The 72089-nt window shown below is 44.2% G+C and overlaps 1 protein-coding gene and 1 long non-coding RNA gene across 2 annotated transcripts in view; one reads left to right on the top strand and one right to left on the bottom strand.

Annotated features, from left to right (window-relative positions):
- The window catches only part of DARS1 (aspartyl-tRNA synthetase 1), an 80584-nt gene extending 50381 nt beyond the window's left edge, over positions 1-30203 (bottom strand). Inside the window, exons 1-4 of the mRNA XM_090045845.1 lie at positions 30014-30203; positions 28769-28826; positions 19949-20041; positions 7054-7156 (exon numbers count right to left, since the gene is read on the bottom strand). Of these exons, the coding sequence (XP_089901971.1) occupies positions 7054-7156; positions 19949-20041; positions 28769-28826; positions 30014-30079 (320 nt within the window). The 5' untranslated portion in view covers positions 30080-30203. The remainder of the gene's footprint in view (positions 1-7053; positions 7157-19948; positions 20042-28768; positions 28827-30013) is intronic.
- A 4304-nt stretch (positions 30204-34507) lies between these two features.
- On the top strand, positions 34508-67864 carry LOC149867641 (uncharacterized). The gene is made up of 3 exons (XR_016441645.1): positions 34508-34609; positions 35641-35723; positions 67258-67864. It is a non-coding gene; the product is annotated as an uncharacterized LOC149867641 (long non-coding RNA).
- The last annotated feature ends 4225 nt before the right edge of the window (positions 67865-72089 follow it).

Here is a 72089-nt window from a genome sequence, read left to right as displayed (position 1 = left end):
AAAGCGGGGGGGGGAGGGTGTCAAAGGCTTCCCAGGGGCCCACTGCAAGGAATGCCCAGAGCAAGAGTCTCAGAATTCTGACTGGCCTGAAGGCAGGGCCAGGGCCTAAGGGGGAGCCAAAAATCCCAGAGAGGGGACCAGAGCTGGACGGGGTGAAGGATGCAACCTGCAAGGCATGGACCGCAGTGTCGGGAAGGTATGGAGCTGCGGAATGGACGTCACCCCTAGACATCAGGGATATAAATGGGCAGAACTCCCGCCTGGGTAACATCTGAATCAGTCTTCTATCAAGACATGGCAGGCGAAAGAGGGGTAGGCGGTTGGCCCAGAAACAGGTGGGCAGGCTGAGATCTAACCGTCACCAGGAAGGCCCCCTGTTACAGGATAACATCCCTGCCGCATTCATCCGGCTCTACCTTAGTGCACACAGGCAAACAAGGTTCTTTGGGTCAATCTGGTATCTTTTATTAGACCAACTAAATAATTGGAGAATATCTCTTAGCAAGCTTTTGGGTTTAAAAAACCTTTGTCAGGCTGAGGAACCATCTGCAGTTGGTACGTGTGCTCTTCTTGGATGGAATGAATAGTAAATAAGTCCATGAGTTTTTGTATCTAGGAGGTTGAAGCGAAGTTCATAGGCTTGTCTGTGAAATGTGCTTTGTAAATTCCCTTTAATGATTAGAACTGAGAGGTTGGAGAGTGGTTTTCTTGTGAGAAATGTGCCCCCACTGGTAATTGAGTGTTCTTGTCTTTAATAGATTTCCATTATGCATTCATTCTGGTGTGCAGTTACTGCTTGGTCTCTCCTACGTATTTTTTCATCAGGGCATTCGGTACACTGGATGAGATACATAAAAAGTTTCTGGAGGTGCAGCTGTAAGATCCAGGAATGGTGACAGTTCTGTTGTGGGGAGTAGTAATTGTGGGGGCACTGGAAATATCTTGGCAGGTTTTGCATTTCTTGTCATGGCAAAATTCATTTGGTGCATGTGGGGCTGTAGGAAGTTTGCTACTGGTGATGAGGTTAATGAGGTTTGGTGCTTGTTTGAATTTATAAACCACTTTTCACAGAAGGGCCTATGAACTTCATTTCATCCACCTCCTAGATACAAAAACTCATGGATTCAATATAGACACTGGATTTATGACACTATAACCTGCCTGACATCCGACTCCCCAGGTACCTCTCCACTTTTACCTGCTACATCCCCCACCCCCCAGCTTGTCTCTCACCCCGAGGCCCCAATTTACATTTACACTGACTGGCTTTCTTGTATGCATACCAGCCTCTGGCTTCTTTACTATTCATTCCATCCAGGAAGAGCGCACTCACTAACTGCAGATGCTTCCCTCAGCCTAAGTTTTTAAACCTGAAAGCTTGCGAAGATATATTTCTCCAATTATTCAGTTAGTCTAATAAAAGATATCAGATTTACCCAAAGAACACTGTTTGCCTATGTCCTCAGACAAACACGGCTACAACCTATATCCCTTAACACACACAAGTGATACGAGTTATGATACAGTCTGACGGGCACTTTCACAGAAACCCCTGCACCTATCGCCTTGAAACTTGGCAGGCTTCATGGCCTTAGAAGGGGCTACCATCCCTGCTGTTTTCATCTGCAAGAAAATGACGGAAGTTATGGGTATTTTAGTGATTACCCGTTATAGTCTATGGCTGAATCTCCGAATCTGCACCAAATGTCTGAATCCGAATCGGCTGAATCGAATCGGGACAGTGACTCGAATCACTGTACCTCTGAATCAGCTGAATCAAAAGTCAAACACCTGCCACTCTGCACAGGCCCACTTGGTGGCAGGGCCCTGCCAGCCAGGCCACTGATAACCAGGGAAGCGAAAACTGTGGCTTATTTAAAACTGTAGTTTTTGCTTCCCTGGAGATTGGCAGCAAATGACCTGGCTGGCGGTGCCCCTCTGTTAAATCAGGGGCTGGAAGGGCAAGAGACAAAATGAATAATCTTAAAGGAGCTGCTGCAGGGGGCACTTCCAGCACAATTTACTGAGATCCCTATATATGATATATGCAGTGTGTTTAAAGACTGAACTTTTGGGTGGTATCTACATAATTTACTTTTGTGAATTCTGTCTTTTATATAACTACACACCTGCAGAAATGCACTTTTCAAAGACTTGTATATAAAAATATTAGAGCCCAACCTAAACCCTACTAAAGTGAACAAGTCTTTTCAATGGTTTTAATGGAAATTAAGATCTATAGTGATCAAGGTCAGTTTTCTGTGGAGTGTACAAACATGCTATTCAGTGAGGAGTCATTTCATGCTTCATTTTAACCGCCTGTTTCCAGCCACTTCGGTGCTATAGGTGTTCAAAAGAGGTTGTGAGACTTTTTCTATGAAGTATTTCCTTCCTACATTAATCATATTTTAAAAAGCTGCATTGCTATTGCTTATATTTGGTAGTGATGGGTGTGTGTGTTGGGGGAGGGAACATTACAAGGCAAACCATACTGGAACGTTTCAGTAGCGATAAATGACTAATCAGTGTCTGAATGGAAACCATAATTTAACTATATTGGTTCCTGATGGCCCTGGCTATAGTACCAAAGCACAATTTTACAATACTCAGACCTAACCAACTTCCTTAGAATTGGACTCAATACCTTGCTTTCTACCTGTAAGTCAGCAACAGTAAGCCCGATACAGAACCCTAAATTGATGCCACTTATGATGACAGTACTTGACAACCTTAACTGTGTTGGTGTACTCAGGAGTGAAGAAGTAGCAACATTTTTACACTCATTAACTCATTTTAAGAGTGGCAAGGTGTGCACCCCTTTCAGCATGATGGATGTAGGAGCAAAGCTAATGGAGACCTTTTGCCTATAAGGTGGGCTTACATTAGTTTATAATAAATGATGCAAGATTATTCCAATTCAATACTGCACACATATAATTATTGACGCAGATAAACTCCCCTGAGCAGCCTCACTTGATTTGCAGCACTTTTATTTAAATTTAAAAAAAAAAAAAGAAATGTGCTGAATCCAGCATAAGGAAATTCATCAAGGATGAAAACTAAAAATGAGGGGATGATTCCATTGGTTTTAAAAACCTGAATGAAATAACCAAAATGTTTAGGGTTGTCTTTCTTAATCAAAAGTTGTATCTGCTATTTTGTGTGTGTAACTGCCAGGCACCATCTTAATGCAGTTGCCTAATAAAACATGAGCAAAAATGCAATTATCTAGTAAACAAGCAGTATATCATTCACTGTTTCTTAACATGCTAAAAATATAAGGATCTGAAAATATGAATCTATTATTGTTTTTATATATCTATAGATATCAATATCGATATCTACATATAGATATAGATATCAATATCGATATCTCTATATAGATATAGCTATCTATGGTGATAGGTACCCAACACAGATGACAAAAAAACATGTAGAAGCTCCATTTGGCTGCCCATTTACATGTCTGATAGCACATTCTTATTGTTTGGTATAATCTTGCTTTTAAAAAAATAAGAGGACAAATGGAACAATAACTTTAAAATTGGTTATTTAATCAAGTTTTTCCACAAGCTAGAACCTTTTCTGACCCATTTTTCCAAGGAAAGACTGAAACAAAGGGAGGTCAAGTTATGCTTGACCAAGGTCATTAACTGAAATCAGAATACAGAGTTTTCCTCCTCCTGTGGTACAAGCTGTACCAGGGAAAGGCCCAATAGTTGATCAAAACAAAACAAAAACTTGCACTGCCCATACCCAATACTTTCTGGAAAAAACAACTTGCAAAATATTTTAGTTATGGACTTTAGTGAGCACAGGTGAACACTTACTAGTAGTCTTGGCAGAGGCCTGTAACAGGGCAAAGAGATAATTACTTCCTTACCTCTACAAAAAGTTCAAATGAAACAGAGCTAAGGTTTCAAGGTGGGGAAACCAGGGGAAGCTTTAAGTGACAGTATCCATGGCTTTCAGTGACAATACCACTACGATTCTTCTGGATAGACAGTATTTGAAATGCCTGATTACTAATACAATATCTTTTATGGGCACCAAATTCATGTCAGCAATTCTCTCTCTCTTTCTCATAATGTAAAAACTTCTAATAATTCAATGTACTATTTCTTCTATACTTTTTAAAGTACACAAGAAATGACAATCTTTCACTAAATGCAGATAAGTTTGCAAGAAAGCTGAAGTATTCAGTATATTATTCACTAAATGTATGCCAATGCTGTTTGACTGCAGGAGATTATGAAAGTTCTCATTTTTTGTGTGCCAGTACCAAAAAGAGGAATTAGTTTGTTTACTGGTTGCGAGACTATGTGCAAAAAAAATCTCATATATATCAGTCAGATCTTTGATTATCTTATATCCTTTTTGTAAGCCAGAGATTGATCATGTCACTGCAGGTCTTGGACAAAGTTTCAAACACTGAGCGCAATTCAAGCGTCTCAGGCATTCTCTGATGCATGTAAAAATAATACATGAGTGATATCAAGTGGCATCACATTTAAGGTCTTTAAGATGCCACAGGGGAAAAGGTCAAGTTAAAGTTTAATTTTTTCTTCGGTTATTTCTTCAGCTTGCGTTTGGAGAACAAGAAACAAGAAAGTGGGGGGGGGTGGGGGAAGGACACCAAAAATTAAAAAGAAAAAGAGAAAAGCAACAAGGTTATTAATCATCATTTATAAATAGCCTTAAATCTACAAAAAAAGAATATGTCACAGTCTCAGAGAACATCAATCTAACAAACACAAGACTGTGAAGGCAAGATACGGGGTAGTATTTCAAGTAATGGAAATTAAAAAGGGATTACTGGAAGCAGAACAAAGTACGAAAAAGTCCAGAATGAGGTCAGCAGGGTTTATTAGGTTGCGGCGCCGTACAGTACTTAGAGAGATGGGGGAGTCTCTAAAGCAAAGGAGACAATCTGTTTGAAGGCCTTAGGCAAAGAGGAAATAAAAGAAGAAGGAATAGGAATGATGAGCAGACAGAGTATAAGCAGAAATGAATAAAATGATGGAGGGGTGATATAATGTATGGCCCTGAAGGATGAGAACAGGTGCCTGAATTTGATGCAATGAACCAGGGCTGTCCAACTAGAGGCTTGCCATGGGTTTAACTGCATCCCCCAGATTCCTGCCCTACTGCTGCTCCTGTGGAAGCAGCCAGAGTCTCTGGGCTCCCCTTCCCTCCCGCTCCAGGAGGTGGGGCAATGCAACAGCATGGGGAGCCGAGGGGGAGCCTGGGAAGTGCAGAGCAGTGGGGGATGGAAGAGTGGGCAGCAGGTGCCCGTGAGGGCACGTGGCCCGGGGGGGCTGCGGCTTGCCCTGGTGCGGCCTGCGCTGTGCGCAGCTGTCACTGGGGTAGACCATGGAGTGCGTGGCCCCTGAGGCTTGGAAGCTGGACAGCAATAAGATGACCAGGAGGGATTAAAGAAATAAAAATGAGAGGACAGCCAAGAGAAAACGTCACATTGTTTAAAATATGACAACCAAGGTGTAGGGACACGGCTTCTGAAGTAGGACTACAACACAAAAGGTAGAAGTCTGTGATTAATAAGGGAAGCAGCACAAGGACTTGGCATGAGACTGCACATAGTGGAAGGAATATGGTAACAAATCAAAATACGGGAAATTGTTTGAAGCGGGGACAATGGATGAACAGCAGATCTGGGTCAAAGGCCACAGGAGAGAGGAAAAAAAGACCAGTTAGGAGGAAATTAAGACTTCAGGAAAATACAGCTATGAAACGCGTGTGAAATAATAGCAGGACATCCAATCTGAGAAGACCGAAGCTACTAGACTGACTCTTCTAGCCATGACAATCCAATTCAGGACTTGATGGGAAATGGGAGACGAGGTGGTTTTCTGGAGTTGTAAGACACAGAACCCCTTTTAAGATATCCTTTAAGGGCCTGACAGGACTAAATGCAAGCTACTGAAACTGTCTACTTCATTTTGTCTACTAAACATCTGTAAGTGTCGTATCTCTTGCTGGCAGTGCCAACCACGTTAAGTACTGCCAAACAATAGGCACTGCTGATTTCCACCCCCTGCCTTGCATCTAAGCAGCAGCACTGTTCTAACCATCTTAACTCTGCTTCTGGGACCCCACACTATAATGAATACCTCCTTTCCCTAACATATGAAAGGGTTAGCACTTTTGCAGCTAATTACTGAGGGCTTCCTTCCCAGCCACAAACAGTGCCAAACATCGACCAGCAACAGCTTAAGTGCCACATGTTAAACATTATTACAGTGATTGGTTCCATATTGTAATTTGTGGACAGCCAGTTAAAAGCTTCAGAAGTGTAAAAAAAATTCTATAAAATCACCATGCCATGCAGATATATACAGTATTAGATGATCAAAAGCTTGAAAGTTCCATCAAACATAAAAAAGAAGGGCAAGGAAAAGGTAACTCTTCAGCCTCAAGAATACTACAAACAAAATTAGCCAAACATAAATACCTGTAACGCTTTTATCAACTGGCAAGTCTAATTGTTGCCCCTCCCCCCAAAAAATATTTAAAACAGCAACTTTAAAAAGAAAGCAAACTTTAATACCAATATTAGAGCGAAACAGACCAATTAGGTTTGTGGCACCAACTCTGAATTGAAAAAATTAAACTTGCAACACAGAATTTCTTCCAAACAAAATGTAGTTCAGCCCTCATTTCCAGTTAGTAAACATATTACTACAATGAAGCTTAAGGAAGAAAAAAAAAAGCCAGCATGTGTGCATGCACACACAGACCCAAAATAAAATGCTAAGCCTCCCAGGCTTTTTGTTAGCTGGCTTGAAAGTAAATGTAGGTTGTCTGTGGAGAGAGAATGCTGCTTCAGCAGTTGAGAATGAATTTCAAGCCTGTGTTCTATTTTATCTTTTGTAAGTGTAATCTATTCAAGGCAATAGTGAACTGACAATTTAAATAACTACATTTTAAAACAAACGAAGCATTGATGTTAATGTGTGAAAATGGTCCCAACCCCTAGGAGTCTTGGTTCCCACCATTGTTTACTTTGACAACAGGATATAATTGCTTACTTACTTGGCAGCAAACTTTACCATCTGCTTGCTTGCATGGTCTCCCACAGCCACAAGAGCCTGGACATTAAACTGCTGCTGACGTAGGACTAAGAAACACTGCTTCCCTGAACAAAGAGAGAAACAATGCAGGTGTATTAAGGACAAGTTACTCAGAATCTTTGTGAATGAGAAAAATGTTTTACTACTTTAAAATTAAGCCCAAGTTTAACACGCAAACACCACAAAGTACATTTATATGCATGTTCATCCAACACTGCAATTATAAGCCAGAATGATCTTCTCCAAGGGCATAAACAAGCGCTTTTGATGTTAAAAAAAAAAAAAATCCGCTTCTAAAACAAGATGACCAAGATAACTGGTATGGACTGATCTTTGATAAAAGTACAATTTTGTAACGTTCTGACATTTTAAAAGTTTGTTCTTTATAAGAAGTCCAACTGTTACTGCTGCAAGTTGTGTATTGAGACGGCTTCTAAATTCTCTAAATTTTTAAATGCAAGAAATGTAGTTATACATATTTACTTGAATAGAAAACAACCCTGACTATAAAGATGACCCCCAATACATTTTCTGCATACAGAATGTAAAAGTATACATTTGTTATAATTTCCAGATGTAAATCTAATAATTAGATTTGTCCCCTCCTTCTTCTGTCTGTACCTTACCCCCCTCCTTACTGTTACACCCTTTCCCCATAGCATATAAAAATGAGGATCCAATTTGAAAATACTGATCTGAAAACTTACCTTTAGTAATTTGCATATAGTACCCATATACTTAGTTCATCCAGAATTGATGCATTCTACCCTTTTTTGAAACTGCTGCAAGTTTTAGCACAGGTGCTCCAGAAACACACTTTTAACCTACTTATAAACAGCACAAGCTATACATGGTCTTAGTCTAAAATCAAGAAACTAATGATTTACCCTAGAGCTCACTGAGCTGGGCACCACTCAAAATCAACAGAATTTCAAGCCATGGTGACACCACAGCTCAACACTGCTCATAATGCACGTGTACTCCAGATATACTCCACAAAGGATCAACATGCTAATTAATTAGCCCCACTCCCCACTCATGACAGGAACCAAGTCTTCTTGCCATGAGTCCTGGGAGCCTCCAAAAATGTATACGAAGATAAGGTGCAGGGATACCTGGTCCAGTTCCACCTCATGTGGGAAGGGGCCACACTAATCATGTGCGATAGGCCAAGAGCAAATGTGACAGGGATTCTGGGTGAATTGTTTGGGGCCGCATTTGGTGATGTTTCCCAAACATTTAAGACTTATGAAGAAACAGGAATCACTGGAAACAGAAAAGAAAAGCACACCATCACTCTGGGAGTGAAGATAAAGTAAAAAAAGTGGTCAGTGTAGTAGCTTATCATGACTTGAAAGAGAGAGTCAGCACCAAATGGGACTATGCTTAATGAGTACTACCATACATCTTATTCAGATGGGCTGCACTAACCTTTCCTTGCTGTATGTTCCCATCAGTGTTTTTGGCACTGGGGAAAGTGTTGGAGCTTGTTCCGGGCCTGCTAAGTCCTGGCCTGGTGTTGCAGTGTCTACAGGCCCAGTGCTCACTCTCTCCCTGGTGAAGCAACTGCCCATTTTTTGTGGGGTCTTTAAAAAAAGGTTCCATCAGCATGTTTGCCCAATATAGGCCATGTGTTGTATAGTCACACTCAGTGTTGGCTGCATTTAATCAATTTCATAGCTGCTCTCCATTATTGAGCATACCCTGCTTTTGGTAGCTGTTTAATGATAGACAACATACAAGACATTGTAAACAAATGTAAGATAAGGGGCTTTCCACCCATGCTGACTGGAGGGGGAGGGGAAAGCCTCATCTTGTATTTGAGTAAATACGGTAATATCTACTTTACCTATTCTTTCACCTAATGTTATCCTGAAGTTGTACTTTACTTTGAACTACAAGGTTGTCGCGGGGCACTCCCGCGCCCCGCTCCTAAGGAGAGACCAGGAAGAGGAGAGGCCTGAAGCAACACAGATGGGGGTTGCTAGGGCAACCAGGCAGGTCATGTGGCCCAGAGAGGGGCAGGGCCAGGCCCTTATAAACAGCTAGGCCAAAGCCTAGGGAGCAGTTCCCTTCTGGTCGCCGCAGGAGCAGGAGCAGGAGCAGGAGTTCTGCGGCTGAGCTGAGCGGCCTGAGTTAGTGGTCGCAGCCTTGCCACCCTAACCGGCTGCGATGATGTAGGGAACAAGATCACCCGGACTGCAGGTAGGACTGAGAGCCCGGTAGGGCTTGGAGTTATGGATAGGCGTGTGGAGCCTCGGTTTAGGTTGGAGCCAGAGGGCTTGACTTTGAGTTACAGTTTACACCGGAGGACCGGGTGAGGCTGTAGGGGAGCGAGGAGGCCTCAGCGGGGCTCCCCAGCAGTTTGGGGGCTCCGGGTGCCCAGTAGGGGCACAGTGCTAAAGGGGGCCAGGCACGGCTACGGCCACCTGAGCCCCAAGCGCGGGAGGCGCGCAGCGCGGAGAGCGCGGTACAGGTTTGTGCTGGCGTGGCACGGAGCACGGGGTTGGACCCCGGCCCGTAAGGACGGCACTTTGCCCAGGTGGGTGACGAGAAAAGACCCAAGGAAAGGGTCAAGGGGGCCAGGCACGGCTAAGGCCACCTGAGCCCCAAGCGGGGGCCAGGCACGGCTAAGGCCACCTGAGCCCCAGGCCCGGGGAGGGCGCAGAGCGCGGTGAGCGCGGTACAGGCCCCAGAGAGGGCGAGGCCCGGAGAGGGCGCGGCGCGGAGAGCGCGGTACACAGGCCCCAGAGAGGGCGAGGCCCGCAGAGGGCGCGGCGCGGAGAGCGCGGTACAGGCCCCAGAGAGGGCGAGGCCCGGAGAGGGCGCGGCGCGGTGAGCGCGGTACAGGCCCCAGAGAGGGCGAGGCCCGGAGAGGGCGCAGAACAGGAAGGGGACCAGACAACGTCCCCCGGGACAGCTGCGAGGCTTGGGGCGTGCTAAAGGGGAGGTTTTGGAGGCACGCATTTGCCCATAAGGCTGGGGGAGAGGACCCCACTTTGGAGCGGTAGTGATACCATTGCGGCGCCGTTAGGTGCGAGTAGGCAGCCTCCCATACTGAACCAATAAGATCTAAGACGTGGCGGGCGAGTAGAGGGTGTCAGACCACCCTAATTGGCACGGCAAAGGAGCGCTCGCGAGCTCACGGCCGCTCGCGGGGCCATCCGTGACAAAGGTAAATCAGATGCCTGGCCCAAGCCTGCATGACTTACTCTAAAGTCATTTAAGCAGGCTCACTCTATCCCCCAACATCATAAGTGTATTCACTAACTTCCAAAATTTAAATAACATCCGTCACTTGGCTTAGCTACTAAGGGTGGCTATGAGCCATCTTTCAGTTGACATGTCTAGTAGGAGTAGAGTAATGAGAAACAGACATTCCACAATATAGTATAAGCACGTAATTTAAATGGGATTTAAATAGCAAAGAGTACTGATTCAGAAAAAAACAGAAACCTAGAAAGAACAATTAAAAATCTAATGGAGAAACCCCGAGAAATATGTTGGTCTTCGCAGGAATTTAAGGAATAGAAAGTAAGATGTACTATACCATATCTACCCAAGTCCATGATGACTCTGAATTTAAGACAACCCCCACCCCAGTAATTAGATTCTATACATGGAAAAAGTATAAGTTTATGATTTTCCATGTACAGAATCTAATTATTAGAGGGTTATTTTAAATTCATCCCCGCCACTGTTGCAGCACAGAAAGCAGTGGCAGGGGGCAGAAAGTGTATGTGGGGGGGAGCAGGTGGTAAGGAGGCACTGGGGGGGTGGGAGGTCAAGCAACCTGACACCTTGCCCTGTCATACCTTGCCCCCTGCTGGCAGTCATCCCCACTACTTGCCTGCCCCCAAACTGCCTTTGTGTCCCCCACAGCTTCTATCTCCCCACCTCCCCACAGAGCTTCTACCCCCCTGCCGGCCCACTCACACGACTATCGTTTACCCTTGAAGGGATGTGGTAGCTCTGGCTGGGCCCTGCAGCTGGGGCCAGAGCTGCCACACTGCCACCTCTGCTACCAAGCTGGACTGGGACCCATGCTCAGTGCCCTGGGATGGAGTAGGGTAAGGGTAAGCAGTGGGGGCAGGGAAAGAGACAGGAGAAAGGGCTGCAGGGAGCTTGAGGCTGCATGTGGGGGGCCTGGCAGAGAAGGCAAAAGCAGCAGGGGGTGGAGGTGCAGACAGCAGCTGTGGCTCCATCCCCAACCTGAGGTCGGAGCCAGAGGCAGAACGATTTGCCCTCCCCACACTACCTTGTACTTGAATCTAAGATGAGCTCCCCTCATGTTAAATGGGGATAAACCCCCTGCCCTTTGTCTCAGATCTGAATAAATATAGTATCATGGCAGTCTCAAAGAGTTAGCAATGCAGTTTGTTGACACTTAAATGCATCTAATTCAGTGAGATTAAGCACTGTATAAATAGCTGTATAAATTTAACAGTTGCAACAATTCCACATTTCTTTTCATACTTGTTATAGAGTTATCAAGAGATTGTGATTTTAACTGCATTTTCTTCTGACATGGTACATTAACAATATATATTTAATAGTTATTCATAACCACCGACAGCTCATATCATTATCCTTTTAACACACTGTTCTGACTTGTACCATAACAACAATATTTCCATTAAATTGGAGACAGGACATCTGCTAAGTGCCAGATACTTCACTATAAATGGTCATTTTCCTGTAGTTGCCTATGCATGCTATAAAATACTAAACCAATGTATATGTACACACCATGGATCCTATAACAAAATTACAATTACTACTCCTCCAGACCCAAATCTAACAGTTAATTAAAAGCATAATTTTAATATTTTAAATTTACACTGCATGTACATATAGTCTCAGTTCACAAAGTTATGCACTGAACAAGTTTAAAATGAGAACAGAAGCTTTCTTTTGCAATGATGTAGACTGCAACTTCTGCAACACAGCTGCAAGCCCCATACATTCTAGCACCAAAAGGTAAATGGACAGCATTTCACACAAGGTTTGATTAAAAAAAGTTCAAAGCCAGCAATGTAAATATGCAATAAAAGCACTAAGTTGACTTAAAAAAAAGTTAATGTTACAAGTGATTCGGTTATGAAAAGCTTTGCACTCCATCTGGATCCTGGAAGTCTTAATCTAAAGTAAATGAACTGTTTTCATACACAATTTACAAAAAACCACCATACTTCAGAGATCTCAGCCTTACAGCAAAGAAGCAAGTAAGCATGTGGGAAATGAGCTTATACATTTGTAACAGCCAAGGAATTGAAGACAGAAGTAAAGAAGCATCTTCACGGCTTTAAAATTAAATAGAACATTTCATCAATAGATGTAATACTTATTTTTATAAAGTATGCCCTTACAAATCAACCAACTACAAGACAAATCTATTCCTTTTCAACAATGTATAAAAAAAGATAATCCTGTATGGATGAGTTATCCCCTTTTTGCATCCCGTAAGTCTCAGGTTTTGGTATGTACAAGATCATAGGAAAGTGGCTGGAAGTGATCTCCTACAGTCATTTAGTCCAGCCCCCTGCTTCAGGTAGGACTACCCCTGCCTAAATCATCCCAGCCAAGTGTCTTTCTAAATTGCTTTTGGCAACTTCCAATTGATGGGGATTCCACAGTTTCTCTAGGTAGTCTGTTCCAATGCTTGTCCATCCTCAGTCTGAAAGTACATCCGAATCTTCAGCCCCAAATTCTCCTGCTGGGGCTTGAGGCCACTGCTTCTAATCCTGACCCCAATGGCCACAGAGAAAAGCCCATCTCCATCTTCCCTACAAATCACCCTTCAGGTATATGAAAACTGATAGCAAATCCCCCCTCAGTCTTCTTCTCCAGACTAAATAACCCTAGTCTTTCAGACTTGCCTCAAAAGTTTTGCCTCCCAGGCCTAATACTCTTTGTTGCACTGTGCTGGACTCTTTCCAAACCATCTACATTCTTCTTGAAGTGTGGGGCCAAAATTGGACACAATAGCCCTGGTGAGACTTCGCCTGGAGTAAGTAGAGCAGAAGAATCGTTTCCCTTGATTTAACACTCCTGTTAATGCAACCCAGTATGCCATTGACATTTTTGCAGCAAGAGCACACTGTTGGCTTATATTCATCTTCTTATCCACTGTAAGCCCTAGGTTCTGCTCTGCAGTACTGCAGCCTAGCCAGTCATTCTCCAGTCTGTATTTGTGTATGCAACTATTCTGTACCAAGTGCAGGGCTTTGTACTCGTCTTAGTTGAATCTCATCTGGCTGACTGCAGACCATTTCTCCAGGCTATTCAGGTAATTCCAGATCCCTGCCCTACTCTCTGGAGTACCTGCAACTCCACCAAACTTCATGCTGTCCTCAGATTCACTACGTGGGCACTTGGCCCATCATCCAAATCATTAATGAAGATATTAAACAATGCTGGACTCAGGACAGACCCCTAGGGAACCCCACTTGCTCCTTCCAACTAGACCCTAAGCCACTGAGAACTACTCTTCAAGAACAGTGATCAGGGATCCTGGTTTTCCCTGATAAAAAAAATTTGGAAATTCTCTAATAAACCCCCCCAAAAATCCATTTTGAAGCAATTAAAAAAGCTCCCCCCCCCACAAGCCCTGCTGTTGCCCCTCACTCCACCCCTACCCCCACAGGCCTTGGCCCTGCTGGTGCTGCCCTGGCGAGGTGTCCCCTGTGCGTGCAGCAGCAGCAGCAGCGGCAGGGACAGCGGCACGGGGTTGTGCCCCTTGCTGCTGCCATGCATGCAGGAGATGCCTCGCCAGGGCAGTATGGAGCTCACAATGGCAACGAAATCCCCGCAGTGCCAGTCCTTACAAAAGGACTCAATATTTTTGCCCTGAGTAATGTTAGTTTGTTTTAATCAGGAAAAAGGGGAATCTTGTGGAACATAACCAATATTTCTAACCAAACGAAAGGTAAATGATGAAAAGAAACTTCGCTATCAGCAACAGTTAAAACAGCAGAGTTGAGAAAAAGTAGATGCAAAAACAACTTTTTCCAAGGATGATTAAACTGTAAAACAAAAGATAAAGAGAGGACTGTGATCAAATCTTATTCAAGATTAGATGCGTTTTTAGATGAGGCAAGGAAAACATAAGGATGAAATTATATACAAGACTGTCCTTTCATGTTCCAAAACTTCTTTGTATGATTAAAACCTTAAAGTTCAAGACATTCAAGAGTCTAGATTCAATAACAATAGATGCCTTACGCTTGGTAATACAAGCATTGGTTGTTCATACCAGAAATTGGTACAGGCAGTCCTCAGACTTGCGACACAATCGGTTCCTGAAAATCGAGTCTTAAGTTGAAACGTTGCAACTCAAAACCAATTTTCTCATAAGAAACAATGTTATAAATGGGGGACTGGTTCCTGAATCAAGGCCCAATACCCTATTTTCACTAAAAATACCCCAGAATTTTGTACTCGATCAATTATAGATGAGTAACATAGCTACATTAATGTGTATATATTGTAAATAGCAATCATATTGATTTGGAAGGACTTCTTTGAGGTGATTTTGCTAGATGTTTTGAAGGGCTCTTGGTTGGACTCGTTGAAGGGTTCTTGGCTGGAGTCTTCTCAGCAGCCTTGGCTGCAGATTTTTCTGAAGTCTCGCCTGCTTTCTTAAAGAAAGTGTCCAAGGAAGTTTGGACAGATGTTCTCCAGGGAGATGAGCAATGCAGCAAACTTGTTTGCTGGCATGGCATGGCATGGCATGGCATTGGATCAAGCGTTGTAAAGTTGACACTGATGTCATAAAGTTGAAACAGGGTGTCAATTTATAAATGTTGTAAGTGAGAAACGCAAGTCGAAACGTCGTAAGTCGAGGACTGCCTGTATACCAAGACAATATCACAATGAAAAGATATGGGTTAAGCCCAACGAAAGAAGTTTGGCTTTGATTCCTGGACAAAGTGAGAGAACATGTGCCTTTTGATGTTTTTTAGCTCTGAACGCCATGAATCGGAATACATACTCCTTCATGGTTGGAAGTTAATAGACAACACGAAGTCTTGTGTAAGAAAAGAATGCAGAGCAGGGGCGGACAAAATACAGCCTGTGGGCCACATCCGACCACCAAGCACTTTCCTGGCCCATGGCGCCCGCCAACAAATTGTGCTCCACCCAGCCCTTCCACCACAAGGAAGCCAGCACTCGGCTTCCTCCCAGCATGCAGCCCCGGCAGGCGGTGGCAGCAGCAGCAGGCAGGAGCGCTTGGGGTGCAGGCGCCTGGCGGGGTGCGGCTCCAGCCAGTGCTACACAGCTGGGGTAGCCTCCACCAGGCAGTCTGTATTGCCAGTGCTTCCTGCCACTCACCCGCTGTTCCTGTACCTACCAGGCAGAGGAGGAAAACTGTGGGCTGGAACTGGCTGCCTTCTTTGCTGGGGCTGCGCAGCACCAGACAGAAAGAAGCCTTATTAGCTGGAGCCAGCGCCTGGCGAGGCAGGCAGCCGGCTCCAGTATGCAGGGCTTCCCTCCCATGCCTGGCGAATGTGGCGGCTTTGTGAGTGCCAGGGAGCACTCCTCACTGCAACATGCAGCACTGGCCAAAACAATGCCTCACTGTGCGCCTGTGCCCCAAGCGCTCAGCCAGCTGCTGCTGCGCCATGGGAGGGAGGATGAGGGGGTCCTCATACCCGCACATATACACAACCCCCAACATACCCTATCCTCCCCCAACAGCTATATCCCATCACAACCACCCCCATGCCACCATATACACTGACACCCCACAATATACAAGACTAAGAATTTATTTTTGAGTTATTATGCAATCACCTCTATATACACTATGCAAACAGAAATCATGACAAAAATAATTTTTGTAACAGAATTAAAATGTGTCATAGTAGGCGTTTGACTTTTAGTGTATGATTTAGTTTTCTTCCGACTCTAAGATAGCAACTCCCACTCCCAAAAGGAGTATTTCAGGGAGGCAAGGGGAGGGACCTCCAGTGGCAAAGGTCAGGGGTTAGGGGTGGGATTTCCAGTCCCAAGATGGCAACAAGAGGGTGGGACAACTATCAAGGGGAAGGCATACCCATGCGGCCCTCGACAGCTGACCAAAATGCGTTAGACAGCCCTCCACCCAAAATAACTGCCCACCCCAGTGCAGAGTAAGAGTCGGCAACCTATGGCCTGCAGAGCCATTGGGTCCATCCCATGGAGCTAGGAGGTCTTCGGCAGTGTTTAGCTTTGCCCATGCCATGATATGGCCACATAGTGGACAGCCTCCCCCATACTGCAACCAGGCAACAGGAAGTAGCAGCAGTGGTAGCAGCCTGATCTAGTGTCAGTCCACTCGAGACGCCAACCAGGTCATTCTGGCCTACTGCCGCAAAAACCTTGCCAACTGCTAATGTAGAGGAAGAATTTCCAGAGTAATTTTAGGTCATAACAATAAACATTTAATTATAGATATGTTTTTAATGGGGCAAAGGGAATCGTAATGCTTTATTTCACATTTTTGCTCTGCATATATTTTTTCTAAAATTACAAGATCAGACAAGCGTTATACAGATACTTAAAAAAAAAAAATTTCTGCAAACTGATTATCAACAGAAGACAGAACAACATATTGCATATCAAGCCTTAAGCTCACCTGCTTCTCCCACCAGAAGTTCTGGCACTAAACAGCAGTTGCTTCTGACACCGTCATGCAGCAGCTATCTGCCAGAGCATAAAGTTAGCTCTGGGAGAGTGCTGGCTGCTAAATGGACCATGACACTTGTTGAAGGCTCAAAAATAGCCACATTTGTCTTCAACTGTCTACTGGGAAGACACACAAATCTCAGTATACCTGGCAGAAATGGAGCATTTCTCTTTACTGGCAGAGTAGAGAGTTCTGCCACTATGAAAGGGCTTTGGCTGTGAATGCATTAAAAGTTTTCCACGCAGAACTTCATGCCTTAGGTGCTGTGAAAAGCCCAGATGGATTTCCACGGACAGAACTCCACACAATGCAAATGTGATTAGTATCAGATTTAAAGATTAATACCAGCTAATCCCCATATTTTCAAGGTTTCTGTCCACAAGCTGACAGCACTGTAAGCAATGCTCCCCAAGTACACTGCTGTGCTATTAACAGCATTAAAACAGACTAAGCTCACCCATATAGAATATCATCATCTTTAACTATTCACACCTTTTTTTTGCACTGGAAAACACAACAATTTGAGACCAGAATCACAAAAGATAACCATTCACATATGGTTATACTTTTCAACAGAAACAGTATACACCTTTAAATTGTATTAAGTCATCACTACACAAGGTGGGGGAAAAAAGAGATTTGTTTTAAAATATGGCCTTCTCCACATGAGGATTTTACCATGTTTAAAACATGACTTTCTTTTTTTTTAATTACTGTTGTTAAATGCTCCCTCCTTCATAATCTCAGTGGAAAAGGCAGAAAAAAGAGGAGCCCAAAGAACTGAAACCTGAAATTTTTCATTCAGTTTCACAGAAAAATTTTCAGATGAGGGAAAATACAAAAATTTGATATGCAGTTCAAAATTGATGACAAAAATTCAACAGGTCCAAACAGAACATCACATTTATGGTGGACAAATAAAAAGAGTAAGAAAAAAAATCTATATATTTTGTATCTTAGCATTAGGGACTCAGGACTATAGATACTACTTTTATTTCTAGAGCATTCTGTGCCACTAGGTGCTCCTAAAAGCTCTAGGTTGGATTTAAGGTGAAGCTGAAATAACCTGGATGTTACCAAGGGCAGGGCACTTCGGGCCAGATCTAGAACCACCTTCAGAGAGGAGCCAAGTGCAGGTGGAGCTGCGTTGGCTTAAGATGCTGCGGGAGTTAATGCAGCAGTTGTTCTCCCTGCCACAATGGAAACACGTCCCTGATGGGGCTGTGTACTCCCGAATTCGGTAGTCTCCATTCACCTCCCCCCCACCCCTCTGCAATTCCCCACCTTCCTAGATGCTCCATAGGCCAGATGACACAGGTCTGGGGGCTCAACACTTGACATGTCTGACCCTAGAGTCCTTTACTTTTAGACTCCCGGCAACATTATTCTTCATGCACCTTTGCACATTGTCTTATTTCCAGCAAGTCACATGGGTGGCTTACTATGTGAGCAGGTGGGTCCTAAAATTGCTCCCCGAACAACTAAACATGACTAAAGAAAGGACCTGCCACTTATTGTGGTGCTGTTAACTACAGGCTTCAGAGGAAAAGGTAAACTACTTTTCTGCCAGATCTTCCAGAGTGGTACAGCGATAGAAACACCAGCACAATGCAACTGGGCCAGCCTAATGTCACTCTTTCCTCTCAGCCCCTACAGATTCGGTAGCCCCCTACACGTTAGTGCTCTGGAGCTTCATGCTGATAATTCTAGCAGCAATCTGTATTTTCCCTCCAATGCAAAGTCACTGATTATATACATCTATTGCATGGATACCATCTTAATACGTACATAGCAACAATTACATATATAATACCTTCTGTACCAGTACTTCCAAGTGGCTTTTGAAAAAAATGAGCTGAGCCACAAAAGTGGGGTTTTTTGCTTGTTTTCTAAGAGAGAAACAAATCTTCCACACTGAAAAAAAATGAATTACTTTTGCATGAGAGGTGTGGCAGAGCAAGGTAGAGTTCATACTGATTTCCCTAAACTTTTAAAAATAAACATTTTTTGTGTATTTAAATCTAAACAAAGTGTGTTGCCTATATACATGTGACCTTATCTTTGTGAACCAGACCCAAGATCATAAAAAAAAGAAGAGGGTTTTGTTGTTTTTGTTTTTTTTTTTACTGGAAAGAAAAAAGGACTGCATTACATCTTTTTGGCATAATCCAGGAAATAAGAGAAATCAACTACCCCAATTGCTTGTGTAGAGACCTGTTTTCCTTCCACGTTCTATGTTTCTCCCAGTTTGAGCTATCAGAGACAATCTCTAAGCATCATTTTCTTCATGTTCTTGGTATACTCATGTCTCACAACACAGCAGATAAATGTAGCTGAAATCAACACTCATTGTCTGTGTCTCATGTCACCTGAAAAGGTGAAAGCTTATTTAAGCGTGCACATTGCAAACTTATCTCCAGAGGGAAATTCAAGTTCCAGAGAAGAAAAATAGCTGTCATTCAGCTATTTTGACAGCACAGTACTCATGATCGCCAAGGGATTTCTCTCTTAACAGTGAAGAGGTGTTTCCCCCAGCCCAACCTCCATATTTGAAGTTGAAATGCTCAGAGTTTGGTATTTGAGGCTGAAATTGTACCGTAATTATTTCTGTTTCTTATGCAAGACACAACAAAACACTCCCCCCCAGAGGTTAATTACTCTGCCTGCACAAAATAATTTTGGTCCATCTTTGTCCAGTGACTGATACTCAGAAGATGATTCCATTTTGCTTAGCAATGTAGTCTTAAATGTGTTTTCATCATAAACCCATGAGGTCCAAAGAACACAGAATGTCTTACACTGTCTGCCCATTTAAACCATTTTTATGAAGAAAACTAAGCAAGGCCACCTATAGCAACACGTATGATTTTAATAAAGAATGCAGCTTACCTAAAAATAAATAAATAAATCTCAAAGTTCTTCATTCTCCGTGCCTTTGAATCTTTCAGAGAGAAATCAAGACTAAAACTGTCCCAAACCGTTACTTTGGGCAGGAGGATGGCATCTACCATATTCTACATTTCTTTTTACATAACAGTATTTGGAAAAAAAAAACAAGTTTTGAAATCTTCTGTGTTTTCTTGTTGGACATGACTGTCAAAACCATGACAGTCTTGGCTTCTTTTTGTTGACATAAGGAAGAGGTAAATATTCAGTTTAGTACACTACCAAAATAAATGTAGCTCACCTTTAGCTCTGCTTGTGTGAATCCTGCCACGAACCCAAATCACCTCATCAGCTTTCTCTGTTGTCAAGTCCTTTATTTTAACCAAAACTCGTTCTGTAACAAAGAAATGGAAGTTATTTTGTTACGTTCAGCTTAGTGAAAATTATTCCTCTTTGCACTTCAAATAACACAGTTTTCAAAGACAACTGCTTATATGTATATGACCAATCCTAAACGTTATATTCTTTACAGCATAATGTGTCGTAAGTGCTTAAAACATCAGTGATCCTGTTGACACCAAGTATGGGTAGTGTTTGATCAACTTTGATTATTTTAAAATGGTTCAAGCAAGCGTACAATTTGACTTAGAATAGTCACCTGGGATAGGATCAAATTGTGTTTAGAAAGTTCTGGTTTGAATGTAGGTTAGGGACAGCACTTCAGACAGTCATTTCTAAATTCAAATGAATTAGTATATATATACAGCCATTGCAGATGTAAACCCTCGTAAGACTGAAATTATTTTGTGGGTGTACTGCAAAACAAAACACAAACAAGAAATGCTGGAGCAATGGAATCGTAAACACGTCTGTATAATGGCCAAGCCTAAACTTAAACAACTTAGGGCAGAAATGAAGTACAACACAGAAACTCCAAATCTCAGTTCTCTTTTCCTGGACCTGTAAGAAATTAGCTTTTACATATTTGGAAGGTACAGACCTTGTTCTTCCACAACACCCTGGGCTAGATTTTCAAGATATTTAGTTAACCAAGAGTGTAGATAGCTATTGAGTTAGATATGCCTAGGCCTATCATGGTACAAAGAAATGTACACTTAGAGAAGTTTTGAAAGGAAAAGGATAGCTGCTGCTCCCTTTGGGATAGCCCAGTAGCTTTTGTGCTTTAACTTTTACCTGTGCATGTTACCAATACAAGTTAACTAAATCATCCCAATTCTGGCCCTGAATTAAATGGTTAATGTCTGCTACATTTGTATTGCTACAAGGTCATATATAGGTAACAGCTATAGCAAAACAGCTTGTGCACAATCTGAGTAGCAGCTACCTCTCCCCTTCTGAAGCTGCTCCAAGTGTACATTTGTCCATCCTCGCCAATTCCTCCTGATCAATGGAATTCCATATCCAGTGAGATTTCTAAAAATGCCTAGGATGCATTAGCACAGGCACCCTAATATCTTTAAAAATATGCTGGGTCTACCTTTTGCTATTGTTTGGGTACCAGGTCAAGAGACAGAGGCTGAGAATTAAAAATTCCCAAGAAGGCAAGGAATGAAACTGGAAAACAGTAAGTCAGGCTGAAAACACAGGCTGTGGCTAGATTAGGAGTTAGAGGTACACTGTTCAAATGTTAGTGAACCTAGCCTAACAGTCTAGTGGACTTTCTGAGAGAGAACCAAGTTAGTGAACACTTTCACAGTCTAACAATACACCTTTAAATCCCAGCCTAGACAAGACTAAGATCAAGAGTACTTCTCCAAACAATAGTGCAAACATCTCTTCAATTGTTTTTTTTCTTTTTAAACTGCAATTCTTAACTGCATTGGGATCTGAAGTGGCCACAAATAAGCTCTAATGGGAGACATGAACAGGTCAGGCAAGCTAGCAGGAACATCAAGTGCTGAAAAGAGGCAAACAGATTTTCCTTCCACTAAAACACCTCTCGGAAATGAAAAGGGTGGAGATGCAATTCACATTTTTGAAAGCACTGTTATTTGGTGGGTGTTTATTACAAGCTTGAGTTAATGGGACAACTGGCTACAACTGGTCAGACTCTGAATTTTCTAGAGGGAAATGGGACAAGGACTCTTTTAAAGAAAAAAAGCTTTTTCTTCCAAAAGCACCAAAATTACACTTTTGTACCTAGTATTTTATAGTGCATATGGTTGTAATTACAGATTTACAAGTAACTGATTCTTAGAAACCATGGACCTCAGTATATTTGTAATACCACTGATTGCGGTACTGACTGCTGATTGTGGTTAACTGCACTGATTTTAGTGGGGCTATTTATGGTACCAAGCAGTAGCTTTGGTGTTAAGGATCTGTAGGATCAAGTTGCATGTTTGGCACTATTTGTGTTAGAGAGTTTGAAAGGACATCTGTTGAAGCAATGATTACCGCTTTTAAGCGAATACCATGTCATGCTGCAATGAACAATTAATAGGCTGACCTCACCTGAGTAGGCTCCTCATTTCTTCAGTAGTGCCCTTTCAATTGCACTTTTTCTTCAATTTTTGACTACAACAGTTTTGCATGATCGTAAACATTCACTTCAATTTTTACAATTTCTGAAGTACAACTGCAGCATAAGTAATACATTTTAGAACTCAATTCTATAGCATCATTCAATTATTCATAGTAAAAAAAAACATTGCTCATTTAGGGGGACAGTCTTCAGAAAGAAACAATAATACAAGCAATCTAACCTCCCACCTTGATTATAAGCTTATCTATTTCCAAATACCAAGTTTAATTTCCCTAATTAGGCACGCCACCGTACCTACCCTGCGCTTCTCTTCCCATTAAACAACTCTCCCATAGTTTGCCCACTCCAGGTTACCATCTGCTATTCTGGACTCTTTCCCTCAGTCTCTGAAGACTCTTCACAGCTTGCCCCACAATTGTATTATTCTGCACTGGGATGGGATTCAATTTCTGGGAATTAAGTTTTTGGATCTGAAAACTCATTTTAATTTGTCTGTAGGGTGATGTGACATTAAAACATTGGTGTTACATGGAACTATAATATTATTTTCATTTAAAATTCTATTAGCAGCATACCGATCTCTGGTTAGCACCTCTCCTCTGTAGACATATAAACAGAAACCAAGTAAAGCAACAGAATGAAAGTGCAGAGAGTGAAGTGACAGAAAATCTACCCAAGTGCTTATCAACAGGAAAGTGGTGGGGGGGAGAAAAAAAGTGGGAGTGAAGTATTGTGACCAAACTGGCAACTTCAGGGCTGCAAATTTCAGCACCACAGATGCAAAACTCTGCAATCTCTAGTTTCTAGCAATCTCTACTTTCTAGCAATTCAAAATACTGGTATCAGAAAGTTGGAATTACCTGAATTTAAAACTGTATTATTTCAAAGCTATAACATTTTCCAGACACTAATACAAAGACTGAATGAGATGTCACCCCTTTGATAAGCCCCCAGTGTATTGCTCACCATCTGCATTGTATTAACATTTTTAAAAATGTGCTGGACATATAACGATCTGGCTTTAAGCAAGACCAACTGGGACACATTTTAATTTAAAAAAAGAAAAAAAAAAGGATAGCATATGAATTATTTAAACATATTTTATCTTACATAAAAAGAAGAAAGCAACCTCCAAAGACAGGCATAATAAAGAAAAAATTCTTGTGTCTACTTCTGGAAAAAAAGTTAATGTTTTGCTGCTTCTCCCTTTAACCCTTCTTCCCTCTTCCTGCTAACAAGCTGGTAGCTTCTGCCATAGGTTGTTCTTCCTTGAATGACTGTCACCAATCCTTCACAATCTCCCTTTCATCACTTCTCCATCCATTTAACATCCTGCAGCTAAAAAAAAAAAAATCTTCCCTTCATGCCACACCAAACATTTCATTCCTTTCATAGGTCCTTCAATGGATTTCAAATTCTCTCCAGATTAAGATCAAGCATTCTTGTTCTCATCTTAAATATACTACACAACTGTGCTCCTGCCTATATTTCAACCCCTGTTTTCAATTACTCATCCTCTTGCAACTCAAGTTGTGCTCAACTCTTCTTACCTTGTACATTTTAAAATCTGAGTTAAAATAGCAGACAAGGTAAACTGGGTTTTACTGCGGATTAATGGCTTAAAACCAACCCCCTCCCCCAAAACCCCCCCAACCAAAACCAAAACAACAATCCCAGGTTCCCCTATAGTTTGAACATGAGCTGCCAACCACAGATAAAGATGACATTACCTTGTCTTGACTGCTAATTTAACAAGTTAATTATGCATTTTAGGGTGGAAACAGATGTCGCTTTTCATCATCTTTGCGCTATCATTGAAATTTTTATGGCAGCACAAAGCAAAAAGATGTCCGTAGCCCAAAAAGTTGTTCGTTATACCACAAATACCAAATTGGTGGCTGTGACAAAGGTAGTAAATTTGTGCTGCCTTATTACAGTTGATGTTTATTTGCTTTATGGCAGAAGAGTGAGCACACCCCAGAGCTGCCACTCTGCAGCTGCCCCTGGAGTCCCTGCTCAGCTTTCCTCACTTTCAAAGACGTGCTCCCAGCAGTCTCCAGGGTACATCTTTGGAAGCAGGGAACACGTCACCCGTTATCCTTCAGATCAATGGTCAGGACAAAGGGCAACGTGCATTTCACTCAATGAAGTGGATCAGCTGTGCCTGGACACAAGTAGACACACCCTTTGTCTTCTTTCCATGTGTACCCTAGGGCCAGGACAGCCATGTCTTTTCAGCACTTGAAACACCCTCACCCTTAATTCTTCCTATTCCCAAGTTCAACCTTTGCTTTTTGTTATGGTATCACTATTTATCTGGTTTAGACTATAGACTCCTACACACAGAGTCTATGCTTCTGATATCCTTGTGAAATCGCAAATCACTATGGTGCTGGATAAATAAATAAAGCAGAAGGTGAAAGATGACTTACAAAGGTTAAATAAAAAGCCCTTATATTCAAAAGCAGTAAAAAATTAAACCAGCAGTTAGAGTGAAGGAAGACAAAGGACTGCAGTTAACGGGGCTGAAGAGAGAAAAATGAAAAGACAAAAATGGCTTGTTTGTTTGTTTTTTTTATAAGCAATTACAGTCTGATGCAGACAGAAACAATGTTAAAAGACATGACATAACAGGAGGAGAGAACACCAGATAGGAAGGGCAGCCAACATTTGCAGAAGAAATTCTGAACTTACAGAATTCTAAGCAGGGCGAGACAAAAGGAACACGCGGGTATGAGGTAAGTGTAAGAGGGAGGAACACCTATAAATGTTTTTTGTTAACTAGAAGAAAATTCTTTACTTGGACTGGAGATGCATTAGCAATCTGTGAGTTCAACAGAACGAAAATAACTATTTATTGGAGTGAAAGAAGAAATTGGACAGATCAGTCTTGAACTCAAAGTCCAAATATTATTGTTAGGTGCCCCACTAGGACAACTCATAACATAGACCCCTAAAAACTGAGGCAACCAAAACCATGAGTCAATTTTGAAAATGTAGGCGCTAATTACCTGGAAACAACACAGGAAAAAGGCATTTCAAGAGACAATTTAGGAAGTGGCTGAGGCACAAATAAGAATTTTAGTAAAGTTAAAATGAATGGGTATATTCTGCTAGTGGGGTAAGTAGGGCAGGGTGAATGAGGCAGCCACCTCAAGTGCTGACTTGGGGTGCGGGAAAGGGGAAAAAAAGTGGCTGGTGCCAGCAGCTGCATGAGTGCAGCTGCAGCAGTAATCTGAAACTGCAGCTGCCCCTGTGCCCTGGGTGCCCCTTTGTCTCCGCTGCTACATTCTTGCATTGTTAGACACTGATACATAAATTTAGAAACCAGAATGTGGGAAAGAAGAGTAATCTGACAGTCCATAGAGTAAAGTAAAAGCCCATGTTAAAAATAATCAAAGACTAAAAAAGGATTTTGTAGCCAGATGAACATTTTCAGACTTTAAACCAGTCTGTAATGGGAACTTAACATTGGGTCAGAAACAAAAGATAACACCTCACCTTGAGAGGAGATATCACAGGAAGTGGCCAGGGCCCACACAGTACTTCATGTGGAAAGGGAAAGATAAGACTCATTTCAAACAATTTAAAGAAAGGGATGGAAGTTACAAAACTGGTAAGAGGGGCACAGCTCTCCAGTATTGAGGAAGTCTAGAACACTAAGCTTCCTTGTTGGGGTAATGATAGTCCCATGGGGAAAGAGCAGAGAGAGAAAGAAAAAAAAAAAAGAGGCCATCCTTGGAGAGTGAAGAGCAAGGCCAGATGGTCACATACTGGCCGAAGAGACGTACCATCTTTTTCTTGTTATTACTTCTGGTCTTCTCTCAGTTCCTTCTCCTTGCATAGTCCAGGCTAGAGGTCCTGAAGAATCACAACTGGCAATAGCAGCTGTGAATCTAAGGTCTTTCCAGAGATTGAACTTCTTCTTTGGTACACTTTTTATACATTGATTCATTTTAGCCAGTCACTGCCTGCTGCTACTTTTTGCTTGTCAAGTCTTCCTCTCCCTCACATTTCTCTGAGCAAGGATGAGCTATGCAACCCCATACAGCATGAAGCAATGGCTTTTTATTATGACATGACTGTAAAAGAAACACCTCTCTCTGACCACCCAGTGAAGAACATTTCGCATTTGAAACCTTGTCTAAGTTTATCCCAAGCTTGCAGCTAGTCCATTAAAAAGGTATCACCCATGAAAATTCTTGCCTTTCACAGGTCACTCTCCCACATTTCAGCACTAAGGAAACCTACATGAGACAGATTTTTCCTATATTTTCCTTGTTTCTGCCGAAGTTCCTAGTTCTGGAGGCTATGAGAAGAGACCAGTCAACTGGTTAGAGCAGCAGTACTCAACATTTTTCCCAGGGGACCAGATGGGCAGTGTTCAGTTGGTCAGCAGCCAATCCAGTGCCTGTGGCAGAAGCAGTGGGCACTGTCCAGTTGTGCGGAGGAGAGCGGGAGGCAATCCAGCACCACCGCCCTCCTCGAGGAAGGGGGGTTTGATCTGGCTCTGCAGGAGGAAGGATATGTGGCTCCATCCTGCAGAGGGGAAAGGGAGCATGGTCTGGCCCCAATATGGCCCTGCAGGGGGCAAAGGGGTTGCAGGCCAACCCCATGGGTGAAGGGGTTGTGGCTGGTCCACACAGGGCTTGGGAATTTGGCAGGTGGGAGGGTGTCTGTATTAATGGCCACTGCTCCTGCACCAAATTTCCTGACCCGTGGGGAGTCCTGCAGACCAGATGCAACGGCTCTGTGGGTCACCCCGGGTTAGAGTGCTGGAGTGGTATGGAGACCTTGGCCAAATGTCTTGGCTTAGCATCTCTTGGTTCACCAACTGTAAGATATAAATGATATACCACTCCATCACCATGTTGAGGATAAGTTCCATTAACATTTACTGGGACTCATGCATAACAGTGAAGAAAACCATATAAGAACCCTAATACAGCATCTAAACAGACAGCTGTTGCAGGTCTCATGACAGAACTTGTTCCAAAGCAATGGAATAAATGTGATTTCAAGTCCTAGGATTTCTAGAACTGACGAAGCTCTGGTTAAGTCATTTGTACAACAGCAACCCTGTAAATCCAGAAGAAAGTTTAAGCTTAAGGTAGAGAGCAGGAAAGGAAACTGACCCATATATGACTGAGAAGTGAAGGCTGCTGCAGTGGCAGAGGTATATTTCTACTTTTATTTGCATGAGCAGCTGATGATGCGGGCAGATGATGCAAAATCTAAGGACTTCACCCCATTCTCATTAAAAAAACTAGGGGATTGTGGCATCGACGCCTACACAGTCAGGTGGGTCACCAACTGGCTGGAGGGGCGCACCCAGAGAGTGGTGGTGGACAGGTCTTAATCGACCTGGAGGGATGTGGGCAGTGGGGTTCCGCAGGGCTTGGTCCTCAGGCCTGCACTGTTCAGTATCTTCATCAGCGATTTCAACGAGGGGGTAAAAAGCAACCTGTTCAAATTTGCTGATGACATTAAGATGTGGGGGCAAGCGGGCACACTAGAAGGGAAGAATAGGTTGCAATTGGACCTAGACAGCTTACAGGGGTGAGTGGATGAGAACAGGATGGGTTTCAACACTGACAAGTGCAAGGTACTGCATCTGTGGGGGAAGAACCAGCACCATACCTACAGGCTGGGGAACTCCCTTCTCGTCAGTGCAGAGGCAGAAAAAGGACCTTGGAGTCTTTATTGATGCCAAAATGAACATGGGCCAACAGTGTGTGGGGATGCGGTCAGGAAGGCTAACCGTTGGAGTACTGTGTCCAGTTCTGGGTACCGCACTTCAGGAGGGATGTGGACAACATGGACAGGGTCCAGAGGAGGGCCACCCGCATGATCAGGGGGCAGCAGGGCAGGCCCTACAAGGAGAGCTACAGGACCTGAACCTGTTCAGCCTCCACAAGAGAAGGCTGAGGGGGGATCTAGTGGCCTGTTACAAACTAGTCAGAGGGGACCAGCAGACACTGGGGGAGTCCCTGTTCCCCCGAGCACTACTAGGAGTCACAAGAAATAACGGTCACAAGCTGGCAGAGGGCAGATTCAGGCTAGACATCAGAAGGTGCTACTTCACTGTTAGGGTGGCTAGAATCTGGAACCAACTTCCAAGAGAAGTGGTGCTGGCTCCTACCCTGGGGAACTTTAAGAGGAGGCTGGATGAACACCTTGCTGGAGTCGTTTGACCCCAGTACCCTTTCCTGCCCATGGCAGGGGCAGGGACTCAGTAGGGTCAGAAGGGACCTGAGCAGATCATCAACTATGACCTTGCCCCATTAAACAATTATTACTTTAACAAAACGTGCAGCATCTGTATTTATTGCTCAGCAATCCAAAGTGCCTTTGAAAAACTGCTAATATATTTTTCCAGATCTCTTAACACATTGAAGTAACAGCACAGAGGACAGTGACTGGAAAGGTTTCTTTTTTTTTTTATTACGATTCTAACTCTGCTGATTCACTAGATAAAAGGGCACGGATAGGGAGACAGATGGTGACTGAGAAGCAGTACAGCAAAGAAAAGGTTTAGTTCAAAGCAAGAACCCTGAATAACCAACAAAACATTATTTTTTAAATATAAAGCAACATTTTATTTGTGTGACTGACCTGGTTTCTCTTGGGACTGTATCATTGAGGACACGCCATATCTTTCCTTAGCGTGATCCTAAAAGGGAGATGAAAAACCAAACAAAAAGGAGGCATGTCAAAGAACTGCACACAAAAACGGAGAGGGAGGGATTGTTACAAGATCAGCTGCCTTAGCTTGAACATTATTACTATTGATTTCAGTCACCCTAAATTGTATTTCAAACTTCCGCGGGAGGAAAAACCTTTCAGTGGACAGGAATCAACGTAACCTGCATGGAAAGCTCCTCTGGCACAGTGGTCCTCCACCTTGCCAGGCCAAGAGACCCCCACCAAAACTGCTGGCTTTTGCTCATATTTTTACTATAAAAAGGTGAAGACAGAAGCTCTTTCCCACAGCAGGCCACCCCAGCTCATAATTTCTGAACTTATCCAGTGAGTCGCACTGACACGACATAGGAACTTGTGGTACCCCTGGAAGGATCCCGTGGCAGTGCCCAGGGAAGAAGCGCAGTGTCAGCAGCAATCCTCCAGCTCACCCCATGCCAGGCGTGTCACCCCTGGGCAGCGGCATCACGGCCCGCGCCAGCGCCAGGCGTGTCACCCCTGGGCAGCGGCATCACGGCCCGCGCCAGCGCCAGGCGTGTCACCCCTGGGCAGCGGCATCACGGCCCGCGCCAGCGCCAGGCGTGTCACCCCTGGGCAGCGGCATCACGGCCCGCGCCAGCGCCAGGCGTGTCACCCCTGGGCAGCGGCATCACGGCCCGCGCCAGCGCCAGGCGTGTCACCCCTGGGCAGCGGCATCACGGCCCGCGCCAGCGCCAGGCGTGTCACCCCTGGGCAGCGGCATCACGGCCCGCGCCAGCGCCAGGCGTGTCACCCCTGGGCAGCGGCATCACGGCCCGCGCCAGCGCCAGGCGTGTCACCCCTGGGCAGCGGCATCACGGCCCGCGCCAGCGCCAGGCGTGTCACCCCTGGGCAGCGGCATCACGGCCCGCGCCAGCGCCAGGCGTGTCACCCCTGGGCAGTGACATTGCTACAGGCATGACGCCACGCACCGAATCTTTGTGAGCACTGCAGGGGCCTGCTCTAGGCACTGCAGGGAAACCACCCTCCCCAGCAGAGGGGCAGCTGTGACGACAGACCCCCGCCTATGGCGTCATCCAGGTGAGGTCAGCGCGACGCGACGCCGGGGCTGATGTGAGCCAGGTCCCATGGGGTCCCCGCAGCCCTGCCCTCACCCCCCGCGCCAACCCGCACACCCACATCAGCCGGCGGCGGATCCACGCTTTCCCGGCCGCGCTCCTGGCCCTTGCCGGCGGCGCTGGGCATGTCTGACTCTTGCGGTGGCTTCTGTCCCTCCGCGGCTCCTGTAGGATTCGGCAACCCCCTCCTCAGCCCACAGACCCCGCACCACGGTCCGCGTGGCCACACTGCTTCCGGGTGCGAACGCTCGCGAGAGCGGCTCCAAGTACCGCGAGAACTACCCCCCCCCCAGTCCCGCAGGTTGCGCTGGGTGTCGCGGCGGCGAAGTTCTCGCGAGACATGAGGGACTCACGTGACACCCGCGGATCCTTGGCCCCCAGGTCCCGGCTCTGGGCTCCCCACGGCGGGGCTGGGCAGCTGCTGCAGAGGCCTTAAAATCGAGGTTTTGACCAGGAATCCTGGTTTTCTCTGGTTTAAATTTTTGTTTAAATAAAATAACCCCAAATCCACATTTTCCCACAATTACAATGAAACTTCAATTTTTTGTATGTATATTAGTAGTATTTCATTTAAATCACAGAAAAATGGATTTGGGGCTGCTTTTATTTTAACCCCAATTTTTTTTTTTTTTTTTAATCGGAGAACACAAGGATCCCTGGTTTTGACCCAGTTTTTGGGCCCATGGCTGCTATGCTTTGCACTTGGCCTCCTGGGAGTGCAGGCAGTGCGCATCGTTACCCCTTTCAGTCGCCATCGGAGCGTGGAGCTCAGCCCGCCTCGCCAGACCCCTCAGTCGTCCTCGCTTTTGTTCTCGTCTGGTCCCCACCACTGCCAGCCGGACGCTGCTGGAGGAGTTCTGCCCGCTCCATCCATCAGCGAGTCATGACAGGGCCTCCACGAGTTGGCGTGTGGCACGTGGGTTTTGGCACGTGGTGTCAGCCTGCGGCATGGGGACTTGTTCTCACCAGAAAGACCAAGCAGAGAACAGTGGGAAGGAGACCTAGAGTCTGGCCCCAGAGTCTGCACGTTATCTTCCTACCTGAAAGAAGAGAGTAAGTTCAGAAAGCCAGAGACCACAGAGACGACCGTGGTGTGTTTCCATAGAAACAGCCCAAAACATTTTTGAACATGAAACATTTTTGAACAACCTGACATGGGTTAAAAGCAGGTGCAGTTTCACTGCAGCTCAGACTCTCTGTGGTATCTGCTCACATACAAATGTTTAGCTTGTGGTAAGTGGAAGTCAAACTGTGGTAACTTGCATCTTTTGTTGCTGTAGGTGTAGGTTAGTTGGCAAGGCTAAGGAGGATCCACACAGGCCGTTAACAGCATAGCATCTGATGGGCAGAAAAGACCCACCTCTGTATGCACCACAGCAAACTCATATACCCTTAATCTCAGCTGGTATGGAAACCCTATCCAGATGCCTCATGGTCAGCAAGAGCAGGAAGCAAAGTAGCTTCTACTGCCATGATGAAATGCAAACAAAAATTGCCTTCCTGTTGGATCAGGTGTTTTGTGCTCTCTGGCATTCCACCATTAATGACACTGCTGCAAAATCGAAGACCTTATTTAAAAAATAAATAAGGCTGTGTCTTTAATTTGTTCTGAGACCCTTCCACATATGCCTTGAGTCCAACCTGGAGCAGTGATACTTGACTAAGGCTGCAAACAAACAGCCTGAAGCAGTAGCTCTAGGTGAACTGTCTTGTTAATCTTAGTGGAATATAACTGAAAACTAATGAAAATAAGCAGCTTCTGTAGCTATTTAATTGCTGATCAATTTAGCGGAAGCATGTGTCTGGTATACTTTTTCTACAGTCCAAGCCACATCTCACACCTTTGGGTCTGAGATGCTCCTACCTCTTATCAGATGCTGAAAATCTTTTCTCCCCCTTATACTAACACTCATAAATAAAACAAAATTATGTAGCAGAATGAAAATAAGAGGATATGCTAAATAGCATACAAAAATTAGTGACTAAATTATTTTCTTTCATGTTTTACAACTGCCCCTTTTTTAATTTATTTGACTCTGGCATTGATTTCTGAGCTTTCAAACCAAAGTACCACAGAATCCCCCAATATTTGGGGTACATGAGATGTTACATACAGAGACCATAGCTCATCTGCTGTTATTCTGTTTGATTGCATGTTTATGGAACATCATTTACTTGGGGTCACTACCTGCAGTGAACCTAAGAGTGATGAGTTGGAGCCAATCTGCTACTAGACACAGACCTGAAGCAGCAGCACCAGGAGCTTTGCCCAGAGTGGTCTAACTGTCCCCTGTGGATTTACCGAGGATTACCAAATGGGGGTGACATCACCAGCAGCCAATCAGATGGCTCCCTTGGGGATACATGGGTGAAAGCCATATTACACTTAAGTAACAGGACATGACAGACCATGTGTTAATGCTAAATAATTTATGCCTCAGACATATAGTGAACTGCAAAGCCAAGCTGAGGCCTGGCTAGCAATTTATGGTGTAAATTAAAATTACCGTTTTTATCCTAAAAACAGCTGGCAAGTGCTGTGTTTAGAAGTGCAATGCAGAAATGTGAAGCACTCATTTTAGACCATGCAGAATGGTTTTTGGCTAAACATTTAATCTTTAAAATTGTATCTTACCGAAATATTTTTTATTACTGTATTTCTTTTTTAATGTATTAGAATCTGGTGAGGAGTTGTTGAGCTTTTGCACCCAAATACTACAGAATTCAGGCCATGTGCCTTCAAATTTAGGTTGAGCTTGCTTGTGGGGTTGCATCAAGGTACCATGGTTTAGGGGTGTCAAACGTTGTCAGTAGGCTGGAGCTTCTTAAGGTGGCAACCTTCACCCTGCTGTGAGTCAGGGTGTGGGTAGATCCAGCAGTACTACAGGCAGGAGCACCAGCACTGTGGCCAGATTGTGGGCTCTGGCTGTGGTTGCAAATCTTCTGACCCCAGTATTGCTGCAGCTACCAGTGTCTGGCTCTCATCAGGGTGCAGGTTGCTGTCTCACGAAGCCACATGACTGTGGCCTTGGGGCTCTGACCATCGTGGTGAAACTTCAACCTGCAGTAACAGTGGGCTGCTTAAGTGAGTTTGGGGTGCAGCCCACAGGCACCTGAAGGTCAGGCAATGCGGCCCTCCAACCAGTGGGTGCTGAAAGTTGTTCCTTTATTTATACTTCCATATATCTCTACTCATAGACTGCACAGACCCAGGGCTAATTTTTAAAATTCTATTTTGCAAGCACCCATAATCTCTAAACACAAGTTGGCGCATTTAAGTATCTGTGGTTAAGTTTTGTGGATTTGTTTGCATCCACATCATTTAAAGCTGGACTGAGGTTAAAATCGGCCATATATTTAACCATAAAATGAAGATTTTTGAAATACAGAATTGAAATGGTAGAGCTGTTAAAGACATATTGCTACAGCTCCAGAGATGCAAGTTCAGGATTTGTTCCATATTGTGCCAAAGCCTGTTACCAGATGAGCCACCTATAAATGGGTACTTCAGCGTTCAGTCTAGGGAGTTAAAAGTAGCCAGATATAATGCCAGCCACATTGGTCCTTGCATGTCACAGCAACTGGTGTGCCTTAACCACACTGATTAATGAGCTACCTAGTTTGGGATGGACCTTTGAACTTTTCTTTTAAATTAGAACACAGAACGGGTTGTGCTAAGAGCAGGATCATGCAAGATTCTGAGCAATTTCTTCCACTGAAATCAAGCTGGATTAAAGGAACTAAGCAACCTATAACAACTCTTTTAATCTTCCAATATGCACTTTAATTAACCAGGAAGAGAGATAAATATAAAAGGCAATATTTGGAGGGAGCTAGGAGTTTGCTTCTAAATTATTTTAGGATGAGAAATCAGAATATTCTGTGATTTGCAGGACAGCAGTAAATGTTTATTTAGGTTCTAAGGGCACTTTTGGCTTGTCACATCTTGGTAGTTTTGATCTGTACAAAGTTAAAGTGTGTGTGTGTGTCTGAAAGGCCTCCAGGAAAATAAGTTTTATTACCAAACTACAGTACTGTTTAGTACACAGTTAGTCATTGTCATAGTAAAAGATTTAAAAACTTTTTCCTATTTTGCATGCTGCACACTGTGTTTCAATGGAGTAAATGCTTCATCAGTACTTTTCCCACCAAATTAATTTATCTGGATCCCTAGGCCAATGTTTGAATGCTTAGTTAAAAACAAATACAAAAAATAAATTTTTGGTGCAGCTCCTGTAAAACATCAGGAAGCTACTGATTTTAAAAATTACATACATTTTGTGGGTATATGAGAGAGAAAGCTAGGTTATTTATAACTTTTAACTGGTGGCACTTAAATATTTGATACTTTATTAGTTTTGGGGTTTTCTTGCTAATATTTCTTTCAAGTGAATGTCAAAAACTTTGCATCCAAATCCAAGCAGGAACTGGATTTGGCAAATCTAATTCCTTACTGGATTTTCCCAGCTTTACTTCCTTTAGGAAGTTTTTAGTCAATAAGAAACAAAGCCTCATTGAAATAATTAAATTTACAACTATTCCTTTTGTTTTACAGCTTCAGTCATGGCTTTCCTCTAGAAAACAACATTTGCAATTAATACAACTTCTAAAAAACAGGAACTTTGGGGAAGTACGTGTTTATGACAATAAGAAAGAGGTAATTCTTTTAAAGCAGAACTTTGTACAAAGACACAGCCTTTTTTTAAAGACAGTGCTGATAATTGGTTTTCTCAATGAGTTCTGGAGGAATAAGACAGCACACTCCGTTATCTCTTATGGATCATACATTTAAATGGGAGGAAAAAATCTTGTTGACACTTTAGTTATAATGGGTCCCAAGGTGATTTTAAATTACTGGAAACAACTCAGATTTCATGATGGATGGTTAAACCTAGTAATCATTGCTTATACAAGTGAAAAAATGGTAGCCCCCAGGGCTCTAACACTTTGTATGTTTCTGAAACGTGGTCTATTATTACTACCATCATAGAGGTGCTTGAAAATGGAACTTGGATAGTGTAGTGATCTGCACAGATATGTTATCTCAGTCATTAATTTACTATTGTTTTTATGTCATGAGCTCTTTTATGGATATATTCATTTGAAAATCTATAGTACAGTTCTCTTTGATTTTAGATATTTAGTCCCAGTGAATCATGTATTCACACAGGTAAACTGAGGGGGCTGTTGTGTCTTCTAGACCCAGTCCTCTGCTGATGGTAGCCTGGAGCTGTGCAACCCTGGCAAGATGACTGGGAGGCATTGTGGCCCAGAGCGTTCCAGGAACAGCATGAGCACTGCTACATCCCATGGCTCCACCTTCTATTTTGGGGTGGCTTATGGCCAAAAGAGTGCTGACAAAGAGCTGTTTGGAAAACAAAGGGACTGCAATTGTGGCTGGCCCTGTATTGCAAGCACAGTTTCATTTACAAAATGTCATTTTTGAGTTAGAAAAAGCATCTGTAGCCACTTTCTGTATATTATGTTCTTATGCATTCTGTGTATTATGTTCTTATGCATTTGATTTAAATATAGGCAGATGTTTTCTTTAAAATTTTATAGACTAAATGTGCTTCTGTATTCAGATCTTGTCTGCTAGGTTTTAACCTGAAGTAAACTTTTACTGAGGTTACAAATCTCTGAAACCATAAGATTGTAATGGAAGTGCTGACTTACCCTTTGTTTCAGTTGCAGGAACACTACTACTTTATCTGATAAACCGTGAGTCAGAAACCAACACTAAGTCTGATCCTTGAACTCATCCATTTAGAGTAAGTGTTCTTTGTCCTTGTCTAGAAAAACAAGGAACATATAACAGTTGTATAAATGATTTTATGTAGCACAAAGGATGTAAAATGAAGTTTTTCATATGTTTTTTTGTACACAAATCCTAAGACCTCCCCTCTGCTATTGATTAAGCTACAACAGATCTTTTTACATGTACATGCTGAATCACACTCTGTGAGGACAGTCACAGAAACGTATAGGTTAGTGGAAGTGGACTGAGTGATTCCTAGAGGAAATAAACGTTAGCATGAGAACAACAGCTGAACTAAAATCCCATAAGTCAGGAAAAACAGCTACACAATTACACTAACAGGTGGTTGGTTTCAAAACAAATTTCAAGGTCTGACAGCTCTGTGCACCTGCTGTAGGCTGATTTCTTTTAAGGGCTTGAATTTGGCATGAATCATTGATAAAAACCATAATCTTTTGTGTCTGAGAAAAATTATCATTACTGTATAGTGAAGATAACTACTAGCACTTGTAAGAAGTAGTGCTTAGCTGATAGGTAATATAGATCATTCTGTTATTTCTCTGTTAATACATTTGTAGCCTTTCTGTATAATTGATCAGGCAACCCCCCCCCCCCGGGCCAAATTCATCTGTCAAACAGAAGTAACACTGTTAACTTCCATAGAATAGTTTTGCTTATAACATAGATGAATTTGGCCCTTAATCCTCCCCATCGTCAGAGAAGATCATATTTAGAGAATAGGCAAATAATATTTAGGAAAATCCTTATAACTTTTTGTTAAATGTTTATTTTCGGGTGAAATTCTGTGTTTTTATTCTCACTTTATTCACTTTGCTCTTTTTAAGTGTGGCTTTTTAGAATGTGTACTAGTTGTTTTTAAGCAGAGTTGTGGGGACTGGACGTGCCAATTTAAATGTGTGTGCTAGTGACTTTTCTTTGAATGGTTCCAATGTCTCAGCAGCACATATTATAAATTTGAAATTTTACTAGGATAGTGTTCTCATAATGATGGACAAAAATTTAGCTGGGACTTTTGAAAGCATCTAAGTTGCTTAGAAAAGTTCTACTGACTTTCAAGCGTAATGTGACTACTCATAGCACATAAGGTTAAGCAAACCATTGTAGAGTATACTTTAAGGTGGGACCTTCTTGATCTTTGTAAGCTTCAGTTTGTAACCTTTAACATAATTTTCATACAGTATTTTATATGCAATAGCCTTAGATAGTTTGATGATATCATTTGGAAGGAGCAAAAATGACAGCGCTGTCATTTACAGTATCAGATCAGGAGAGCAGAAGGATTAAGTAATAGGCTTATATACCATATAGTGGATAGTAAGTAATATGACTAGGACAGTACAGAGACTTAGAGGACAATCTAAATTTAAGATTTCCTAATTTTGGTAAATAAGGAAGTGGTGACAAAATGTGAAGTGTCTTAATCAAAGCATTGCAAACTGAGTGTTACCCACTTACTATACAAGCAGTGTGAGATGGATTTCGTCCTTAAAACTTGAATCTGATGTGCCATGAAAGAAACTGCAAATGACAGGACAATTCTTTCTACATGTCTTTTTTAGGGGTTTCATTCTACTGGAAGTATTTTTAGTTTAAAAAACAAGGAACATCTGCAAACCATACACATTCTGTAGCATTTTCCTAGAGTAGGAGTTTGTTCTGTGGCCTTTAGCTAAAACATTCCACTCCACCATATTGTATCTCTTCCTCCACCATATTGTATCTCTTCTATGACCTTCCCTGGAGACAGTACGGTTGGTTTTGTGCAAAATTTGGGCTTTCTGAGCTCACTAGCTGGTTGGCAGGGCTTCCTGCTGCAGCTGTTACTTTCATGGGGCTCCAGAGCCGAGGGGGTAAACAGTGCCACTGTTTGCCCACTCGTGCCAAATTTGGTGGCTGAGGAAAAGATGGGTCACTGGTGGCAGCATTCATTCCCTGGGTCTGGAACCTCATGAAAGCAGTGGCTCCAGCAGGAACCCGTATGAGCTCAGAGAGCTCACTGCATATTGCCTCTGGTTTGTATCTGATTTTAAGGTTCTGGCCCACTTGTGAAAAAAAAGGTTGAGCACTGCTGATATAGGGGAATTTGTTTCAAGATGTGTATGCCACAGAGAACGCCGTCTTCCTAACACGAGTCTTATTATTGGAGGGCAGTATCCACAGGCCCTTGAGTCTCTGCAGTGTTCGCAGATGTGGAGAGTATACACCTCCACCTATTTTCAACACACTCTGCTCCTATTTTCATGCTAAAAAACGGTAAGGATAATTTCTTTTGCACAAATAGAATGAGATAAATGAAACCCTACTGTTTTTTCCTGTTGTTTTTCCTTCAGATTTACTATAGTCTTTATCTGACCACAGTAGTGCTTGTAAAAGCATGTATTCACTTCACAATTATGTCTTTTTATGTTTTTATAGATCGCTCATTCTTTGGTTTGTAGAGAACTAATTTAGTCTGATTGTTTGCTATGTCTGATTTAATGGGAGAAACTGTGAAATAGTAAATCAGCTGGTAAATATTTCTTTATTAAATCTGTTCTTATTGTTACATTTCACACTTTGTATGTTCAATAGACTTGAACACTCTAGCTGCAAAGAGGATGTGAATAAAGTCTCATTCTCTACATCTTTAAGATGCTTAAAGACTGTACACTATTTAAAGTGTATATTTAACATTTCTTTTTTTTAGGCCTTTGTAGAAAGTGTAAGTTAGGGAAGTATTTAGTCATTGAATTTAAAATCCTTTGTTTCCTTGTATAACAGAAATGTTTTAATTAATCTATTTTTATGCAGTCAGCTGCTAATTTGCATTCTGCAGAATTGTATAAATGTTTGTTAGTGAACATGACAACTGATTCATGAGAGGCTTGGTTTTCACAATGTAAATACAGAGCCCAGCATATGTTAATGACATTTTGCCATAAGATGTTGTTACTTCTGGCAGTAACAGGGGCCTGATAATGAAGTCCATAAAAATTAATAGAAAGAGATCTCTTGACTTCAGTGGCCTTTAGATCTGGCCCTTAGTGCTTTTCTTTTTTCTTTTTAGTACAAGACGAATACTTGTGAAAGCTGCCAGGTGTCAGTTCTGTCCAAGCTCTTCCCACCCTCTGTCTTACCAGTATAAATCAATGTGGATCTGAAAGTGATACCTCTGGGTGTGAGAGTGCAGATCAGTCTCCAGGTTTTGGCTTTTTATTATGAAGCTAGAACTGAAGATACCAAGAGCAAACAGTAAGCACCTCTTCCTGAAACTGAGCAATTGCACTTTAGATTAAAAAATCACGTAACTTATTTGTTTAGTGAAACTGCCACATAGCAAAAAATACCATCAGAATTGGCAGTCTCAGCAGAGGAGTCATGCACTGAATTAGCACAGAGAGCAGGCTACTCTCTCTGTCAGATGTGGTGTAGTCTGCTCAGTGCAGGAGCAAGGCACATTAGTGAGGTAACATGGAGACACTTGTACTGCCATTCCCTATCCTGTACCCAATCACTCGCTAAAGAGTGGATGACTTTCTCCTGTCCTCTCGGCTTAACATTGTCACCAGCTCTAAACTAACTGAGCCAAATCCTCAGTTGTCTTTCTCTGGAGGGAATGCAGCTGCGGAAGGAACTTTGTCTGAGCCCCTTTAGGAAATGTTACGCTATTTTTCTCACCGTTACCAGAGAACATTTGCTATACTCACTTTTTGCTATTATGAATCTGTTTAACATAGAAGATGTTCAAAATACTACATTAATGGGCAGTAGTTCACCATTCTACAATACAAGTGAAGTTCTGTCAGCAAAGCAAGTCAGCTAGTTCTGGAGAAAGTATACCTGCCAAGAGGTGCAAAATGCCCAGCAAACAGGAAAGATAAATCACGTTTCAAAACAGTTTGTGCTATAGAGCATCTGTCACCATGGTATGTAAAGGCCAAGTGAGACTGGATGTCTGTCAATTAGGCTTAAAGAGAAAGATTTTAATAAACTGGAATGTAAAAGGTAGGGCAGGGTGGCAACTTAAAAACTAACTACTTCATCAGATATTCTGTCAGACAAAGTAGGTTGTTGTCTATGAAAGCATATGCCCTCTTTGAACCAGTTAGTCTCTGAGGTACCACCCTGCCTTATCTGCTGTCTAACTTCAGATTAATACACCTAACCACCCACCTAGAATGTAAAAGTAATTGGGAAATGACTTGGTCTGAATCTCATAATGAGAACAAGATAAATTTACTCTGGATATCACACCACTGACTCTGGAGGTGTTATAGACTGAGACAGTCTCAGATGATTTCAATTTAATTCAATAGATTCAATCAGCTATTAGATAAAAGTGCTAAAAAGCCCTGCTAAAGTGTGTGACCTATACAGACATTGGGTGAGCTGGGTCAAACTGGGCTCTTCTGGGCATATACTATGCCCGGCACGAGGGTGCACCAAGCTGAGAGTAAAGTGCCATTTTTTTTCCACATCTGTTAGCAGCCTACATTAATGCTGTTGTTCAGGTGTATGTGCAGCAAGCTCATTCATGATCTCAGCCACGAAGTTACTGTGTCAAGCAGCAGCATCTTCAAACATGCTACCTTCTGCACTGGGAATTGTACAGTAATGTGGGTGGGCTAAGCAGCCTGGGCAGATCACCCCACAAGTGTGACTACAGCACTTCCAGTTTAGGATCAGTATGACACATTTGAGGGCACTACTGTCTGGCACTATGAGTTTGCAGTGTGGTGTCTTATTTTTCAACCTGCTATGAAATGAGTCTATACCACTATGTTTGAAATAGTATTTGAACTTCCCAAAACTTGACATAGGGCTTTGAGTTCATTTCCATCTCTGCTCATAAATGTTCACATTTTACATGGCAAGAGTTGCCCCCCTTTGGAAAGGAAGTATAATAAATAGAATTGGAAGTGGCAAGGTCACCCTTAATATGAACTACTACTAAACAAGCTTTACAATTGCTTTGCTTCTTCCTCTTTTAGTGCTATAAACAGGCTTAGTCAAAGAAATCCCTTAAAAACAACACAAGGAAGCTGCGAAAGCATTAAGAAAGCACAGAAGTTGGCTAGACTGGTTAGTATTAAACACAACATTGTCCAACAATTGTATTGCAACGCTGTCCAGAAGGGGAAAAATCGTTTTTTTTGTTTTGTTTAGAGGAAGGACTTATATTGTCCTGAATTCCTGTGTTTTGAATGAGTTACAACAGCATTTGAGTTGGAAGATTTAAAAGATGTGCTGTATGTATCCACTTTGTAGTATTCCATGGAACATTTGCTGTTACCTATAAAGAATATATTCAATGCAAGTTTATGAACTGTCAGCCTGTTCCTACATACTTTGTTCCTGTATACAGTCCCACTGACTTAAATGGCATTAGCATTAAGCTGTGGTACTTTTCAAAAATATCATTACAGATGTGTGAAGTTTGAAAATTATTAACAATGAAAGAATGAAAGGTTTGTGGGCCTAAATTTTAAGTAAAAGTACTGAATAATTTCTTCTCTGTGAAAGTCCCTCTTTAAGGAGGCTCTACTGTATAAAACAAGAGTTTTTTTTCTGCAGACAATATAATTATGTTGTACATTTAACAAAGGAACTTTGCCACTTCAGTCTATGACTTTTATACTTTATAACTATACTACAGCAATGTATTCTACATATTCTTCATAGTCTTCATTGAACCCACCCAGGAACTGTAGTTTGTGCCGGATGCAGCAGCTCTCACCTGTTAAGTAGTATACGTCACCAGCAGCCCAGAAAACTGCTGTATGTGATGACTATCTTTTGGTATCTACTACATGAAACATGAAGTACAGTTTTTGATTTTTAGTTTGAGATCTGTCTGTATAGGAAACTGCTTCTCCTCCAGTGCCATACTGTTGTAGTTGCATTAGCAGGTGCAGTCAGTACAAGTTTTCATCACAAACTTGTCATTGTAGGCATTACCCACAAACATGCCGCTCCATGCAGACTGATTTCATAACCAGAAGTGGTGTAACTATACTTGCACAGTGCTGTGCATGGATTAATCAGTACTACAGAGAGTCTACACCAGTGGTTCTCAATTTGTTTTAGTCTCAAGGCATCCCCTGTTAGACTCGAGGCACCCTTGGAAAATACATCATTTTTGGTTTTGTTCCTTTTTTTACTACGCAAAAATAATAGAACAATCCTTTGCTAAGAATGCAGACCAGAGGAGGTCAGAATATTTTTGATTGTCTGGATTTTGAAAACTCTCGGTGAATCACGTGCAGGTGCTAGAACAGCTAATAGTGCTAATATTGTGTCACCCTTAAAAGATCTTGCATCACCCTGGGTGAGAATCACTTTTCTACACAGTAAACCTACCATCCTTCATTGGACTGCCCTCAAGCACCCTGCATTACTCCAGGAAGGCTGCCTTCTAAACTAGAAACAGTTTATCTGTCATTCTGGATGGATAATTAACACTGCTGAATAACATGGCCAAGTAGCAAATCCCCAAGCTAAATAACTTCACTGAGTTTCTGTGGCTACACTAATTCCAGTTTAGGAGGTAGCCTGTCTGGAACACAGAGCCCATCTGAGGGCATTATGGCTGGGGGCAATACGTTTGCTATATAGTCATGTGTGGGAACCTGGCTCCCAGCATCCCAAAGAGCGTGGAACAGGGAAGTGCCCTAGGGGAGAAGTGGATGGCCTAGGAAGGGCCAGTTGTGTCTCTTACCCCCTTGTAGGAGCACAGGTGGTGGTGGAGGAGTGGCAAACACACCTGATGCAGCCTCAGCCAGCTTTAGAAGCATGTGCTCAGTACACATAGGCAGGCATGCCACAGCCTCCAGTGTAACCAGAAGCCATGTGCTGGCTGGAGGAGAGAGCTGGCACGGGGGAGAGTTGGCACGGTGGTGAGAATCAGCAGAATGGGGAGAGCCAGCACAGTCTTCGACATAGAGAAGAGATGGCCGACAGGAGGAACAGTGCCAAGGAGAGCACACAAGCCCTGTGTCCTATGAATATTCTCCACACTGGAGTGGGAGAACACTGGAAGTCTTGGTGCTCTGAGGAGTGTCTGGCAGCAGGTGCCCAGGAGTGGGTGCCACAGACGGAGATCTACCATGACAGGAGTGGCAGAAAAGGAGGCAGACCTCAAGATGCAGGCCGATACTACAGGGCCTGAAAGACCCAAACCATGAGTTAAGGAACACAGAGGTTCCAAGTACTTTAGGTTTCACAGTTTCATAGTAGCTAGGGCCAGGAGGGACCTGAACAGATCATCTAGCCTGACCCCCTGCCACAGGCAGGAATGAATGCTGGATTCACAGACCCCAGACAGGTGATCATCCAACTTCCTTTTGAATTACCCAAGGTAGGGGCGAGGACAAGTTCCCTGGGAAGTTGGTTCCAGATTTTGGCCACCCTAAGTGTAAAATATTGCCTCCTGATCTCTAACCTAAAACTATTCTCCATCAGCTTATTACCATTGTTCCTTGTCAGCCCACGTGGTGCTGGGAAGAAAAGGGCTTTATCTATTTGCTGTTGATCTCCCCTGATGAGTTTGTAGGCAGCCACCAGGTCCCCCCTCAGCCCCCTTTTGCTGAGGCTGAACAGGTTTAGGTCCCTCAGTCTCTCCTCATAGGGCTTGTCCTGCTGCCCTGTCACCAAGTGGGTGGCCCTCCTCTGAACCCTCTCCAGGCTGGCCACATCCCTCTTGAAGTGCGGCGCCCAGTACTGGATGCAGTACTCCAACTGCGGCCTGACCAAAGTCACATAGAGGGGGAGCCTCACCTCTCTGGACTGGCTTGAGATGCATCTTTGGATGTATGACAAGGTATGGCTGGCCTTGCTGGCTGCGGTCTGGCACTGGCGGCTCATGTTCTTTTTGGAGTCAGTAATGACTCCTGGATCCCATTCTGCCCCTGTGCTTTCAAGAAGGGAACTCCCCAGCCTGTATGTATGCTGTGGATTCCTTCTCCCAAGGTGCAGTACCCTGCATTTGTCTACATTGAACCTCATCCTAGTCTCATGTGCCCACTTCTGTAGTCTCTCTAAATCTAGTTGCAGCCTCTCTCTCCCTTCAAGTGTGTCCACCTTGCCCCACATCTTAATGTCATCAGCAGACTTGGACAGCGTGCTTTCCACCCTTCATCCAAGTCACTGATGAAGATGTTAAATAGTGCGGGCCCAAGGACTGAGCCCTTGGGGACGCCACTGCTCACATCTCACCAGGTTGAGTCCAAGGCACCAGAGCAGCAAGGCACCAGACTTCCATGCGTGGACCCTGAGGTGGTGCAGGGTCACTTGGAAGAACTGGATGCCTTTAAGTCGGCAGGCCCGGATGAGCTCCATCCGAGGGTACTGAAGGCACTGGCCGACATCATTGCAGAGCCACTGGCGGGAATATTTGAACGCTCGTGGTGCACGGGTCAAGTCCCGGAGGACTGGAAAAGGGCCAATGTGGTTCCCATTTTCAAGAAGGGGAGGAAGGAGGACCCGGGCAACTATAGGCCAGTTAGTCTCACCTCCATCCTTGGCAAAGTCTTTGAAAAAATTATCAAGGCTCACATTTGTGAGAGCCCGGCAGGGCAAGTTATGCTGAGGGGAAACCAGCATGGGTTCGTGGCAGGCAGATCGTGCCTGACCAATCTAGTCTCTTTTTATGACCAGGTTACAAAACGCCTCGACGCAGGAGGAGGGGTGGATGTCGTATACTTGGACTTCAGGAAGGCCTTTGATACGGTATCCCACCCCATACTGGTGAACAAGTTAAGGGGCTGTGACTTGGATGACTGCACAGTCCGGTGGGTGGAGAATTGGCTGGAGGGTCGCACCCAGAGAGTCGTGGTGGATGGGTCGGTTTCGACCTGGAGGGGTGTGGGCAGTGTGGTCCCGCAGGGCTCGGTCCTTGGACCGATACTCTTTAATGTCTTCATCAGCGACTTGGATGAGGGAGTGAAATGTACTCTGTCCAAGTTTGCAGATGACACTAAGCTATGGGGCGAAGTGGACACGCCGGAGGGCAGGGAGCAGCTGCAAGCAGACCTGGACAGGTTAGACAAGTGGGCAGAAAACAACAGAATGCAGTTCAACAAGGAGAAATGCAGAGTGCTGCATCTAGGGAGGAAAAATGTCCAGCACACCTACAGCCTAGGAAATGACCTGCTGGGTGGTACGGAAGTGGAAAGGGATCTTGGAGTCCTAGTGGACTCCAAGATGAACATGAGTCGGCAGTGTGACGAAACCATCAGAAAAGCCAATGGCACTTTATCGTGCATCAGCAGATGCATGACAAATAGGTCCAAGGAGGTGATACTTCCCCTCTATCGGGCGCTGGTCAGACCGCAGCTGGAGTACTGCGTGCAATTCTGGGCGCCGCACTTCACGAAGGATGCGGATAACCTGGAGAGGGTCCAGAGAAGGGCCACTCGTATGGTTAAGGGCCTGCAGGCCAGGCCCTACGAGGAGAGACTAGAGAAACTGGACCTTTTCAGCCTCCGCAAGAGAAGGTTGAGAGGCGACCTGGTGGCTGCCTATAAGTTCATCAGGGGGGCACAGAAGGGAATTGGTGAGTATTTATTCACCAAGGTGCCCCCGGGGGTTACAAGAAATAATGGCCACAAGCTAGAAGGAGAGCAGATTTAGATTGGATATTAGGAGGAACTTCTTCACAGTTCGAGTGGCCAAGGTCTGGAACGGGCTCCCAGGGGAGGTGGTGCTCTCCCCTACCCTGGGGGTCTTCAAGCGAAGGCTAGATGTGTATCTAGCTGGGGTAATGTAGGCCCAGCACTCTTTCCTGCTTATGCAGGGGGTCGGACTCGATGATCTATTGAGGTCCCTTCCGACCCTAGCATCTATGAATCTATGAAAACCCGTCCACTACTACTCTCTGGGTGCACCCCATCAGCCAATTTTTTACCCATCCGACTGTGTAGGCATCAATGCCACAGTCGCTTAATTTATTGATGAGGAAGGGGTGAGAGACAGTGTCAAAGGCCATCTTGAATTCTAGAAAGACTATGTCCACGGTGACACCATCATCTAAGGATTTAGTCACCTGGTCATAATAGGCAACCAGGTTGGTCAGGCAGGACCTGCTTTTGATGAACACATGCTGATTGCCCCTGAGCATGATCTCTCCTGCTGACCCCGCACAGATGTGCTCCTTGATGATTCTCTCCAAGATCTTCCCGAGCACCGAGGTGAGGCTTACAGGCCTATTGTTACCTGGGTCCTCCCTCCTCCCTTTCTTGAAAATTGGGAACACATTAGCCAGTTTCCAACCCCTGGCACCTGGCCAGATGACTATGAATGGGCATACAGCCAGGCCAAGGGCTCTGCGATGACCCCTGCCAGCTCCCTCAACACCCTTGGGTGGAGGGCATCTGGATCTGAAGATTTAAAAATGTCCAGCCCTTCCAGAAGATCCCTAACTACATCTGTGCTGACTGAAGGCCTGACAGAGCTATCCCCGAGATTGGCCCTGCCTCTGGTAGGTGGGATGTCCCGGTCCCTGTTCAAGAAAACAGAGGCAAAGAAACTGTTAAAAACATCAGCTTGCTTGTCTGGCGTAGCCACAAAATAACCGTTTGTGTCTTGCAGGGGGCCTACATTGCCTGGTGCTCTCTTCTTGCTCCCAATGTACTTGAAAAAGTCCTTGTTGTCCTTAATCCTGGATGCTAGCCCGAGTTCCATCTCTGCCTTGGCCTTCCTAATAGCCCTCCTACACTCACAGGCTGAGGAGGAGTACTCCTCCTTGATGATAGCTTCTCTCTTCCTCTGGTCGTATGCCCCTCTTTTAGTTCTTAATTATTGTTTTGTTATTGATCTTATTGGACTATTAATGGTGGAATTATCTTCTGTAAGTACCTGTCTGGGACCTTCAGGTGGACCTGACTGCTTGTCAGGTAGCAGAGGACTTGTTTCTTTCTTTCTTCATTTCCATTTTGTTTAGTCTCTCAGGAACATCTGGTTGGTCCATGGTCAGAGTAAGGGAAGGCAGGAGCCCCGTGAAGGGGGCCTACTGTCTCACATGTGTAGCCCCAGAACCATCAGAAGCCTTCTGCTTAATTAAGAATACCAAGATGTGGCAGGCAAGAATAGAAGGGTGGTATATACACGTGGGTACTGGTTGAGGCCAAGCTGTAGTCAAAGAAGGTCAAGTTTGTGGAGAGCTCTGGCTGTCTTGCCTGGATGTATCGGAGGTACTTGTGGCATTGGATATATCATATTCTGAGCTAGTCTGAAGCTAGCCCATTTTAAAAAACAAGTTTGAATTTAAATTTTGGCTGCCTGTTTTCCAGGTTCAGAGGTGAAGAAGGGCTTTTTGTTTTCTATCCTGTATCACTGTATTTTAACCTACAGTGATGCGATATAAAAAGATCCTATCCAAGTAAGTCAAAGTAAATAAAATAAACAAGCAATCAATTAATTGCATAGGAGCATGAAATCTGAAGTACAATGGGGTTGTAACTTGCTCAGTGCTCCACAGCAAGTCCTTGACATAAGCAGGAATAGGATTTCACTCTCCTAACTCCTGACTGCTCTCTCTGGATGCATCTGAACATGCATTAAGGTACTTTTTCTAATGCGGATTAAATTTAGTACCTTGAGGTACTAAAGAATTGCTCATTAGGCTGCCTAACTGCACAGTAATGAATGTGCACAGTTTTTAAGTGATTCTTAATGTGCAATAGCCTATTTTACTGCACATTAACATAATTGCACATTTTATGTGACACTTTAATCCACAGTAAAATAGGCTACTGTGCCTTAAAGTACATGTGTAGACGCGCCCACAGGCTGCTAGATGTTGCTTCTCTCAATATAGTAGTTTAAAATCCTGTGGCATCTTTGTGCCAGAAAAGGCCTCTAATTATTGGTGACTGTAACTGCTGCACAATAAATAAAGCTCTTCCTTTTTTTTCTGTTGGTGATATGTATCACATTGTTTTATTCTGGAGTGGCGAAATGGCGATCAGCCATTGTCTAGGCTGACAGAATGTGTTTTTTTCTTGAAATCTGCTTACTAGTATGCAGCGTTCACAGTGACTACAAACTTTCCTGACCGTGAAGACAAAAGTTATACACAGTCTAAAATTAAGGGAAAACATGATACAGTACATCATTGATTCTGTGTGAGCTGTTACTAGTCCTGTTTTTCAAAACCACAAGCCTTGACAAAAGGCCATTAAGGGTGAGCTTTTCAGCTAATCATTTCAGTAGTCCTTGCAAGAGATTCAAGACACAGCGTTCTTTTTAGAAAGAGTGACCTTTAGATCAGTCTGACTCTAAAAAGCCATGACTAGGATGAGAGATGAACTAAAAAGTGACGCTCGATGGGCAGTTATCTGCCGTCTTCTGTGGTTTAGTTCTCTTTTAATTTGCAGCCCTACGGATATTATGGATCTGATTCAGTGTTGGGCATGATTTGTTGCAATGAGTTGAGACTGTTTTCTGTTTAAATACTTTTGTAATGTCTGGAATCACTGCTAATACCTATCGCAAACCAAACCTTTGTTTACAATACCATTCCAAGTTGCAATGTGACAGCGATATTACACACATCTGCAATATCAGCATTTGATGGAAAGACATATTTTTAATTTTTTTTTTTTCAAAAAAAGGATAAAACTAAGTACAGACAAAAACACAGTGAATGTGGTATTGAACTGTATATAATAATCATTGGATCTGGAACTGTCTCTTCCTGAGGTGTTTCATATAGCGAGATGCACAGTGCTTGAGATGGGGCATAAATTTCCTTAGTTCCAAATTTCAGCATCTTCCAGAGGCTGAAACAAATCAGTCTCTAAAAGTACCACCCTTCCCTGCCTTCTATTTTTGACAGAGGAGAAACCAAGTGTATATGAGATTAAGGAAGGAGTATTTAAGGACTTGTAGTTAAAAATGTACAGACAATTTAACAAACACAAAAGCACAAGGATTTTTTTCTCTCTTATTTTGAGATGCTGTGAGGATTTAATTATGGAAATGTCTACCTTTTCATAATAAATTATAAACCTGAGGAACACAAACTATAGCTTCACACACCCAAGTCTCTCTACCAGGTAAAGTAAAGTGAAAGGTTTGTTAGTTATCCGTGATATATGATAATTTCTTTCTAAACTTCTTTTTAAGTTACAGTCAACCACATGCCCACGTAACTATAGGGCTAGGGACCTATACAGTCAATCTTCCAATAACTTCATTTAGTTTTATGATAGTCTACCAGTGAAGCCAGAGGCAAAAAACCCAAACAAACCAATTTCATTGAAATTAATGGGAACTGGATTGGCTCCCAAATTCTCCACAATGAAAATGATAAATGTGATTGATTATTAATTACCAGTATATGCTGAAAACACAACCCGTGCTTTAGTTTTTAATGAGATTCAACTATGTGGAAAGTTTGAAGGGTTTGCAACAGGCCATTTTTGAGCCACTGCTAGAGACATGGAAATGTGAAGCAAAAATTGAAATTAAAAATCAGGGTAATTTTAATGACCTGTAGCTGAAAAGGGAGCTGATCCATTTTATTCCACACTTTTCTTGGTATTCTAAGTAAAGGTAGTTATTTTCTGTCCACTTAGAGGTTTTCCAAACTGAGTTACAAAAGGGCTGAACTTATTAAAGCAAGCTGTTTGCAGCTTTAAGCACAGAGAGGAAAATATCTAGAACCTTAAATTGTACCCTGCTGGTTAAGAGGTACAGGGCACGTCTGCACGAGACATTTACTGTGGAGTAGACTTATTAGTTCCGGAGTAAACATCTTGCATCTACACATGTGGTCCTATTAGGCTGCAGGAAATTAATTTGCTCTGCAGCAGGATAGTACTTGTAAATACAAGTACTATCCTGCTATGGAGTTTTTTTCGTGCATAGCAGCACATGTATAGACACTGACCCAGCTGTCTGGGGCACGAGGGTGCATCAGTGTGAGGCCTGCCTGCGGGCTAGCCCTGTGCTGGAGCACCCTCATGTCCCAGACAGTACCTCTCAGCATGTTGAGCCAGGGGGAGCAGCTCAGAGCTGGCAGGCTGACCCCCTGGGTCTCCTGCCAGCCGGGGCTGCTCTGATCTGGTTCAATGTGCTGCAGTCCCAGGTGCCTGTTCAAACAGCACACCTAGGAGCAATAAACTCCAGCACAATAAGTGATGGAGTTTATTGCTTTGAATTAATCACACATGTAGATGCACCCATAGATTACTTCTGTAGTCCTGCTAGAGCAACTATTGCTTTTTTTAAAGACTGTGTAATAATTGGTTATGTTGGATTCTGTTGGCTTGTCTTCCAGAATCCCTGCTGCCTGGATTGTTGCTTTTCAGAAACTGTTTAGTCAAAGGCTGAAGGTGAAAGGAACCTTTGAATGCATCTTTTCAGTGAGAGAATATTTAACTTCAGGGATTTCCATAAAAGAGGACTACAGCCATTTCACTCAGCTTAGCAGCATGGAAGTTTAAAAGATAGGCAGTACTTTTTGCAGTTATGTCTAACTTGAAAGTGTTACAGTTCCCACTGAATCAGTTTTTCTTTCTAGCATATAATTTACTACAATAGATCATCTAAACATTGTCTTGTCTGCTGCACTGCATATGTTTACTATTGATACTGCATTAATTAAGCAATATTACCAAGGTTCCTTGTTTTCTACCATTGGCTGACTGAACTAGAGAACCAAAAGTAGATCATACATCAAGTGTTGTTTAAATAAAGTCTGTGAAAGCTTTAAATTAGATTAAACCTATGTGCGTATATATTGGTCTAATTCAGCTCACCAGCTCTTAACTTGTAATATCTGAAAGGATACCAGAACAAGATTGACATGGTTGAGATATACAAGCTGGCCCATATCCATATCCACGTTAAATATACACGCTAGGTATTTTTAAGGCACCTGTTACTATAATATCTAGTCTCATGCTTTTTTATCAACTCTGTGAAACATCGTTTAAGTAAATGAAGGCAACATTTTGTTTTACTTAAAGATTTGGAGGCCTCAGCTTCCATCAGTAGAAATTACTTTTGTTATGTTACAGAGAAATCACCCCCATGAATTGGTCCATACGTTTTAAATCAGTGGACTACATCTTACATCATACATTCAGTGTCCTTCTCAAGAAAACATCTCATGACTCTTTAAATTGGAGACTGGAGGGGGAGATTTTGCCAGGATGTTGTTCCTGATGATGAGACAAGCTGCTGCTTACATAGCTTAGCTTACATAGCTAGGCTAATAGAGTTGCTGTCTAGAAATTTTGTCCAGTGTTCATAGCATCGTAGTGAAGTAGGGCTGGGAGGGACCTCCAGAGGTCTAGTCCAACCTCCTGCCTGAGTTAAGACATGAAAAAAAAAATCTAAGCCCCACCTAAATGCTTTGATGAAACAAGGGTGTATTTTTCTTTAGTTTACTCACCACAGTAAATTATATGATGCTAAAAGCAAGAATAAATTCTAGTAGGGCTGAGCTAATAGCAAGTGAGGTAGACTAAATGCCTAATGGGAAGTGAAGAAAATGATTTTCTGTAAAAGACTCTAGCAATATTAAAGAGCAGGGAAGGATGCAAAACCAGAAAGCAACTGAAAAGGCAAAGATATGAAGCAAGCGAGGAAGGAGTTAAGAAAATAGAATTAGTTATCCTTGCTGAAGTGGACAATTAAGAATTGTCTCTATAGCTTCTGTTCTAGCTTCTGTTCTATCGTGCTTAGCTCTTCTGTTGTACTATGCTTAGAAGCTAATTCAAAGTACTTTTACAACAAAAAGGGAAATACACTTAGTCTCAGTTTGAAAGCCTGTACTGTAAAATCCCTTTGTTTCATGTACTTATTTGTTTTTTGATACTATCTTGAAGGGTTGACTGATTTCTTCCTGTGGACCACCCATTCATTACAACAGAAGGCATGGATGGGGCATTCAGTCTTTTTGACTTTGGAGTCAGAAAGTAAATCATGAAGACAAAAGGCACAAATTGGCCACTGTTCTGTTTTGATCATCTAAGGGATTATGAATGCATGTATCAAGCTACCAGTTTTTATGGCAAATGAGAGGTGTCAGGCACTTTTTCTGGTGAAGGCTGAGTGAAGCTTTAAGGTGTAGCGATCAAAATTAAGGCTATAAACCACCACTGAGATTGAACAGAAATGTGCTCCTGTGTTGCTCTATCACTTTCTGGCTACCCTAAAATTGAATCAGGGAACTGTAACCATTTTCCTGGTCACTGTCCCCTACTGTCCTATGATGTGAATCCCTTGATATAGAGGAAAATGACAGGACGAAGGCTTTCACCAGTTAATTAGGATATGATTCTATGTGGTAAGCAGTGTGCCACAGCTTCTCAGGCACCTCCTCCAGAACATAAGAGAATAAAACTAGCCAAAAACCCAAGTACTTTTCACTTTTCTGTGGACATGGCATTCCTGTGGGAACTTGCTGGGGCAATGTCAGCAACCCCGCTATGCCTCTGATTGTCTGAGGCCTGCCCTTGTTGCCGATTGGCTGAAGAAGGACGGAGCCACATGGCGGGCAGCCCTTGCAGCCATTCGGCAGCAAGGGTGGGGCTAAGGGTGGCAGCCATCTTGCCGGCAGCCCTTCAAGTGAACAGTCCTCCCTTTTTTGCCCCAAGCGGGCTCCTGCAGCACCCTCAGGACAGCTGCCTCTCTAGGGAGCCAGTATTTTATTTTCATTAAACTCTCTTTTTTTCCCATGGATTTTGTGTGCATTGCCCACTTTCTTTCTCTTTCTCCATTTGGTCTCTACTTAGCTTGTATTTTTATGGCTCTGTTATTCTCTCCTCTCCCTTTTCTCTCTGTTCCCAAAGTTCCACTGGCTGGGTTTCTGTTTTCACATCTCCCTCAATGCTTGGCCTCTGCAGTTCATCAAAAATGCTAGACTCCATGGAAAAAACTGAGTAGCATTATTCTAGTTTATTTCCCTAATTGGTCCTTCCCTGAATAAAGAACAACAGCATCATTCAAGGACTTGAAGAAGTTGTGGATTTATACATAAGCAATCTCAGTGAGGTCAGTAGAGGTAATCAGGTGTAGCTAAGAGAAAAATTTGGCCTGAAGCATACTGCGGGAGGAAATTGACCAGGGTTCTGATCTATTTCCGCTTCCAGCAGCAATGAGTGTAATATAGAAGGAAACTAATGAATCCTAGTCAGTTTTCCTCTGAGTGCAGAAGCTGTTTAAACATGTAAGAAGGGAAATGAACTAGGGTTAGTCCATTTCCCTTTGAAGCCAGCTGTGTGTTCCCAGCGTAAAGAAATGGAGCATTATTTTACTTGCTGTTTTGTTGGCAGTGGGCCAAAATACAATGTCATCATAGACTCATGCAGGGGCTAGAGGAATACATACAGCAGGATGCATCCGGCCAGTGCTCCATGAGTTTGACTCACACGTTCTGGATTTTTTAAATTACTGCTATGAATTCTACTCCCAAAAATCTGTTTGATAGAAAAGATGAGTAATTGTATTCACTGGAATTACCAGCAGCAACTCTGGGGGTTCTCTGTCCTTCTTAAGTTGACTGCAGAGGTGAGAAAGTTTGTTCTCTATTGCAAAAATCAATTGTTTATTTTGTTGTTCTTTTAGTACCATCAGGCTGCTTTGACTTCTGTATCACTCGGTATTAAATTGTGTAATATATATATGTGTGTGTGTGTATACGCATGTATACATAGACCCACATATGTATCTAAGCGTGTGAAATGCCAAATGTTATAGTGTGTGATGTATACCAGACTAATCATATTTTGCATTTATATATCTTTCCTTCCAGAGTATTTCTAAACATTTCATAAACTTTATCAGTGATGGCCAGTCTTTTTGGTGGCCAGGGCAATTAGCCCTCCACCCTTCCTAAGTGCTACTCTGATCTCCTTCCCCTGCCCAGTCTCCTACTCTGTTTTCTCCTTCCTGCACAGTGTTCTCTTCCTGATCTGTTTCAGGCATGGTGATTTGTACAATAATAAAGAATGCTGACAGAAATGACATTTTATGGCACGATCAGCCACTGAAGGCTCTGTACAAAACAAGACAAAACTTGTCAGTGCACAGTTGCAGAGTGCTTAAAAAAGTGCCCAATCCCATGACAAACGAACGGTTCAGATGAAGGCGCTCTAAAGCGGAGCACCTTCATTAACTTCTGTCAGGGCACACTGGGAGCAGAGCTGGGCTGAGCAGCAGCCCTGCTCCCAGTGCTGTCGTCAGGATGGGAGGCGGGGAAGGGAGTTCTAGCTGGGGTTTGCCCGGCCTGCGCTGGAGGGTGGGGTGGGTGGATTGAAGCCCTCCCAAGGTGGGGGGCTCCAAACCACTGCCCCCTCTCTTCCACTTTAGTACAGCCTGGGCAAACCTCAGAATGGACCTTCTTCCCCTTCCGTCTCCCCTTCCCATCCTGGGACAGCACTGCACCTGAGGGAGGGACAGAAGGGAATAGGGGAAGAGGCTGTAGACATACAGCCTCTCTTGCTGGTTTGGCTCGAAAGTGGAGCTCGATCCAACAATGAACATTTGGTTTGGGAGGGTTGGTCAACGCATGGCACTTTCTGTGAAGTGCCATGAGTTGGATTGGGAAGCTGCAAATCTGTCAGCACACAAAGGGACTGTATTTGGACTGCAGCAAATTAGATCTTTATTTGATGTGCCATGTGCTCAGTGCTGCTGCTTGTAGTCATGAAATTGTGTGCTCAGAACTACTGCAAAATTCTCCAAGCATATTGCACTTCGTGTCACCCTCCAAATCCTCCCCACTACAGCCTGTATTCCAACATGCAGGAACCTGCAAATTGTGATGCTCTTCTTTCTGCTCTCTGCCATATCTGCTGCTGTGCTGCCTGTCCCCTCCCTAGTCTACCATGGATCACATAAAGAGGCTGCCTATGCCACAAGTTGGCCACCCCTGAGCTATATGATTACTTCACAATTGTCATTGTACTGGTCTCCCTGGTTTCATGGCTCTTTGCATAGACTGAAGGAATAGAAATTCCATCCTTCTGTTCCCAAAGGACAGGACCTAGACACTCAAGCTAATTTGTTATCAATGTAAAAGCAGTTCTGAACCTCTCCAGGAGAAGTCAATGGTGCACAAACACACTGTCCTACTCTTTGCAATATACACACTGAAATACTCTGAATCTTCTCCCATAATCATGAAAAAGAGAGGCAGAAAGTTTGTGCTGTGATCTTTACTGTAAAGTACTGTGGGATCTTTTTATATTCATGTAGAGACAGGGCCTGTCCTTGCTGTATTTTCTCTGTGGATTGTGATTGTCTTAGAGTCAGGGGTGCAAAAACCTAATTTAGGGATTTGTAGATTAGATTTGGGACTTCATAGTCCAACTGAAAGAAGTCATTAAATTGAGGAGTTAGTGAAAGTCAGTGCATACAGCAGTAGCAGACTGCTTCTGATTGCAGAACCTACAGCTTCTTTCTGGTGTTCACTTTCACTCCTAGGCAGAAATAAACTGCAATCTATTCTGGAAGTGATGGAGGCTTGGATTACATCAATTCCTCTAAGCATTCCTCAGATTAAAATCACACCAATAAAAGAATGTGAGGAACCACTGCTGAACCGGCTGCTTAAAGTTAGTCTTTTTGATGGTATGCCTATCATTTCTAGCAAGTGAGGGATTATAAACCACAGATTAGACATGAGTTGAAACCAGAAAACTTGGATCGAAGCATCCTGAACATTGAAAAGTTTTGGCAGACTTCTTTACTCAACGGATAAAATGATGACCTTTCAAAGGGCTGGGAAAAAACCTAAGGAATTTCTCAGTAGGCAGTTCTTTGTTTTGAGGAAGACACAGTCAAAGGAGCGAGAATGAGGGCGACCACACTTGCATGCCTAAAAGGCTTCCTTGTAATAAAAACAGCAGAGAAACAGACAGGTAGGAAAAGATTATAGATGAATGGGCTTGAGAATTTACATGCAAAATTGTCTTGAACTGAGAGCTAAGGGAAAGCTTGACCGATCTCCATAAGTACTATTCCTTCAGCCAAAAGCTAACAGAAAATTGGCAGTAATCTGCAAAGCAGAGGGAACAAACCCAAATGCATATGAGCAGATTAGGTGTGCGTGACTTCTTGGGGCCCTGGGTTGGAAGGGGAGGCACCCAATCGGGAGAGCGGGGGAAAAACAAAAACAAAAAAATAGCGCAGATAATTCAAGACTCCCTTGCCTGCCACATTGGAGATGTTCCCTTTTGTACTTCATACAAGGGAGGCAGAAATTAGGCCACAGCATCACTGGAGCAGACGGGCACGCTCTGTCTGTGCAGCAGCAGCATGTGCTTCTTTTCAGAGAGTTGCTTGGCAACGGAATGCTGTCCGCCTGAGTAACCGCAGGAGCCCATTGAAACGGACAGAGGGGCAAAGAGAAAGGGAGAGAAAAGGGGAAGGAAAGAGAAGGGGAGAGAGAGTGAGCTCACCAATTTAGAAATTTCTGGCAGCTGAGTGGGGACTCTGAGAAAGAAGGAAAACAGGAAAAATTACAGCATGGTAAGGAAAGATTGTCCTACAGACCCTGGGATCTGACTCTTCCCACAGGGATTGCACATGGATGTAACTGCATTGACCTTATTAATAATGAAAAGAGGATCTGATCCACAGAAATCATTACTGTGCAAATGTAGACCATCTTCCAAAAATCTTAAGCTGGGTGTGAAAAAATGAGTAGAGGCACACTTCACCAAAGCTTTTCAGCTAGATAACAAAGACCTTCTCAAACAGGCAACCAATTCCCTCCTGTCACATGAGGCTGAGAATGAGACATGCTTTCAGCAGTGCAGGTCAATCAACTCAGCTGGTAACAGCCAACAAGGTGGATGAGCTCTTAGTATAGCTTCATTAAATTGTGTCCTTAAGATTGGATGTCCCTGCTTTAGTGATCAACAATTAAATAGTAATAGCATCATTGTGCTGAGTGACAATTTTTCAGGAATATAGATATTAGTTAATTATTGCTTAGGTTGCAATTTTCAAAAGGGCTGGTAGCTGAGTGTTTGGTTTTCTTTAGTTTTTAATTAATTCCTCCTGGAGAAATTTAGTGATACTTGGATGCTAAGCCCCTGGATTTCTGAAGCATAAATCTATTATTTATTGTATAACTCCCATTTTGTGCCTATAAAGTATTAATGTTTAAGTGCAGAAAATATTTGACAGAGCATTCAGCCATTTGCATCTTTAAAGCTTTTAGGCTTTGCTTTTACTGAACTGCCTTTTATATTAATTTAGTCACACCAGATAAACCACTGAATGTTACTTCTGCAATGATCCTCAAATCAATAGTTGCTAATGTTGATTTGCTATTTTTAGAATTAGCAGCTCACTAAGATGAATAGAGGTATTTCTCACCACTCCTAGAAGTGAGGTTCCAGGACGCATCTTCAGTATCTTCCCCCCAACCTTAGTCATAGGGGCTAGAATACTGGTATATAACTTGTAAAGCTTAAATTCTGCAGAAAATGTTGGACATAGCAAAAATTCCATTACTCTGAATTAGTGGTGTTCAGTCTTTTTGGTCAGTGGGCTGGATGGGCAATACCACAGGCTGGATCCAATGGACTGTCACTCAGCTATGCAGAGAGGTGGGGGGGTGCAGCCCAGACCCTATCCAGCTGTGTGGTGGAAGGGGGCTTGGGCTGGCCCAAACCAGGCCCCATGTGGGGGGGGACTATGACATGGCCCATATCCAGCTCTGTGGGGGGAGGGGCATGGCTTGGCCCTGAACTAGCCCCATGGTGGGGGGGCATGGCCCAGCTCCATGGAAGGAAAGGAACATGGTCCAGCCTCAACCTGATCGGGCTGAGGGAGGGGTGTATGGACCAGCTCCACAGGTGGGGATGGGGGAAAGGAGGTGTAGCCCAGCCCCAAATCAGCCATTCAGTGAAAGGGGGTATGGCCTGGCATCGCAAGGAGAAAGGGGTGCAGCTCAGCCCCAACTCAGCAGTCTGGAGGGAACGGGCATGGCTTGACTCCAGTCTGGCCTAGTGGATGGTCGTGGCCCAGTTTAGACCTGCCCTGCAGGACTTGAGATTTGGCAGTAGGATGGGGTGGCAGTACTGCCACTGCTTTCCTGCTGCCAAATTTCCCAACCAATGGGGAGCCCTACGGGCTGGATTCCAAGGCTCCGCAGGCTATATTAGGTTTAGCACCTGTGTTGTAAATATTAGATCAGGTTAATGATCCTTATGCTCAGTCCAGTGTCCTGTCTTTGATCAGTACGAGAGACTAGTGCAGTAAATCCCATTGTGAATCATTCTGTACAAACCTAGCCATAGGGGCAGCTTCTTCATAACCAGTTCTACTGTGGATTGGACTGCACCCTTATACATAAGCATTAAAAATATCCCAGCAAATACAATTTTAGATACTTTTTATTTTTAACCAAATAAACCTATTTAAAAATCTGTGAACTACTGCAGAATTACTGTGGTGTAGGGGTGCACTGATAGATTTTGGGGGCTGATACTGATAGCCAATTTTTAAGGAGGCATATTGGCCAATACCAGCTTGATTTCTGATACAACTGCATGCAGCTGGTAAATGTGTTGTGGTGGAAGGGGATGGAAAGGGTATGGAGGGGGGCAGATCAAGGCCCCTGTGGTGAGGAAGGGAGTGGGGCTGGGGCTTGAGGTAGGTGCTTCCCAGCCAGGGTGAGGTGGGATGGGGCACAGGGTGGGAAGTGGCTCCTGTCACTGCACACACCCTGGGAGGGCATGGGGAGGTGTGTGTCCCTGGATCTGCATGGGGCATGGACAGGGCAGGCTGCAGCTGTGGGCTGGTGCCAGGGCTGCACCAGGCACTTCCTGGCGGGGGGTAGCACTGGGAGAGGGGTTATGGGGGGGACTGCAGTCACCTCAAATTTCACCATAGCCCTCCTGTAGTGCCCTCCCAGTGCTGCTGCTGCCTGCCCCAAGCGCAGCCCTGACCCAAGCCCCCTTCCCCCGCATGTGCTGGGAAGAGCCTGGCGCAGCCTGACCCCAGCCCGCAACTGCATCCCCACCTGCTCCCCTGCAGATCGGGGGGCACCTCCCCATGCCCTCCTGGGGTGGACGCAGTAGCAGGAGATACCCCCCTCACCCCGCAACCCCTGGACAAGCTTCAACTGTGTCCTGTGCCCCACCTTGCTCGAGCCAGGCAGCGCTTGCCCCAGCTCCACTCCCTCCCCATGGGGGGCATTGATTTACCCCTCCATGCCTCTTCCCTCCCCACTCCCCTTTCACCACAACAGACCAGCCGTACACAGCTCTCCAAGCTGCCGGGATGTGCTCCTTGCTGCCTGCATGCTACACTGGCTGTGTGCATGCACAGGCATTTATCAGCCAAATTATTGGCCACATACAACTGGTTTCCGATACAATCAATTTTCTTTATATCGGTGCCAATCTGATGTTGGACCGATGTATTGGTGCACCTCTATTATGATGCATCCTTCCATTTGGGTTGTTTACTGTCAAATAGTTTTACCTATTCTGGTTTTGCCCTGCCTGTAAGAATCCAATAGCAAATTTATTAATACCCTTTTTAATTAAAATTAAGAAGCAAACAAAGACTGCCTAGTGATGCATTGTGCAGCATATGCAAATCTGAGGATTGTTTCTTAGTCTGTTGGGGTCTGGGAGTTCTGTAGAGGGAACTGTCAAAGTCTCCTGTCGGAAGGAAAGATGCTGATCCTCTTCTTTTGTCATTTCAGAAGTGGTACAGAGTGGCTCAGCTGGGAGCAGTCTCCAGCTTTTCTAAGCCTTGGGGACAGTTGATCTATTGCAGGATTTGGGATGGAGACAAAGGGGTTAGAGGAAATTCTCCCTTGAGAGATAAAAATTCAAACAAGCAATAACAATCTTCCCTCCATTGTTCTTGATTAATTCAGTTCTATATACTAACAGAAATGTTATCAGCTCAGACAGTTGACAGTTAAGACAGAAAGGGTAGCAAAGCCTAAATAAATAAGGCAATTGTTCTCTTTAGAAAATTACTTAAAAGTGCCTTGCATATTGGGTTTGGTTTTATAACTTGTGTATCGCTTCTCGGCCTCTTGAAGGCTCAGATCGAGTGAAAACATTTTTCCTCTTCCTGTTCCCCCCAGAGAACAAGCTTAAAATGATTGGGGGAAATTAACTACTCAAATAATGTGGCAGTCACAGCTGTGACTTGTAGAGGAACTAAGAGAAGCAAAACCTTTTGGATCAACTGTCCTGCATAATCTATGACATTCATAGTTTTATCCAAAAGTAGAGGGTTTCTGGATAACTTTTAGGTGCTATGTTACTGCTGTCATCAGACGTATCATTCCATTTGTAACAGGCATCTGCTTACAGCCCTTGTTCCAAGGGTTAAAAGAGAGTGGAAAAATACTTACTTGGGGCGGACCCATCTCACTGCTTCTGCATCCAGTAACTACAGATACTGTAAAATGGCTGAGACAATCATGGACAGAAGGGGAGAGGGCGTGAGGTTTAGGCAGCCTCTTTAAGGTCTGTGGCTCAAAGGGGACCAGGTTTCCCAGGGGTTGCTGCTGATGAGCTCATGCCTAAGGATGAAATGATTAAATTAGAAGGGGACATTATAGGTTTGTTTCTTACTGATTGAGTAGGGGAGTAAGTGGAATCTAGACCAGAGAAAATATTGATTGGTGCATAACTCTGAGAAGGGGCCTATGGGTAAAGTGAGCACGGTCAGCGGCCTTAACACTGAAGGAATAAAAACCCAACAAGTTGAATTGACGTCAGTCTGCTCCAGGTGGGGTCAGGACAGGGTGTAGGGGAGAGGAAGCCCTGTGGTGAAGCCCAGAACATATGTCCTCTAGCACCATACCATCTGCTGTCAATCTCTTTAATTTTGTTATGTCTCCTAAGAAAGCATGTCGGGTGAGTAAGAAAGACAGTGCTGGGAGTGGAGGATGCCAAGAAGGTGTCTACCTTCACACCAGTTCTTTTCAGTTCACTGGTTTGTGCAGGAAACTTTTTTTTCTTCTGATGCCCAGGAAATGAGCCATGCTGGTTGTCTATCAGAGCAGAAATACATCTGAAACCTATTGGGCACAGATGGTAGTTATATTTTTTGTGTGATTGGCCCCCTGAAAGTACTCTATAGCTCTGCCATGACTGTACATGGCTGCAGAGTGCTTTTGAAGTGGCTGATCATGTAAAAAATTGACCTTAAATGAAGTATCAGATGAAGGTGCTCTACTTTACAGTGCCTTAGGGAACTTGTGTTTCCTAGGGTTCTTTTTTCACGTGATTGGGGCTGGACTGATTCAGTCTAGCCTCGCCCCCAGGGCTGTCAACGGGAGGGGAGAGGGGAGGGGGAAGCCAGCATCAGTAAGCCGCCAGTTGGGGTTTGTCTGGTCTGAGCTGGAGGGGGTGGTTGGATTGGAACCCTCCAGCTTTCCCCACTTCCAGTTCAAGCCAGACAAACTCCAGCTAGCAGCTTGCTGTTGCTGGCTTCCCCCTCCCTTCCTGCTGACAGCCATGGAGTTGGGAGGGGAAGGGGGCAGGGCTGGGGAGAGGGGCTGCTCCTCAGCTGGCTGCTCACCTGCAGACAGGCTTGATTTCTTCCTCCCTCCTCCCTACTCCTCCCCCTCGTCAACAGGTGAATGAATACCTGTTGGTTTGTGGGGAGGCGTTTTAACTCATAGCTCTTTATGTAAAGTTTCATAAGTTAGAGTGGGAGCCTGCAAATCTGTCAGCACTCATTGTGTTTGAATCTATAGGACTGCAGGGAATATGCTATAACACAAGCGGCTATCTGTCCATTCTGTGTTAGAAAGTATGATCATGTCTGCCAGAAATTTGCAGCTTTTCCAGGATATGTGGTATCTCAGCCATTCTGATATGAAAGGAAACTTATTTTACCTTCCCAATCTGGGCTTGACCTTTGTTTTCTCTTATCAGGATTGCCATGTCCTACAATACAATGAACACATACACAAACATTAAAATATGGTAAGGTTAGGGGGACATATAGTCACAAAGGAAGGAAATTCTCAAATATTCCTTTAAGTATGGCTGAGTGTTATCAAATTATCAGGGTCAGGGGCTGAGAGGCCCTGTAGGGACTCTATAGTTTGTACCAATATTCTGTGATGTCATTGCATGAATTATACACTAAGTAATTGTACATACTTTCAAAATGATATGCAAAATGATTACTCAGTGGTTGGCAGTAACCTTCTAATACCAAAACACAATGGGGATGAATTAAAGTTGCAGTAGCAGCTGTACCTACACTTTTGTACTTTGATGCTTTTTTCTTTTGCCTTTCAGAGAGAAATAGTAGAGACTAGTTTTCATACCTAAAAGCCTTTGTTCAATTCTGAAATCCTACATATTGACACTCTTGGGAAGATGCTCCAAGTACCCTAATATCTATTTTAACTGGTTAAGTCCCAATCTAATATAAATATTAACCTAAATAGTGAAAGTTGTGCCCCTAGGATAATTTACAGTTGCCACTGTGATATAGTAGTTCCGTTTTTGCTGACTCACATTGACCTAATTTAATTTAGGCCAGGCATGAATATCCAAACACATGTATTTAATTTCATTTGGACAGCATAATGCTTCTGACATAAATCTGTTTAATTTTGACTTGGCTTTCTAGACCTTCACCGTAATTATTCCTCTTCCTAGGCTGTTGAGTCTGCTTACTGCATCTGGGCATAGTATCATTTTTGAAGACTTTCAGTGACCATTGTTAACAATTGCCTGATAGGCAGAGGTGTCAAACATGCAGCCAACAAGCTAGATCTGGCCCACAGGGTTGCTTCCTCCAGCCTATCAATGGGATGCTGTAAGGGGGGGGGGGCATGACCTGCTCTCAGTGGCAGGAGGGTGAGCAAAAACTGCGCTGACACAGTCTCACTTGCCCTTAGGCCGGTGATCCCACTACCATCTGCCCTACTGCCACCATCCCCGCTGCCATCCATGTTGGTCTTGCTGCTGTCCGTGCTACTCCCAGCAAAGGGGCCCTGTAGTCCAGATCCAGTTCAGGACATGGGGTGAGTTTGACACCCCTGGCTTAAGACATTGCAATATTGCTATATCTCTATGCAAACCAGAATCTCATCTGATACTGCTTTCTTAGAAAATCTCACTATTTGAAATAAATGAAGAAGTCTTGTCACAGATATAAGAGGCCATACTGAACAAAGATCCTCCCATGGTAATTACTACTGAAAAGACAGAATTTAAAAATGGAGGGAATATCATAATTGAATTTATGATAATATCACCTGGACCAGGGAGAAGAGATTGATGTCATATATCTTGACTTCAAAAAAGCTCTTGATCTGGTATCCCATGATCACCTCTTGGCCAAACTGCCCAGTTGTGGCCTTGGCTCCACCACGATCCGCTGGCTGGGAAATTGGCTCCGTGGTTGGACCCAAAGGGTTGTAATTGATGGCAGTCACTCATCGTGGTGCCCTGTGACCAGTGGGGTCCCCCAAGGCTCTGTCCTGGGACCCATCCTGTTCAACATCTTCATTAATGATGTGGACGTTGGAGTCAGGAGTGGACTGGCCAAGTTCGCCGATGACACCAAACTTTGGGGCAAACCATCCACGCCAGAGGACAGGCGGGTGATCCAGGCTGACCTGGACAAGCTCAGCAAATGGGCAGACGAGAACCTGATGGTATTTAACATCGAAAAATGCAAGGTTTTCCACCTTGGGAGGAAAAACCTGCAGCATCCTTATAGGCTCGGCAGTGCTACGTTGGATAGCACTACAGAAGAAAGAGACTTGGGGGTCATCATTGACCACAAGATGAACATGAGCCTCCAATGCGATGCTGCGGCTAGTAAAGCGACCAAAATGCTGGCGTGCATCCATAGATGCTTCTCGAGCAAATCCCGGGACGTCATTCTCCCCTTGTACTCAGCCTTGGTGAGGCCGCAGCTGGAGTACTGCGTCCAGTTTTGGGCTCCACAATTCCAAAAGGATGTGGAGAAGCTTGAGAGAGTGCAGAGGAGAGCCACGCACATGATCAGAGGTCAGGAAAACAGATCTTACAATGATAGGCTGAGAGACATGGGACTCTTTAGCCTGGAAAAGCGCAGGCTCAGGGGTGATCTGATGGCCACCTATAAGTTTATCAGGGTGACCACCAGGATCTGGGGGAATGTTTGTTCACCAGAGCGCCCCAAGGGATGATGAGGTTGAACGGTCACAAACTCCTGCAAGACCGTTTCAGGCTGGACATAAGGAAGCATTTCTTTACTGTCCGAGCCCCCAAGGTCTGGAACAGTCTGCCAGCAGAGGTGGTTCAAGCACCTACATTGAACACCTTCGAGAGTAAATTGGATGCTTATCTTGCTGGGATCCTATGACCCCAGCTGACTTCCTGCCCTTTGGGCAGGGGGCTGGACTCGATGATCTCCTGAGGTCCCTTCCAGCCCTGATGTCTATGAAATCTATGAAATAGTAAAATATAATGAACTAATAATAAAATTAACATTCTTTAAATGTGTCAAATGAAGGGCATGAGCCATACAAAGTGCAACAAGGGCTATAGCACAGTGACCAGATGGACTCAAAAGGGCTGATCCTATTGCAAATAGTCTGCACTTTCTTCAAGTGACCAGGTCACAAAGGGACCTGAATAGTATCAGAGAGACCATGCTCGCCTGCCACAGTTGTCCGCACCTTCTCCAAAGCATCTCAAAAGAAGGCTACTAGTCCAAAGGGTTCAAGAGCCTACCGTGGTTACTGCTGGAATTCTGCAGTATACTACTGGAATTCAAAACAAGCTACAAAAGGAGGTTTTGCCTTTGCATTAAACCAGGGGTTTTCAAACAGGGGTACTTTGGAAGGTCCCAGGAGGTATGCAGCAGTGGCATGGAGAAGCCGGTGGCACTTTCAGTTTCAACCAGCTGCTGGGGGACCCCTCCAGCTCGATGACTGACTGCTGGGGGACTCCCCACTTCTCCACTGGCCGCTGGGGGTACCTTGACCAAAAAAGGTCAAAAACCTCTGTGTTAAACTCTCTGGTTATGGGCGTAAATGTATGGACATTAACTCAACCATATGTAAAGTAACAGAGTTGATTCATTCCTGGTACCCCATTATGCTTCTTCAGAGATTATTTGGGCTTTGCATGTTTTTATGCATTCAAGAGAAACAAGAAGAGACTTCAAGCAAGAAGTGCAAGAAGGGGATTCAAAGATTTATTATATATTCTTTTATATTGCTTATACAGGGTATAAATTGCTAAATATATTGAAACAAGCTTAAAGGACATTCTTGTAACTTACGGCTGTTTGCAGACGTGAAAATAAAAAAACCCCATGCTTTATGAGAAGAAGGAGTGTTACTTTGACCCAGCTACGTTGCATCTATCAACAGGGCTTTTTGGTGCTTTTATCTAATGGCTGATTCAATCAGCTATTATATACAAGTGCCAAAAAGCCCCACTAAAGTGCCCAATCTATACAGATGCTGCAGAGCCAGGTCGAAGTAACGTGCTGCCTCTTCTGGACATATGCTGGGCTCTGTGCAGAAGTGCATTGAATTTAAAGTATGTGAAAGGAGCCCAGAGGGATGGGAGCATGAAATACTTACCTTCAGTACAGGGGGAAGCTGCCCTGGTGAGCAGGACCAGCCCCAAAGGTTTAGGAGCACATGCTCCTTCCAGATCGGTGGAAGGACTGTTGGTGTTAACATTTCAGGCCCTGGAGAAGGGCAAAAAGGAGAGGAGCGGTGACAGATGAGAGTAACTGGAACTGGAAGAGGCCAGAGGTGTCAGTCTCCTGCAGAAGACAGGGGAAAGGGGACCGAACTCCTGGACAAAAGTACCTGGGAAAACCCTAGCTGTGGGAAGGAGGTAGCCTGCTGAGAACCAGACTGAGGCTGAAGGCGGTGAAGAGACTGCAAAGGGAGAAGCAGCTATTTGGCTTGGGACCATGAATCTTAAAGGGACCCTGCCCTTTTGAGCCCAGTTTGGGATATTCTTTTCTCTTGGTTTAGGTTTTTTTTTCTCTTCCTTAGCTGTGTTGCTGAAAATAAGGAAAAAAGAAAAAAAAAAAAAAGGAGAGAAGGAATGTAGCTGGCATGCCCTAGTGTGGGGCTGTTAAAGAAGTAAAGTTTGCCCCAGGGGAGGCATTGGTCCTAACCAGGGGTCTGGGCCCAGAATTGCAGCTGCGACTTGAAGGTGGGAGACTGGGGATCCACAGGACTGTACAAAATAGACAGCTGTGAACAGTCCGATTGACACATTGGGGAATGAAGCGATTTTGGATTGTTTGGTTTTGAACTTGTGCCAAAGCAGAAAGGCAAATTTATTTGAGTTTAATTTCAGTTGAGACCCCGAATGAATTGACTTAAATTGATTAAGAAATTCCTGATCATAAAGTTGATTTTGTGGCCATCCTTATTTGGATTAATTTAAATTAAGTGCTATTCAACATAGCAAAAGCAACCAACAATTTATTGACTTTATTGAAATCAGAACGTGGTAAGGATGGGGTGTAATGGTAGGAGAAGCCCCACAAAGAAGGATTTTGCCCGGGTGGGTGACGAGGGTCATTGCTCAGTTTTCATCCACCTCCCGATAAACATCAAGCAACATCAAAGTGTGGCGGGTAAAAGACAAGGCATCTCAGGCTGGGTAATCATAGAATACCCTTGATCTCCTCACAGCTCATCCCAGCAAGGCTTTAGGCTGTCGGAGACCATGGCCGTATAGCATCCCCACTCAATAAAGTAAAACATTTTTTTTTTCATATCTGCAAGCAGCTATGTTTAAGGAGCCCTTTGCTAGACTTGAAGAACAACATGCAGAAAAAAGCAGTAATTTTAGCATTCGATGTTTATGTAAGGTGCCAACTAGTCTGATAATTCTAGAGACAGAATTATTTATTTTATTTACATAAGAGTTATGAAATTGAAATTAGTAAGTCAGTCTATCTATGGCCAGCCATTTTGTCTTGATGCTAACTTCAGCTATTAAGGTTGAAAGGATAACTCAGTTTTCATGCATCTGTGGTCTTTCATATTCTTTTGATGCTGCCAACAAGGTTCCGGTTATGGTGATGGCTTTACTAAAACTGATACATCAAAGTATGTTTTCCATAAACTCATCAGGCTTACATACAGTAGGACTGGATGAAGGGTGAAAGTGCATAAAGGGGCTCTAAAAGCCCTTCATCTAGATACGTGAGAATAAAGCTCGCCTCCAAGGACCTCCCCTACCATACCTAGCATTATCATGGGTTACCTGGGGCTTATGTATGTGTTGAGGCAGGCCTGGAGCTTTCTGTACTGCCCAGATCAGGGAAGTCCCAGGGATGTGTCATAACTTATACAGATTGCAGAGACGTCTTTAAATGCCTCCACCCAGACAGAGCCCATGGAGGATCTGGTGTCCCTCCACCCCGCGGCCTGCGGTGGATGCCCAGCAAGGCCAGGGAGAGGTAGGAATTGGGGGCCCCCACACCTGTCCTGCAGGCGTCCACCTTAGGGCCCTGGAGGCACAGGTGAGGGAGCTCCAGGAGGAGGTGAGCAGCTGAGGGGAATCAGGGAGGCAGAGGACAAAATTGATGGTTATTTCCTTTCCCTGCAGGGCCATGCATCCAAGGAAGAAGCACCTCAGGAAGTGACCTCCACTGCAGAGTGGCAGACGGTCACCTCCAGAACCAGGGCTGCTCACAACGTAACAGTACCAGTTCCTCCAGTCCGGCTGGAGAACAGGTATGAGGCCCTGGCAACACTGGAGGAGAAGGAAGGAGAGGAGGCAACCGGAGAGGAGGCAGCTCCACACTCTCCATGCTCCAAACAGGCGGAAAGAGCCAAGCAGTCCCAGAGGAGGAAGTGTCGAGTGATCGTCATAGGTGACTCCATCCTGAGAGGTACCATCTGTTGCCAGGACTCCTCAACAGGCGAGGTCTACTGCCTGTCCAGAGCAAAGATTCAGGACATGACGGGAATGGTGTCTTGAGGTGGGCTTTGGCTTCCTAGACAACGATGTGCACATCATGACAACAGACATGCTCGGATGGGGTAGGCTCCACCTTTCCCCTAAAGGTAAGCATGTGTTCTCTTCTAGGTTGGCAGATCTCCTTCGGCGGGCTTTAAACCAGGCTTATCAGAGGAAGGGGAAGAGGGGAGTGGAGGAAACCTTAGACCGCTAAACCAAGCAGCACCCACAAACACAGCCCAGCCTAGACCGACGAGCAGAACATATACCCAGGTAAGCAAAAAGAGCCAGGGCTATGCTGAGATTAGGGGGCCAGTGAACACATCCTCAGGAGGCCTCAAATGCCTCTACATAAACACTCACAGTATGGGAAACAAGCAGGAAGAACTTACCCTCCTGCTAGCTGACACCAACCCAGGCGTATTGGGGCTCACAGAAACGTGGTGGGACCCAACGCACGACTGGGTGGTGAATATCAAGGGCTATAGGCTGTATAGGAGGGACAGGACAGGGAGGAAGGGCGGGTGTGTGGTGCTGTACATTAAGGAGGAATACACATCCTCATCAAGTAGCCCAGTGTCTGAGGAGGGGCACACTGAAGTGCTCTGGGTTAGAATACAAGGCAGTCGAGGGGAAAGAGACTTAACGGTGGGAGTCTACTACAGACTACCCAACCAAGGGGAAGAGCTAGACCAGGAATTCTTAAGTAAGCTAACAGAGGTAGTTAGGTCAAAAGAGGTGGTCATCATGGGTGACTTGAACTTTCCAGACATCTGCTGGGAAGAGCAGTCAGCCAGGTCTGACTGCTCACGTAGGTTCCTAGCCAGAATACAGGACCTCCATCTAACCCAGGAGGTGCACAGCCCCACCGGGGAGACAACTTGTTGGACCTGGTGCTGGCCAAGGGCAACAACCTGGTGAGGGGGCTGCAGGTGCTTGACCACCTGGGTGACAGCAATCATCACCTGCTGGAATTCACCATCCAGCACAAGGTGGCAAAGGCCTGCAGCAAGGCAGCAGCCCTAGATTTCAGGAGGGCAGACTTCAATGAGCTAAGGAGAATAGTTGGGGAAGCACTGAGGTCCCGGAGGGGAGGGGAGTCAGGTGTCCAAGAAGAGTGGTCACTCCTTAAGGAGACAATCCTCCAAGCCCAAAGGGAGGTAATCCCAAGACGGATCAAAGGGAGCAGGAGGGTGCAAAAGCCCCCATGGCTCACCAAAAGCATCCAGGAATGTCTCCTACCTAAAAGGGAGGCGCACACCCAATGGAAGGGAGGCCCGTCACAATGGAAGGGAGGCCCGTCACCAGGGAGGACTATACTGCAGTTGCTCAGGGATGCAGGGGGGCAGTCAGGAAGGCCAAGGCGGAGATGGAACTGGGACTAGCTTCCCGGATCAAGGACAACAAGCAGTCCTTTTTTAAATACATAGGGGGCAAGAAGAAGGTACTGGGTAACGTGGGGCCTGTGCAAGACACGCTAGGAAATTTGGTTGTCACACCAGACTACAAAGCTAACCTATTTAATGACTTCTTTACCTCTATTTTCCTGACCAGGGACCGGATCACCCTCTCCCTGCCCACCGAGACCCCCCTCAGGCCGCAGGGGAGGCACACCTAGGCCAAGGGTCAGTGAGGATCTAGTCAGGGAACTTCTGGAGGGACTGGATGTATTTAAATCAGCTGGTCTGGACGATTTCCACCCCAGAGTGCTGAGGGAATTAGCTGAGGTCACTGCGGCACCCCGGCACAGTTTTACAAGTACTCATGGTGCTCTGGTGTGGTGCCAGAGGACTGGAAGAGGGCCAATGTGGTTCCTATCTTCAAAAAAGGGAGGAAGGAGGACCTGGGAAACTTTAGGCCAGTTAGTCTTACCTCGATCCTGGGTAAGCTTTTTGACAGAATTATCCTGGCACATGTCCACGAGGGGCCAGCAGTGGAGGTTACGCTTAGGGGCAACCAACACAGGTTCGTCAGAGGCAGGTCCTGTCAGACCAACCTGGTGGCCTTCTATGACCAGGTCACAAATTCTTAGATGCAGGGGTAGCAGTGGACATAGTCTTCCTGGACTTTCAGAAGGCCTTCGACACTGTCTCTCACCCCGTTCTCATTAAAAAACTGGGGGACTGTGGTGTCGACACCTACCCAGTCAAATGGGTCTCCAACTGGCTGGAATGCCAGACCCAGAGAGTAGTGGTGGATGGGTCATTTTCGACCTGGAGAGATGTGGGCAGTGGGGTTCCCCAGGGCTCGGTCCTTGGGCCCGCACTGTTCAACATCTTCATCAGTGACTTGGATGAGGGGGTAAAAAGCACCATGTTTGAATTTGCTGATGACACTAAGATGTGGGGGGATGTGGGCACACTAGAAGGGAGGAATAGGCTGCAATTGGACCTAGACAGGTTACAGGGGTGGGCGGATGAGAATCAACACTGGGATGGGATTCAACACTGACAAGTACAAGGTGTTGCACCTGTGGAGGAAGAACCAGCAGTATACCCACAGGCTGGGGAACTCCCATCTTGTCAGTGCAGAGGCAGAAAAGGATCTTAGAGTCATCATTGATGCCAAGATGAACATGGGTGGGCAGCATGGGGATGCAGTCAGGAAGGCCAGCCGCACCTTGTCATGCATCCACAGATGCATCTCAAGCAGGTCCAAGGAGGTGATGCTCCCCCTCTATGCGGCACTGGTCAGGCCGCAGCTGGAGCACTGTGTCCAGTTCTGGGCACCGCACTTCAAGAGGGATGTGGATAACATGGAGAGGGTCCAGAGGAGGCCACTCGCATGATCGGGGGTAGCAGGGCAGGCCCTATGAGGAGAGGCTATGGGACCTGAACCTGTTCAGCCTCCACAAGAGAAGGCTGAGGGGGGATCTAGTGGCCTGTTACAAACTAGTCAGAGGGGACCAGCAGGCATTGGGGGAGTCCCTGTTCCCCCAAGCACCACCAGGAGTGATTAGAAATAATGGTGACAAGCTGGCAGAGGGTAGATTCAGATTAGACATCATCAGGAGGTGCTACTTCACTGTCAGGGCAGCTAGGATCTGGAACCAACTTCCAAGCGAAGTGGTGCTGGGTCCTACCTTGGGGGTCTTTAAGACAAAGCTAGACAAACACCTTGCTGGGGTCCAGTACTCTTTCCTGCCATGGCAGGGGATTGGACTCGATGATATACTCAGGTCCCTTCCGACCCTACAAATTATGAAACTATGAAAGCTACCCTAACACGTACCATTGTTGGACTGTCCCATTTCTTTTAGGGCTTGTCAACATATGGTGTTATTTTGAAACATCTATTCAGTATAATTATTCCTGAATTACCCCAGGTATAGATAGTCTTATTCTATAATAAGAGTATCCAGCAATGGGTCAAATAGCCATTCACTTATATTCAAACTGTACCTTAATCTGAACAAACAAGTACTGATAAGCCCTTAGATTCTTTCAAGGCTCTGTTCTAGCATAAGTGGGTCACATAGGTATTGTAGTTTGTCTATACTGGTTCTGTGCCAAACCCAGAAGTGGGGCTGAGAAACACACACATTTCACCACTCACCCCTGCTGTGCGAAGTTCAGAATGGCCCCAAGTCAGCACCAGTGAGCACATCCAAGACAGAGGCCAGGAGCTGCACTGGGGCACATGCTCCTGGGCCTAACACTGAAGGGATACAGATGAGCCCACACTACATTACTGGGAAAAGCTATGGTAGACAAGAGAATCATTTTATTGAAAAGAAATCTGGATATAAGGGAAAAGAAATGTAGGACTGAAAATGTACAAAAAGCATATAGCCAGGAGGCGCTCTATATTTTTCCTGCTTTTGTTATTGCTTATGTACTTCTTTGTGCTGAGGTATTATTTTATGTTAAGGTGTTCCCCATCAGGCTTTCACAATTCTTCATATATTTTGACTTCTTTTGACAAGCCTCATTTCCCCTGCTACTCTTTTCCTTTATTGGTAAGGAATTAACAATAAAAAGTCCCTCTGAACTGAAGGGAAATGGGTCACATTTTTGTTCAGAGCAATAAGTATTTTTGTTTCAGTTATCATGTATTGGTGTGTGCTTTGTAAAATAAACACTTCTGCCTGCATAAGGTTCTTGAAATAAGCTTCCTATCCTTCCAGACTGATTTTACTTGTTCTCTGCATTAGTACAGATCCTTACTTGACTAAATTGCCATACTGCATTGATTTGAGCTGTGACATGCTACTCAAGCTGAGGATCTGCTCAAGTCTGACTGCAGTAGCCAGTTAACTCAATTTTCCTTGTCTTCTATAGTTTTATATTTTTTCCCAGATTTCCTCCTGCTTTCAGACTCCTACCCTTTTCCTCTTCACCTGCATGGGCACTTAGGGAACATCAGTGTCTGGAAGGCCTTGTGAAGCTTGTTTAATACAATATGTCCTCAAGTTTGGCTTGGGATAAAATCTACATGTGTTTGTCACAGCCGTGTCAAATGGGAGCAAATCCTAAAGA

This window comes from Crocodylus siamensis, chromosome 4 (genome assembly GCF_052110815.1).
Source record: "Crocodylus siamensis isolate JL-2025a chromosome 4, ASM5211081v1, whole genome shotgun sequence".
Taxonomy (NCBI): Eukaryota; Metazoa; Chordata; order Crocodylia; family Crocodylidae; genus Crocodylus; species Crocodylus siamensis.
Note: the sequence above shows the minus strand (reverse complement) of the source record. Positions and strands in the feature narration are given on the sequence as shown.